Consider the following 72089-nt stretch of genomic DNA (forward strand, 5'->3'; position numbering starts at 1 on the left):
AACACTCTCATACTGGTTGACTTCAACAACCCCACCATTAACTGGGAAAGCTACTCATGTACAGAGGCACATGCCCATCACATTGACCTGGTCTTTGCTAACATTGGCGACTGTTGCTGTACACCAATAATCAACTCCTCCCTTGTTATATCTCAACACAAATTAATCACCTTTGGAAATCCACAGCCCTCCCCTCACACAGGTAACCACCATAAAAACCTGTCCAAAGCTAACCATGGCCTCATAAAAACAGAGGTGGCTGAACTCACAGCAGCCATGCAAATGGAGACTAGTTGTATGATTACTGAATCAAACAACAATGCACTATGAACACGTGCACAAATGCATGAATACTACCATACCCAATAGAATCAGGACCCTCAACTCCAAAAAAAGGAAGGTGATGTCGTGGTCCCTGACCATAAATAAACTGTACGACAGAAGGAGGAAAATGATATGGAATAAGGTGAAGTCCTAAGAATGGAAAAAAAACCTTATCAGCCTCAATTAAAAGCTGAGTTCCCTCATCAAACACTACGTTAGCTGTGACAACAGAATTGGAGCACATAGTAAAGACAACCACAAGGCCTCATATAGTCTTGTAAAGAATCTCCATGGCAATATCAATATTTGTTCTGAGCTAATAGACAATGGTACCTCCTAGACTGAGCCAACTCCCTACTGTATGTGAATCTGCAGGCCACCACCTCTGTAATGTTCCTCACACAGGCAAGGAAAAGGGGCAAGGCCCACATTAAGGAATGTCCCATACGTTGGAACTAGCACCAGTGTCCAGGCCCACAGCACAATACAATGTGGGGACCTACATAGTGGTATGGCCTTAGAAATACCTGACATCTGCACATCTGTACAGAGGACAAACAGAAAGTAGATAGCCAACAGGTTATGCATTAGGATAAATGTTTTGAAAGATAGATGTATGAAACCGTAACATATGCCATAACTACATGACAGCAGTCCTCAGTGACATGTCCAAAAAACATAGTAGTCTACAGTTAATATCGACATATCAGATCACTATCCAATAGGAGATACATAAAAACATACAGCTAAAACACCAAGAACAAGATAGTCAGTACTCAGAGTCCTAGCTTTGCATGCAGGGGTGTATGGTTCTAATACTACAATATGCAATCTACTCTTACTTGGAAAAGCACTGCTACAAGTACTAATGTAATGATAACAATATATGTTTTAAAATATTTTTGTCAAACAGTGCACTGTAACTAGTGTAACGTGCAAGTGTGTCTGCATATAACCTGAGATACTACCAGTGTATGAAACACATACAAAGAGAAAAGATTGTGGTACTACCTGTGTATACCCAGGTGTCCCATACAGCATTGTCACACCCCTTGCTAATGTAATGACAGCACACAGAAGCATGCTATGTACAAGAAATTAAATACACTTATTAAAGATGTCATTAGCCTGCTATTTTATCAGACTGTAATCTGATCACTGGTTACCAGGGCATGGCTTAAATGTAAATGTTAAGCAGATTTGCGTAGTGGTAAGTGAAGCCTGCATGGTGTAAGTGTCTATTCATTTCACCATGCATTAGCACTACTTAGCATCGCGCAAACCCATGCAAACATACTTAAAGCTGCTCAAGGCTCCCTTAATCACTCTGTATCCAACAGTCCTTGTTCTGCCTAGCAACAAAATAAATACCCTTGTAGGTCTTGAACCTAGGACCCTGCACACCATAATTGAAGCAATTTACTAGTAGACCACCTCAGCTGTATGGTTTTAGGATGTTTTCTCAAACATACCCTTCATTACAGCCAGTTTACAATAGGGCAGAGACACTGTGCAAGTAGGAAGGAATGGTATCTATAAATATATATATATATGAATAGAAACATACACAGAAAGAGAGAGAGAAAGAGATGTAGGGAGATCCATATATACGTACAACAATATATAGATATATTACCAAAAAATACTGAGGTGTGTGTGTGTGTGTGTGTGTGTGTGTGTGTGTGTGTGTGTGTGTGTGTGTGTGTGTGTGTGTGTGTGTGTATATATATATATATATATATATATATATATATATATATATATATATACATACACAGACACACACACAAAATTTCCTTTTTTGTACTAGCAGGAGGGGATATGCCCCCCCCCTCACTCCTGTACCTTTAATATACCAACTCCGAGATCTCACTACAGTGCAAGAATGGAAATTTTTCCATTCAGCACTATTGGGAGATAGCATTTCCCCATTGTCGATATTCTGAACGTCGGCCATATGAGTGTCGGCGTTGTGAGCTGTTAGCGTTCTGTATGGGACCTATATATATATATATATATATATATATATATATATATATATATATATATATATATATATATATATATATACATTACATACACAAACACACACACACACACACACACACACACACACATATATATATATATATATATATATATATATATATATATGTATATATAGCATACATGTCACAAAATGCCCATACAAACATATGCTGCTGATAGACCACTCATAACTGGGGCAGCATGCACACATGAATACAAAAGTGGCCATGACACTCACATCTGACCCCCAACAATCCAAATAAATAAGTGAACAGTACACTGCTACAAAATCATGATAGGCCATACACAATGGCCCGACAGACAACAATCTCTTAGCAAAACAAATAAAATGTCTGAACATAGCAAAGAGAAATACAACCAGCCAGTAATTCACACATGTTTATTATACTCTGATGTCTTGACCAAAGCCTTCAAGGAGTAAAACATTAACAGAAATACATGCCTTAATCACAAGAAGCAATTAACACCTTATTACATAATTAAATACATAGCCTCCAATTACATTCTTCATTTAACCCCCTACAGGATAAAGTATCACAGTTAATATTAATACATTGAGTCTGTACATAACAATTGTCCTTTTATGAATGTTTCATCAAACTGAGGAACAGACTTTTTCAAAAACAGTACCTTGGAACCCACTACTGTCCCCATGGTGAGATTTATTCAAATGTACGGCTATAGAACTGTCATATTTCTTATCAGTAATATGTCTCACATAGCCTAGCAGCCTAGTTTTAAAACATGTTCTTGTCCCCCACATAAAATATGTTACAAGGGCATCTAAGAGCATTCTCTATACACCAACCTCTTGAATGTATAGACTTGAACATGTTTTCTAGCCTTTCCCCTCAGCAGGAATGACAGCATTAAATAATGATAGACCTGTATACTTATCGACCTACTACTGTATGACATCCAGATAAAGTCTGACATAATTGGTGGACAGAGGCCCAAATACATGGACATTCTTGAAATATTGCTGTTATACAGTGAGATAGCTGCTGGTTTTACAGGATTTGTTGTAATGTCTTATTGTAAGAGGTAGTAGCTCATACAACTCCAGGATGTCTTCTTCACAAGTAAAGGAAAGTGCCAATGCCCACATGGAGTACTCAGTTATATGAGTGTGTTGCCATGACATTGGCTATTGAAAGAACTACGCAGCTGCTATGCATGCAATTAGCAAGTGGGGAACCCCAATAGGTGCACCGGCCATCACCTGGTCATGAGCATCACCTACAAAAGCCATGCTGCCACCTATTCAAGCCAGCTCTATCCCTGTAGTGCACAGAGAGAGAGAGAGAGAGAGAGAGAGAGAGAGAGAGAGAAAATAAAATATAAACTGGAAAAGAGAAGCAAGAAAAAAGGTAAGTGGAATATGTAAGCATGCAATTGAATGTAGCACTTGGTCTGCGATAATGGGAAATATGATTTGGGGAAATATATGTCCCAACAAGACTTGCTGAACTAAAGTCCTGCTGAAGAGCTGCTGTGGCCATAGCATCTGGCCCTCTCTGCAGTGGGAGAGCTCACAGACATACCTCTCAACTGTACAGATAGCACTGAATGTCCAGATTTTCCCATCGCAGTTTTTTGTCTATTCCTCCTGAAATTTGTACTTTTCTGGCAAATAGCTGAGGACTGAAGTCATCAAGTAATGACAAACACTTGATTTTTAAGACTCCACATCCTTAAGAATATTCACGGCAATGCAAAATGTACCATTCTACAAACTTCCTATGTTTGTAACAGAAATATTTAAAGTCTGTCCCTATTTATCCACCCAATCATTTTAGGCTTTGTTCAGATGTGATGCTCTGAGAGGTTGTGAGGCAGGATCACAGCTTAGGAGTCTGACTCACTCTAGGAAAGGTCAGCTCTTATATGACAACCGCTGGTGTGTCTGTCAAACATTTGTGACTGTGCCACTGCTAGGCCAGTTAATGGGGTGTTATCCATATCCATATTTCTTGTGAATATGAGTATGACACATGCTTGTCCTGTAAAGCTAACAGACATATATAGGGCATGTACATAGTAAAATACTGTTGCAGACGTGTGTTGAACTGCATGTGATATATTGAATGAATAACATTCAACTGTACAGTGTTCTGCTGGACAATAAGCACATTTCTGACTGATATCTATAGTAATATACGCATATACCTGTGTTATATCAGCCAAACCATTGGCAGGTCTGTGAGCAATGGCATTGTAACATACTAGCCTACTCATGACTACTTGACATCTTCCAGGTTATCACAGTGATGTCAAACCCAACTGTGCAATCAAAATACTAATGTATGGTATATCTATATTAATACAGTATCAATACTGATGTCCCCTTTGACACCCATGTATGTGTGCCATTGTTCAGATGTATTGCTATAACAGGTTGAGAAGTATGACTGAGCAGCAAGACTGTAAATACAGTGTGCCATACTAACATAAAATAGAAATGTATGCCAGGTATCCCCTGAGCACATGTATGTATGCATATGTTCAGCAGGAAGGCACAAAACTAATCACATGGGTTTCAAGCAGTCTGGTACACAAGTTGTGCATGTTGTACATGTGTCTAATATCAATGTCAGTGCATACAGCAGACACAAATGTGTGCAGCTACTGGTTGTTGCATTGCCCTGACACTGATATGGGTACTAGAGTAGGCATGATTATCAGGTATTAATCGGAGAAGTGTCCAACTGTGTCATGACCCTCTGTCCATGCCTACCACTACAAGCTATATCAACACCTATATACAGTGGATATCACAAGTGTACACACCCCTGTTGGAATGCCAGGTTTGTGTGCTGTATGACAATCAGGCCACAGAAGATCATTTCATAATGTTTCCCATCTTGAATCTGACCCCTAACCTGCACAATTCCATTGAAATACAGTCAAATATGTTTTGAGGAAGGTGAGCAACTATTGCCAAGTGAAGATGTGCCATGATGTTAGAGTACAAATCAAAATGAATGAATGCTCTAACCATTTCAAGAGGTGCATACACAGCATATCATTTAAGGGTGTGCACACTCATTCAACTGGCTTATTGTACTGATTATTATTTCCATACGTTTTCCCAGACCAGAATGTTATGTTTTCAATTGAATTGTACAGGCTATAGGTCACATTACTGGTGAGAATTGTTTTGACATGAGTTACTGTGGTCTCATGTTCCAATTGCACAAATACCAGGCATTGTAACAGCGGTTTGTACCCTGTTTATTCACTGTGGCTATATGGACTCAACAGTACCTGACCTGTATAACCAGCCTCCACCAAGGTAGAGTAATCCCCTTTGCTGGACAGCAGCAATACACAAACCACATAATAGTTTGCTACATTGGCTGTACAGGGACACATAGGCACAGGCAACAACTTGGAAGCAAGTCCACTTATATCTGAGCAAGCATGTGAGTTCAGGTGACTTCCTGCAAGACTGACTATGACTACAAATCAGACATATCCACACCACCAAGGACAATTGCAGCTGTGTCTCCACATATGTTGTAAGTCTCAGAGAAAACAACACAATTCACCCTGTACTGGGGGTAAAGAACACCTCATACACATGCCATGGATATAGGCGACCTGCATCACACAGGTTAGGTTGGAACATAGCCACCCTGTCCACCCCAGTTGTACAGGGGGATATGCACATCAGCCACACTCCCCCCTCAGCAATTGTGAGCATGTACATATTGCCTACTGATGGCAACAACAGCATATCTTCATGGGGCATAATCACATCACTGTATTCCTCCTACATGAACTCAGGCATGTGTTCATAGCTCCGTGACACACCACAGTCAAGCACAGACCTGCCACCATCCACACACCGTCCACATGGAAGATGGCCACTATCAACCCTCTACACAGAAATGAATGGAGAATAGAGGATTATGCAATCAAGTGTCCAACATTGGGAGTAATAAGATGGGCCAGGAGTGTAATACAAGCTGCGATAGCCATAATAGCTTGGAGAGTTATGGTGTAGTGTGGATTATTTGCAAGTAATATCCACTGTTGATGTGCACTTTGACAACCGTATGAGGTGCTGTGACCTTTTTCCTGTTTATGTCTTCAAGGTAACATGCAGAGAGCACACCTACTAGCATTCTCTGTTGGGGAAATTGACATCATTAGCCAATACGTGATTGGACATTGTGCCCTGTTATGTGGATGGAGAGCAAATGATGTGCATGAGAGGACTGCCCTTTGGAAAAGTGTGGTCCACAGGGTAAATGCCTGCACAGTAGAACTTATGAGAATGTGCAGCATCAGGCCAGCGACCTCATCCACCATTCCCGTCAATGGACTGTTACTGTAGCAAGGACTGGCTAGCCACAGGTGGGGGCCCAGCCATCCAGCCCCCACTGACACCCACTGAGGAGCTCCTCACCAAACTTGGGGCACCCGCCCAACGGACAAGCCATGATGCTGAGGGAAGCATTGTGGAGGTGGGTTGCACACACACACACACACACACACACACACACACACACACACACACACACACACACACACACTGGATGAAGATCATGCAGGTAAGGGCCCAGTGGGAATTAGTACACTAATGTATCAGACATACATGTATCTGTATCATATCTACAGCCATGTGTCAGGTCCGATTGCAGTTGTGGATGGTGTTTTCTAATGCACAGAGGTGCACATCTATGGTGAGGACAGGACATTGTGTATCATGGTGGTTAGTACTGTAGATGTGCAGACATGCTGCATCCATCCTGTACCAAGGTCACATGTGAGTCTGCTGACAATAACTCCCTCTCACAACCACCTAGGACCCTCGGGTCTGCATATGGGACAGCAGTCTGAAGCTGGTGAGTATGACATTGTTCTGTTGTTCCCTGGCAATACCCCAGGCATGTGAAGGGCATGCAATTTACCATGTACACAACCATCAGTAATGGCTATATTGCTTGATGTAATAGCTATATTGCTTTTTGGGCATGTTCACTTGTGCTGGGGTTAACTGTATGGCATCACAGTGGTCACTCCCTGGGGCCTATCCAATGTGAATTTTACATTCCTGTTGCATATCTCTCAACTTGTCAGTGCCAAGACGTCTGGACAGAGGCCAGCAAAATGGGCTGGGCAAACAGCCTAAGGTAGGGACATGTGTGACACATTAGTGGTATACAGTGGATATAAATGGTGTACACACCCCTGTTAAAAAGCAAGGTGTTCCTGTTACATACTAATTAGGACCACAATATGCCAGTCTACACCTCTTCCAGCCTTTAATGTGACCCATAACAGGAACAGTTTACTTGTAAAGCCAAGCATCTGGAGTCATGTATTGCACCTATAAGGCTGGCCACCTGTGAGGGCAGCAGACATCATATCAGCATGATGTTTTAGTCAGGTATGATACTGCATGCTACCATATGTGTCAGTACACTCACTGTGGCTTATTTGGCTATAGTATCACATGCATGGGCATTGTTAAGGCACACAGACCACTTCCGACCATGTATAGGTTGCAATCATATAGATATTCCAGACACATCTGTACAGAGAACTGTACAATGGTTTAACCTGCTGCATGTGAGGCAGATGCTGTTACCACACTATATAAAGTAATGGCAGCAGGAGGTGGTCACCAGCCGTGTATGGTATACACATCAAAATGGTATAAGCCACACAAGATATGATCCTCACACACAGACAGTTATCAGCATCGGGATTAGAACTCTGGCCTATCTAGGTTTTCCTACTAAAGTTCTATGCAATTATCAGTCACGCCACAGAGCTTATACATTTCCAATTATTCCAAAGGTACTTCTAAGGTGGATGACATCAACAGGACTACTAAATTGGAGTGAGGGGAAGTGTAAAGGATAGTACACAGATTAAAAATGGTGTAACCCACATACTACATGATTCTCAAACAAACACACGCACACATTCAAACAGTTGCCAGTAGGGTGATTAGAACTCCTGCCTATCTAGTTATTGTTACTGTAGTGCTATACAGTTATCAGATGCGCCACACAGCTGATGGATTTCCACATATTCCAAAGGTACTTATAAGGTGGATGGCATCAACAGGACTACTAGATGGGGTGAGGGGAAATGTGAAGGTTAGTACACAAGTCAAAAATGGTATAAACCAGACACTACATGATTCACACACACTTGCCAGTATTGGGATGAAAACTCCTGCCTATCTGGTTATGTCTACTATAGTGTTATGCAGTTACCGCACATGCTACAGAGCTTACTGAACTTTCACATGGCCAAAGCTGCTGATAACTGCACAGCTGTGGTAAAATATTACAGGTGGCAGACAGTCTGCCTTCTGTTCCACCCTTACATCGTGCTAGTTCTTTCTGTCTTGCACTTCAGTTAACATTATGGCTTGGCACTTCACCAGGTTATTTTATCAAGATGTGTGGCACACCTGGGAGCTGTCAGCAGTACTCATTCATAACAGATGTAGACCCAGTACTTACTAGTTATGTCCACCCCTCCTGGCATGTTTGAAGAACAGTTTTCTGTGCTTTCACCCATTAACCAGGTGCACTTGTCCATTCTGAGTCACTGTTGCAACTGCCTAATGTACACAGACAACCCTCCCCTCTACACTCCAAACATTCAGACCTGTGGGAGTTACCTATATTTCACCCCATGTGGACATATGCACTTGCCAGCAAAGACTTGACTAGCAGGTCAAGAGGATAAGATCTACACCTGCACCACACCATGTGGAACACGTAGCTCACCATGACACCCACTTTGACAGCCATGACATACAGTGAAATCCACAAACCCACCTTCCCACAGGCACTCAATGGACATTTACTCAAACAACACAGACCAGCAAGACAGACACCCACTCAGACAATGCAACATGGCACATGCCAATTGACACATATTTAAGCTACACAGTGTGCCCCTCAAATTAAGCTCCTAAGGCTAACAGCCCTGCACAATACAGTGATCATGGGTAACTCAATACCAAGGCACACACATATCCTACTCACTAAGTTGAATATGGAGCAGGTAACAGCCAAATATATATCACATGCCAGCATCCAAATTATGACACAGCCAGTCATGGCACTCCACAACAACTACAAGTATCAGTCTGTATCCATGTGGGTGTGAATGACTTGGGACACAGCTCTGTGGACTACATGACAATAGACACAGTTGAACTCTCTGATTATGTGCTCCAGGCAGATGTGATAGTAGCCCTGAGCAGTGTACAGCCATCACCCAGAATGATGCTGTGGTACTATTAACAAATGATTGACTGCAACATTGGCTTTCATGTTTTGTGTCATTCTCAGGGGATCCAGTACCTCTCTGCTTGGGATGACATGATTGATAGAACCCAGTGACTTGCCACAGATGTCCTACATCTGTCAGAGCTTGGTTTCCAGGTACTGGCTAAGTGTCTTGCCACCCCTATGATGCCTTATTAGACAGTGTTCCTAAAGTTATTACCACCATAACAGCTAGACATGTATGCAATCTAAGGGTCATGGTGCTCAACAGTAGACATCTAACTGTCACGTTACAGTCACTCAAAGCACTCGGAGTGGATCACACATATCTGCTGTAATGGAGAGGTAGTTTGCAGCAGCAGGCAGCAGACCTGCAGTATCAGGCTATGACACATTCCACAGTTATCAGCCCTCAAGCATGGACCACACCACACCTCCACAGGTGGCGTTGTCTCCATATTCATTATGGCTAGAAACACCTCCAGACTAGTATCCCAGCATAATGCATTGGAGATACTTCTGGTACAACTGCCTTGGGATAATAGTGCAATCCAGACCATAGCCTGCTGTGGGTCCACATCTAAGTCCCTAGACTGTCAATGTACATGCCTCAACAACCTGCCATCTATGATGGTCCAGTGGAACACTGACATAGTATGAGTTGTCAACTACCCCTCCATCACCTGGGGAAAGAAGCCAAGCTCCATTACAGTGGCCTAGCACTTCTGGGATTCATTATTTCCAATGCCCTGGACCAGCTCATACTGTCCCCTGGTAGAGGATGCAACAACCTTGATCTGTATTGACTACTTAAATATGGGAGCAGATGTCAGTCCCTGCATGGTGAGATCCACACAGGCTGTAATCGACATGAAACTCAACATGTTAGCCACCCCCCCAAAAGGTAACCACCCTGCAAAACCTCTCCAAAGTTGACTTTGCAGCCATGACAACAGGGATGGATGTCTTCACTGCACCCATGGCAATGGGAAATAGCTGCATGACTGTGGAATCATACACATATGCACTGTACAAACAGGTACATGAATGCATGGTACTAGCCAGAGCCAACGGAACCCAGACACTGTACTCCAAACACTAGGAGACAATGTGATGGTCCCCTGCCATTACTAAAGTGTACATCAGAAGGAGGACACTGTTCCAAAGAAAGGTGGTGTCCCATGACTTTTGAACTCCCTTATTAGCCTCAAGCACAACTTTGGATTCCTCATGGGATCCCCTACAGGCATCTATGACAGCAAATATGCCGTAGACAGTGACAATAATCACAACAGCCTTTGATAGTTATATCAACAACCTCCACAGCATTAAACGCAAGTGTTGCAAGTTACTGCACAATGCTAATACCTATCCTGAAACAACAGATATTGGCCACAGTTTTGGCAACACATTCAGTGCTTTACCCCTCTCCCCCCACAAGTGAAGTGCTGAGTGAATGTGTTCTCACATGCTGTATCCTGTTTCTGTTCTAGGTATCTGTGTGTCACTAGGATGTGGCCCTGCAGCAAGTCCACAGGGTATAGCAGTGTGGTAACACATCCAACATGTCATGAGCAGGGTACAGTATGTGCACAGAAATCCCGGGTCTGTAACACAATGATTGCATATTCCTCACAGATTATAGGGTTGAGGGTTGTACATAGGTATATGTTGATTTACAACATCTGCTGTAGAATGGAGAATGGTACATGTTGTGGTTTGGACATACCTCTGATAGCTAATAATCACAGCCACAGGGGATATTCATCAACCAAGAACTGCTTCCTCCTGGAGTTCACATGGTGTTAGATACTCCATACATGAAGCTTACATTACAAAAAGCCTTTTCCATGACACTACTACTACACAAGACAGCTCAGACACTCACATCATGAGCATACACACACACACACACACACACACACACACACACACACACACACACACACACACACACACACACGCACACACACACACATTTGCCAGTGCTAGGTTCATTGCTTCATAGGTGTGTAGTAGGTGAATGGGCCTGATCGGTCTACAAGGTGAACCCAAGGTTATACCCTGGCAGCAGGACACATGAACATAGTCCCCAGTGTGGCTCAGGAGTATAGTCACTGTAGTGGTCCCCAGGGTTGGGTATTGTATTCCCCATCCACTCATCCAGATTTCTATTGTGGGTGGCTAGTGATGTGCACTGTTTCACATGTATGTGATTGATATTCCATAACATGGACAGTGTCAGGGTTATGCACATGTCCCACATGCATGTTCTTTTAAGTGTGGAACTGTGCCTGAGGTCTCTAAGGCATGTTGTGTGGACAGATTGGTATCTTCAGAAGTAACATTCCTTACCTAGTTTGGTGAGACATGGCTGTGTAATTGAGGTTATGACTGCACCTACATAGACAGTATGATACAGTGATTCATTGGAGTTATTGGAGTCTGTCCATGCAGGGCATGTGTATAAGGCATGGTATTCCCTTTGTGGGGTACGTTTGCAGACTCTACAGTTGTTGCAGGTGTCCAGTGGGGAACATGGCAAAAGGGTCACTGTACACATTGATTGGGCTACTGAGGGGATGAAACAGGGTGTGATGTCCTTTTACTTGCTGGATAACATACACTCAGTCAGGAGATGTAACACATCAAAGTACTTTCTGATGTCAGTTGCACTGTTGTGGTCAACAGGCAGCTGACTGTCAACCTGTGTTCCCCATTCTGTTATAACAACATCACTGTTCAGTGTGGACTACCACCGATATATTACTTCATGTGAGCCATGTTGTTCCCAAAGGTAATGGTGGCACATCTGTTGGCATTGAGGTAATGTCCAGGGTTCTGACAACAGTCATAGGTTTCAAGTGGCCTTTGGGCGTGATGTCAACATCACATGGATTGGGAATGCTACCACCCACCTTACTGTTGTTTGCAAACATTATCAGCCAGGGTGCCTTTGTGTTCTCCTGCACATCAAAAGGGTAGATCCCAAACATGAGAGGACATGAGTCCATACCCTGTGTGACATCAGTCATGTCTGGTTATCAGTTTGACATGGAGTCCACTGTAATCACACCATGGGTACTATCTGTGTGGCAATTTGCAGGACAACTACTGATATAGTGGTTGCTGCCTAGCCAAGTGTGTTTGTGTATGATTCATTGGTGGAGAGGGGTCTCTGAGTATTATAAGGGTTGCTTATATTGTTAACTAATCCATACTGTCACATAGTTACAGCACATGGCACTACACGCTTAGGGCTGTGGATTGTCTACACCGACCTCTACAGTGTTTGACAACTGTTGGCCTTGTAATGTGGACAGCGGAACATATACTAGGTTCTCAATATAATAGTTTAGTAAAACCCACACAATCACACCAAAACAGGACAGACACACACACACACAACCACTTGCCAGTACTGAGTTTTGAACCCCTAGCTAGCTATGTATTCCTACTATAGTGTTACACATTTATCACATGTGCCATTGAGCTTATAGGATGGATGCTGTCCCAAGGTACTTTTGAGGTGAGGTACATCACCAGTCCTTGTAAATATTGGCATTGGGTGATGTAGTGGGTGAGAGATTTCACAAAATATTTACCCTACAGACACATTTACATTTGCTAGGAGTGAGATTCAAATCTCTATATTACTATGTTTTCAGACCTTTATGTTATGCATTTACCACACACACCACTGACCTGACATGGGTTAGGGTTGCCAACAGTTACTTCTAAGGTGAATGATATCTGCAGGACTGCTAAAATCAGGCACTGAGAAGTGTACTGGGTGTAAATGGGGCCAAAATCTTTAAGTTACAGACATATATATGTAGATATATGTACATGCGCACAAACACTTACAAGAAGTGAGATTCAAACCTCTCCCTATGGAGTTATGGCTACTACATTGTTCCACATTTATCACATGTGCCACAGAGCTTATAGGTAGAACAGTGTACAAACATACCTCTAAGGTGAGTGACATCAACTGCAGTGCTAAAGGAGAGGTAAGGGAAGTGTAGTGAGTGTGAATCTCCACAAAATCATGTCTTTAGAAAGATACACAAATTTTCGCACTTGCCAGGGCTGGGATTAGAACTCCTACCTAACTAGTTTGCTACACTAGAGTATTATGCAATTATCACAAGCACCACGGAGTGTATATATTGGAGAGATGTCCAAAGGTATCTTTGCAGGTGAGTGACATCAGCAGCAGTGTTAAAGGAGGGGTAAGGGAAGTGTCATGAGTGTGAATTGCCACAAAATCATGTCTCTACAAAAACACACACACTCACACTTGACAGGACCGGGATTAGAGCTCCTACTTAACTAGTTTGCTATAGTTCAGCATTACACAGTTATTACAAGTGCCACAGAGCTTACATGTTAGAGGGCTGTCCAAACGTATCTTTGCAGGTGAGTGACATTAGCAGCAGTGCTAATGGAGGGGTTAGGGAAGTGTTGTGAGTGTGAATGGCCACAAAATCAGGACTCTATAAAGACACACACACTTTCTTACACAAAGACACACATTCTCACAGTTGCCAGGACCGGGATTAGAGCTCCTACCTAACTAGTTTGCTACACTATAGTATTGTGCAGTTGTCACGATCGCCATGGAGCTTATATGTTGGAGAGCTGTCCAGAGGTATCTTTGCAGGAGAGTGACATCAGCAGAAGTGCTAAAGGTGGGCTAAGGGAAGTGTTGTGGGTGTGAATGGCCACAAAATCAGATCTCTTCAAAGACACATACACTCTCTCACAGTTGCCAGGACCAGGTTTAAAACTCCTACCTAACTAGTTTGCTACACTACACCATTACACAGTTATCCCAAGTGCCACAGCACTTATATGTTGGAGAGCTGCCCAAAGGTATCATTGAAGTTGAGTGTGATCAGCAGCAGTGCTAAAGGAGGGTATGGGAAGTGTAGTGAGTGTGAATGGCCTCAACCGCATTCATCTAGAAACACACACACACACACACACACACACACACACACACACACACACACACACACACAGACACACACACACACACACAAATAAAAACTTAAATTTGACAGGACTAAGATTACAACTGCTACATGGATACCTATTTGTACTATAGTGTTACACAGTTATCACAAGCACCACTGACACTATAGAGCTGGGGGCTAACCAAAGGTATTTCTACAGTGAATAACAGCACATCATGTGATGTAGGCCAATGGGATGTGTAGTGGATGGAACAGGCCTCATAAGAGGATTCTCTCTGTCACTGTCTGTGTCTCTCTCTTCCCCATGTCTCTGTGTGTGTATGTTTGACATATTATATTATGCTGGCCTTAGATATGTGTTAGTATTCCTATCCAGTGTGTGTGTGTGTGTGTGTGTGTGTGTGTGTGTGTGTGTGTGTGTGTGTGTGTGTGTGTGTGTGTGTGAACTTCATCTGATGAAGTTCATTTGGAATTAAATGTGAACGAAACGCGTATAAGAAGGTGTATTTCTTGGCTTTATGTCTCTGGACTTGCCTGGTATTTCTTATATATATATATATATATATATATATATATATATATATATATATATATACATATATATATATATATAACTATTGTTGTCTGTGCTGCTTGTGTAGCATGATTGGTTGTAGCATAGATGTTTGGGCTGACAGTAGACTCTTTTCATGGACCCTGATTGCAAGAAGCTATGGAATTATCAGAAGAGTTACTGGGCATCCCATAGATTTACTTAATGAGTACCAGATACCTATGCATCAATGTATTTGTGGATTGCAATAACTATGTATCAATGTATTTGTGGACTGGAATAACTATGTTCTCTGGTTCGATCCTCGGCTAGGGTGCTTTCTGTGCGGAGTCTGCATGTCCTCCCTGTGGTCGCGTGGGTTTCCTCTGGGTGCTCCGGTTTCCTCCCACATCACAAAGACATGCTGCATGTGGATTGGACACTCTAAATTGGCCCTAGGTGTGAGTGGGTGCATGTGTGTGCCTTCTGTGGGAGGTTGGGTGCCGGGCTGGCAACTCGACACCATAAAACTCCACTGCCAATCATGAGCAGACAAGGTGATCTGCTGTGGCAACCCCTAACCGGGAAAAGCCGAAAGAAGAAGAAGATGTCTTTGTGGATTGGAAACAGTATGGCATAATGTGCAGCACAAACTATGAACTGCAGGAATTAGTACATTCCATTGAGAAATGTGCACATTGGACCAAAGCACATACAGATGAACAGTAAGGTGACCAGAATTATATTAAGCAAAAAAGAAAAAGTGTGCTTATTTTCTACTTAAGTTTGAAAGGAATTAAGTAAATAATATCTTTTCATTTGCCAATTTGTCTGTGCATGTGTATTTAGAATTTATACCAAGCTCACATAATCTACCAAGCTGGTGAGCTGAAAATGATCCTTAAATGAGATACATACATATGCTGTGCATTGCCATATTGAGACATGGGATACCATAGTATTTTAGTGCTGTGCTGCAAGCATTCTTCCATCATCAATAAGCATTAAAGCACCAGACTCGCATGGAATTAACCAAACATAAGCCATGATTTTTTACCTTATAATAGTCTATAGTGGTATATAGAATTTCAATAGTTATGAGCTCTGATATTTAATTTTGTAAGGACTGGGTGATGCAGAAAAAGGTCCAAGAAATCAAAATTGCTTATTATTTTAGAGATACTAAGTAGCAGGACCCAGAGGCCTAGGGATGAGTACTGATTCTCATTTATAATTAATACTTTGTGAGAGATCACTGGCCATAAGCAATAAGCAATGTAGTCTTTCTACTGATTTTTTACATGTGGGTGTTACTCTGCATAACAAGCAGGATTAGCATATTATGGATGGGAAAAGGACAAAAGAAGGGTACTGCTTTAGCAACAAAATGCATTTATATAAGGACAGAGACCTGGGCATGCTGAAGCTAAACTAAATCTCATTAGCACTATTTTACTGAGATTGTGCTCTGTTGCCTCTTTGACATTGACTTTAATCAAAATCCCTCTGTTTACCATCATGTTTTTAGTCATTGCTTTTATTGGTTGAAGTTTGTCATATTTCTTTTTTGTTTTATGTTTGTATTAATTAATTTTGCAGTTTGTTTTTTGTATCATTGCTTGTTTTACCATTAAGCACCTCACACCAATGTACTTTAATGAAGTTAAAGTTAAAGTTAAAGCTGAAGTGGTGTGCGTCAGTTTATCTTGGCAATCAGAAGTGGCAAAGATTTATCAGATTTCTTTTTAATTTTATGAATGTAAAATTGTGATTATAACATTAAAAAAACTGTTATGTTTGTACTAATTTTAGATTTTTACAGACATAGATGGAGACACCATCATTGTTGATGTCAGTATTGAAATTATGAAAATGCTGATAGTCGTTTATGCATAGTAAACTAGCACTGTCTATAAATCAGTTTCTGTAGTAAGTACAACAGCCACCTTTTCCTCATCTAGCGATAATATTAAGTCATATAATTCCTGATTAAACTCCCAGCATTACATAGTATGAAACTGAAAGCATGAAGATGAACGTGGTCTATTAAAAAGAGAGAAAACCCTATTTGTAAAAGTAATTTCTCCAGCTTATGGAAATTATTCAGTTTCCCAGATGGCTCAAATTGCATTTATGTTTTGAGAAATGATAACTCATCTCCACCATATAATAATGGAAATGCATGTCGCCCAAAAGGAACCTTAGTTATCTAATATTACCATTTACACTGCTTGCATGTTTGCTCAGTCTATCACCAAACATTGCTGCAGGGAAAATATCAATGAAAGCTAATTTAATATCAGCTTTACAACATAGTTTTATTCATTCTTTGATATCATTTAAAATGTTTCTGAATGATGTTTTTCTGAAGTTATTGTTCCCTGCAAATATGATTACATTTGTGAACTTTTGTCTATTATTCAGTATTTTACACAGACCACTCCTGACATCACCTTGTTTACAACCCCTAAGAGAACTTACATTTTCCTTGGTGAGGAAGTTAATTCTTAATACCATTTTGGGCAGAGCTTCTAATTAACTAAGATTTATATTTTATTACTGTTAGCAGCTTCTCTGTGATTAGGTACGTATTGCTAATATGGTCATTATATGGTATTTATTCCTAATATGCTTTGCCCATGTTACTGCTTGTTAAACATTTAAGTCAGCGGATTCCATTCTTTTCAAATCCAAGTCCCCACCTTATTGGTGTATTTGTCCTCTTTCTTATATTCATATTGGATACATCCTTATTTTTGTCTGCTAATTGCAACTAATACTACCTGTAGCTTCAGCCTCATCAAATTCTAAAAGAGTTATTTTCTTACATCTGTAACTAGTGCTAGGTAAGCATTCATCTTCATCAGATTTTAAAATAAATATTTTCTTTGCTGTTGACTTTCATACCTGGGGAGAAATTCTCTTCTGTATCAACATCTCAAGTTCTAACTTTACACAATCAAATCACCTAAGTGATGCACATCCCAAAACTCAGGAAAACACAACTTTCCTTCCACAATACAAATTTTCAAAGCACAGACTTCATTAGAGGTTCTGATGTAGCATCTTTTTTGAATGCTATACAAATAAAAGAGCTGAACCAGATTTTTGGACTATAACTTATAGTTTAATTCATTAAATCATGTTGTGGAACTAAACCTGTTTATTCTGTGTGTTTTAGGATATGCTTCACTGGCGTGTTTTGAATGCATAAAGTTGTCAGTTGTACCACTCTGGTGTAGGGAGGCATGAATTGGTGGTTGAACCTCTCAAGTCCTGCTTACTCTGCCCTAATCATCCTTTACTTCAATGAAATATCATGTGATATCATTAGTATCATATAAATTGCGAGTCACACTTAAACATTGTTCAAATTTATGTCCTGTAGGTCTAAGCCCTCAGTTTGAACAGACACGTCCTTTATAAGGTAAGCGCATTTCCTACAAGTCTCAAAATATCACAAACGAACATACTACAGACTGAGCTCCTGCTGAGGAAATCATCGAGACCAATTTTGTTAAAGGGATCCATAGTCCACAGTCCAATCTTGTCAACAGCAATCAGGTCTGCTGACACTGACGTTGTAAAATCTGTTTTCTCCTATTTTAAGAAAGCAAAGAGGTACAGATAAAGTATAAAATCCAAGTGAAGTACCATAGCAGATGAAAACAGTCTTTAAAATACAATAAGCAATAAACAGATTACTAATGAAGATAAGACAAATGAATGGCATCAGATGTGATATTAAAATATCCAGTGTATTAATCTCAAAAAAATAAATATAAAATATCTATCTATATATCTGTCTATAGCTCTTACTCACTTTCTCTCTCTCTCTCTCTCTATATGTATATATATATATATATATATATATATATATATATATATATATATATATATATGTATGTATATATGTATGTATATATATATTTGTGTGTGTTATTTGCACTCCTTCAATAGGGCGGCCACAGTGGTGCAGCAGTTAGCATTGCCACCTCACAGCAAGTGGTTTCCTGGTTTGATTCTCAGTTGGGGTGCCTTCTGTGTGGAGTCTGCATGTCCTCCCTGTGGTCGCATGGGTTTCCTCCGGGTGCTCCGGTTTCCTCCCACATCCCAAAGACATATAGGTGGATTGGACACTCTAAATTGGCCCTAGGTGTGAATGTGTGCATGTGTGCCTTCTGTGATAGGCTGGGTGCCGGGCTGGCAACTCGACACCATAAAACTCCACTGCCAATCATGAGCAGACAGATGATCTGCTGTGGCGACCCCTAACCAGGAAAAGCCGAAAGAAGAAGATTTGCACTCCTTCAATAGAACTCCTCTGTGTATTTATGTGTTTTTCAGCCTTTTAACTCTTAACACTCTAACAAAAGGTAGTGAAAAAGACATACTTAAAAAATGTTAATTGCAAAGCCATAACATAGACATGCATTTATTTTATTTAGTTATTTATTTATTTATGTATTTATAAGGAAAATCCGATTGGGCACAAATTTATATTGATATTCCCAAACATTAAATTTACAGGCCTTGTACTGAGACTTTACAGATAGAAGAGTGGTATATAAAAAAGGGTAGAAGTAATTTAAGAAATACAACAGTGAGGTATTAGAGGACATAAACAAGTCTGAATGTTAACTGAGGAGTAATGATAGGATAGTAATTTGGTTGTGCTAATTAAAAGTAGGTTTAGTAGTTTAAAAAGTACAATAAAGTGAGGTGCTTTAAATTGACAAGAAAGATGATGAAGGGTGTTAAAGAGCTTTGTCCCAGATGATGAGGTACCTCAAGCAAGTATCTGCAATGCAGACAGCCCATATAACAGGCAATAGGAATTAACTAAACAGCAAGTTAAAACTTCCTTAAATGTGGATCAAAGAAAAAAGATATACCATTAAAAGGTAAAATTTCAGTCTATCATTATTGTCATTTGTTTTGAAGTTTGCCATTGTAACATCTACCTCCACATGTACAGATGTATGACATGATGGCATACATTACAAGAAGATGAAAATGTGTTAATGTCTTTAAAGTAAAAAGTTACACTAAGTGCAATCTCTAAATCAGTGCCATTATTTATTTTTATGAGCATTTTACTTAAAAATGATAAACAGTTTAAGTGGTACTGCCATATATATATATATATATATATATATATATATATATATATATATATATATATATATATATATATATTGGCAGATACCAGCAGCATCTCTATATAAGTATTAGACGTGGTTTGCCAGGTCCGGTGACCCCCCCCACACACACACACACAACACACACACACACACACACACACACACACACACACACACACACACACACACACACACACACACACACACACACACACACACACACACACACACACACACACACACACACACACACACACACACACACACACCTTCCAACATTGTATATGCTTGCTAACCTTAACTCTGCTTCAAACCCAAACCCTACATTTATAAAATACACTTTCCTTAACAGTTTCACTTTCAATCAGATAATGTCTGAAATTACAGTGTTGACATAGGAAATTCTAATTTGATTACTTTCTCCTTCTGTGGGCATCAAAGCACTATAACTGCAGTCATCTCAGGTCACAGTGTGCATTCTCCCTGCCCTTATATCAGCTTTGGCACATCACTTTCCATAATTATTATAAGATTTCATACTCTCCTTGTATTTATTTTACTCACAGCACATTCAAACACATTACTTCCTGCAGGTATTCCTCCAAGTACTAGCCAGTTTTCTTTAAACATGTGTATTTTACAAACTGATTGATATCTGCAACATGAGGTCAATCGTCACAGTGCAGAAGCCAGTTGGGTTGTTTTATTCCTTAAATGATGCTGATGACCTGTTCTTGTCATTTGTTGGGGGGGGGGTTAATTCTGTCAATGCTGTGTCCTACATTTCTTTCTTTATTCTGTAATTTTTAGGATCTTCGAAGGCACAGGAGCAGCAGCCCAGACATTACTAAAGCAGGATTCATTTATTTGGAGTAAGATTTCATTATATATTTTTTTGTTTGTTTTGTAATTATTTTCCATGTGTTAGTAGCTTCTTTTCATGCGCAATTAATTTCTATTCCTTGTGACTCGAATTTATGGAAGTTCAGAGTGTTTTCCTTGTGGGTATTTTATATATAAAGTGATTTAATTCACTCAATTCTGGATGCTTAGGTTTTCAGTCAACATGTTCATGTAAGTAAGGATACCAGAGGAGAATGGGCAGAACTTTGTGCATCTGTCTGTTGTTGCCCACAGTCACAAGACAAGTACAAGTAGTAGTAGCCCATTAATCAAAAGATAAGAGGAGGGGAGGCCACTGTTAGTCATGACGGAATAAAATATAAGCACTACTGTGAAGAGAGGTGAAGGCTGACAGCCTAGCCAAATAGAATTCAGTAGATAATTCTGTAATTTGTAAATATTAATGTAAGCCACAGGCTTGTTCTCTTAAATGTGAAAAGACTGCATTGGATATTGAACTGCAAAAATGTAACAACAGTACAATCTGCTGTCAATTCTTTGATGTCAAAATTCAGAGCCAATATGTCTAGAGGGAGGCATCCTGCCTATTGTTTTAAGACCAGAGTTAATGGCTAGAATTTGCATGTATAGCTGTCCTTTATTGCTCTGGTTTCTGACCAGGTGTAAAGAATGTAAATGTAGTTTCTGTTAGCCTGGGAACACCAGAGAAGTGCTGAGAATTATGTCATGTGAAACAGCTCTGTGTTATAGAATCAGAGAGCTCTGACATTTTGTCTTGAGGACATCCAGCATCAACAGCACTGTCTTGCTCTTTTTTAATTTATTTTAGAACTGTGTTTTCTCTTAGATATAGCTAGGAAATAGGAAGATCAGATTAGTTTCTTTTTCTGTGATGTCAGAACTTTTCTGCGGTATTATTTTAAGTATTTCTCTGGGATCTCTGAACTTTTGACTAGCACTGTGTAGTAAGAAGTATTGTCTTGTGTTTTTATTATTTATTGTTAAATATTTTTAAATCTTTCAACTGTGGCTGTTTTATGAGAGTTAATTTAAGCTTTAGAGTACATTGCAATATATAGTGATACTGTACCAGGTCACTCTAATAAGCCTTGACTGTTCAGATCTGTGTATTGGACAAGTTTAGCATTTGGGATGTATTGATAGAAGTCGTTAATAAAAATGTTGAATAGTAAGGGGCACAATATGGAGCCTTGAGGAACCCCTGTTGGAGTATGCAGGAAAGAAGAAGTACAGTTGTTCTACTTGACAGCTTGTTCCCTAGCTGATAGGTAGCTGGTGAACCACTTGATGGAAGAAGAGGAAAGGTTGAGATGGGAGAGCTTGGAAAGGAGGAGCTTATGGGAGACAGTATCAAAGGCCTTAGATAAGTTGAGGAGGAAGGTAGAAACTATGTTACCAGCATCCCGGGCAGAGTTGATGATTTTGAAGAAGGAAAAGAGGGCAGTGGTGGAGCTATGTCCTGGTCTAAACCCATGTTGTGTTGGAGTCAATAGTTGGTTGTCAAGCGGGTAAGATAAAAGTTGCAGGTGGGTAAATTTTTCCAGGATCTTAGAGATAGGGGGCAGGATAACTATTGGACAAAAGTTGGAGATTGTAAAGTTGCTACCTCCTTTGTGGAGGGGGATGATGAAGGCATTTTTCCAGAGGAGTGGTACGTAGGACTCTTGGATGGAGCAGTTTATTAGGATGGAGATGGGAAGAGCTATGCCATCAGCAGCTAATTTGAGAAAGTTGGATGGGATGTTATCTGGGGCATTAGAACAAGGTTTTAGTTTTAGTAGGAGTTTTTTTATAGAATGGGTAGGACTAGATTTGAGAGCGAAAGGAGAGGACTGAGTGTTATTGAATGTTGAAGCTGTAGTTTTGGATGTGTTGGAGATGTTATTAGGGAAAGAAGATGTTGGTTTAGCAATAGTATCAATGAAAAAGGAGTTGAATTGGGTAGCTAGGATGAGGTCAGGAGAGTCTGGGTTAGGGCAGGGGTTCTCTTTCTTGCCTGGACAAAGAATCGATGAGATGCTACTCCAGAATTTTTTTGGGTTGGTTCTATGGTTGTTTTGAAGTTTAAGATAGTAGGATTTACAGTCAATAGCTATTTGTTTTTTTTACTTGATTTCGTAGTTGCTTGTATTCGGTAAGGGAATTAGGAGTTTTGAATTTTTGATAGTATTTCCAAGTATTGTCTCGGAGATGCATATGGATTTTTGTTTCTTTAGTTAGCCAGGGGACAGTTTTGGATCTTATTCTTTTAGTTTTACAGGGGGCAAAGCGGTTAAGCAAATCAGAGAAAACTGTATTAAAGTGTGAGACTGCAGCACCCAAGGGAAGGGACTTTAGAGGGTTCCGGTTTATGTGTTTTAAGGCACTGAAGAAGGTTTAAGGGTTGAAGTTTCTTAAGGTTGTGATATATTTGTGCTGCAGGAGCAGGGAAGAAGGGGAACTGTATGCAAAGGCAGGGAGATGGTCGCTAATAGAGTCAGGAAGAGTGCCACTTTCAGAAATTCTGTTAGGATGGGAGACTAGTATTGATTCAATTATGCTACCTGTGGAATTATCCTTATTTGGTCTAGATGGAGATTTGATTAGCTGTGTGAATTGATATAGGTTAATACTTTCAGTAGGGGTTGATGAGTGAATGGATGACCAGTTAATATTCACATCACCTAGGATTATTGTTTCATTTCTTATGTTTGTGGTAAACTAGGAGAGAATATCTTCCAGAACTGGGATATTATTGCCTGGTGGTATGTACAGGGTTGCAATGCACAAACTTTTATTGATGTTCATTTTTAGAAGGGCCAAGGTTAGCTCAGCAGTGGCAAATTGGGTTATGGGTGTAGTATGGGGTTTTACTGTTAAGGAGGAGGAGAAAAGTAGGGCTACTCCACCACCTTTATTTTGGGATCTATCATTTCTTATGAGTTTATAGTTGGGAGGTATTATTTCAGTGTCTTTTATATGTGGCTTTAGCCAGCTTTCTGAGATAGAGAAAATGTCAGGTTTGTTATGGAGGATCCAGGCATGAAAATCAGGTATTTTATTACAGAGGCTTCTGGCATTAATTGTAGCTAAGAGTAGGGATATGATGAGAGGGGGTGAAACATTTATGTTTTGGTTTAGAGGATAAGGTTTGAGATGGACCTGGGTTAGGGTGTACATCACCACAGAGGAGGAGGAGGAGGAAGATTAGTTTACAGTAAAGTAAAGAAAGGTATTTGTGTTCTAAGGGGTTATAGGTTAGGTTTTTAGAGCTTGTGGAGTCTAGCTTGAAGGGTATGGGAAGAGGTCTACTGAGAGAGAGGATGAGTTTCCTTTTAAAGAGGAGAGATTCATTATGGTTGTAGAGATGAGGAGAGATTAGGGCTATGGATGGGTATTCTTTTTTGATGTATATTGATGTAGTTTGTAGGGAAGGAGAATAATGGAATTGGGGGAAGTTATTGAGGTAGAGTAGGTAGAAGAGAAGAAGAGATTGCAGTAAAGAAAGTAGGACATATGAAGGTCTTGTTTGTATGACAGATGTAGGGTACATTAAGAGAGGGGGATGTTTAGGAGAAGATTGAGGAAAAATTAGTCACACATAGTCAGATGCTTACCGCATGCCTAGGACAGATGAGGCCCTAGAGCAGCTGGGTGGGGCTAAGTATCTTACAACTATTGCTCTTACCAATGGTTACTGCCAGGTGCCCTTGACTCACAGTGATAGAGAGACGTCAGCCTTTGTGACTCCTTTTGGCTTGTATAAGTTCACAAAGATGCCCCCTTTGAAATGAAAAATGCCCCAGCAACTTTCCAGAGGCAGGTAGATCATATTCTAGCAGGAGCAGGAAAGTTTGCCCTTGCTTACCTAGATGATATTGCCATCTACAGCCATTCCTTGCAAGAACTCCTTCAACATGTCAGGGAGGTGCTGGGCAGACTATAGAGAGCAGAGTTGAACATTAAGCCGAGTAAATGTCAGGTGGGTATGTCAGAGGTCTCCTACCTGGGACATAGAGTGGGGAGATGTAAGATCAGGCCAGAACCTGCCAAAGTAGAAGCCATTCAGGCATGGCCTACACCTGTTACTAAAAAGCAGGTGAGGGCAACCTCAGGGACAGCAGAGTGTTACAGAAAGTTCATCCCCAGTTATAGTACCATAGCTGCTCTCCTCATAGACCTGACAAGGAAGAACAGCCAGATAAGGTAGTGTGGACCCCAGCATGTGAGCAGGCATTCCAGTAGCTTAAGGAAGCTTTGGGAGGACCCCCTGTGTTAGCCAATCCAGATTACAGAAAGAATTTATTGTGCAGGTGGATGCTTCAAACCATGGTGTGGGGGCTGTACTTAGCCAGATTTCTTCAGAGGCTTATCTCAGTCCCAATGGTTTATCTTAGTCATAGGCTCCAACCCAGGGATGAATGCTATGCAGCTTGTAGAAAGGGAATGTATAGCCATCGTGTGGGAACTGCAGAAACTTCAACCTTATCTGTATGGAAGAAAATTCACTGCAGTGACAGATCACAACCCCCAACATGGTTAAACAAAGCCAGCCAGCAAAATGCCAAGTTGCTAAGATGGAGCCTATGGTTGCAAGCATATATGTCAGTGCAGCACCACAGTGGGATTAGCAATACCAGTGCAAGTGGACTCTCAAGACAGGGAATGGGGTACGGTATACTCAGACAGACCTAACCCTCTCAAGCAGTGTTTCTCAAGCATCACTTGGAAAACTAGCTTGAGTTCTCCAGGGGGCTAGATGTGTGAAGATAAGTGAAGGCTGACAGCCTAGCCAGATAGAATTCTGTAGATAATTCTGTCATTTTTAAATATTAATGTAAGCCACAGGCTTGTTTTCTTAAATGTGAAAAGACTGCATTGGATATTTAATTGCAAAAATGTAACAACAGTGCACTCTGCTGTAATAAAGCTGATAAGTCAAATTTTTGTGTCAAAATTCAGAGCTGATATGTCTAGTGGGAGGCATCCTGCCTATTGTTTTAAGACCAGAGTTAATGCTAGAATTTGCATGTATAAATGTCCTTTATTGCTCTGGTTTCTGACCAGTTGTAAAGAATGTAAATGTAGTTTCTGTTAGCCTGGGAACACCAGAGAAGTGTGAAGAATGATGTCATGTGAAGCAGCTCTGTGTCATCAATTTAAAGAGAGAGAATCAGAGAGCTCTGGCATTTTGTCTTGAGGACATCCAACATCACCAGCACTGTCTTGCTCTTTATGTAAGTTTATTTTAGAACTGTGTTTTCTCTTAGTTATAACTAGGAAATAGGAAGATTAGACTAGTTTGTTTTTCTGTGATGTCAGAACTTTTCTACAGTATTATTTTAAGTATTTCTCTGTGATTCTGAACTTCTGACTAGCACTTTGTAGTAAGAAGTATTGTCTTGTGTTTTTATTATTTATTATTAAATATTTTTTAAACCTTTCTATTGTGGCTTTTTTATGTAGAGTTAATTTAAACTATGGAGTACATTGCATGTATATAGTAATACTGTACCAAGTCACTCTTATAAGCCTTGACTGTTCACTCACACTTACCATTTGGATAATAATATTGCACAGTAATAATTGGACACCCTTTCAGAAGGGCCTTTGAGTAGCTGGATATTAGTGGGTGGTTGCAGCTGGTACTACCTTTTAGACTGGGTAGAAAAGTGGCACAGCTGGAGAATCTGTGCCTGCCTTCTCCAGGAGTGTATGTGTAGTTGTATATAAATCTTATCTCAAAGTGTGTGTGTCAGCTACTTGGGCAGGGACATGCAGCACTGGTTGGACAGAGAGTGTGCTGGAGGTTTTAGCTTGCCCACTAGTCTCAGATCTGGACCCTATAGCTGTGCCCATGGGGAGTCATATTGGGGACCTGGAGAGAAAGGGAGAGATCAGCCCCAGACTGACTGTGATCTCTGTGTGCTCTTAAGGGAAATTGTACTTTACTTTGTGTGTATTTATTGTCCTTTCATAGGTTCATAGGTTCATAGGTAGGTACTAGGCTATCGGCCCAAGGGCCTATGTAGGCCTAGCCAACAAGGTTCCCTGGCTTACGCCACCCAGGAAAGTTATTTTCCTGTGCCACTGATGAGCAGAGACACAGAAGTGATCCCCGGGGTGTATTTCCTATTTCCCATCCACTCATCAAGATTTTTCTTGAAGAGTGCTAATGAAGAACTTTGCTTGACATAGATGGGTAGCCTGTTCCAGAGTATGGGAAGCCCCTGGGATAGGAATCTATCCCTCCAGCTTGTCCTGTTTATTGTGGTGACAAGGTTTAGGTCCCTAGGGCATGTAGCTCAGAGGGATTGGGATTTCTTTAGGTGTAGCATGTCCAACAGCTCTGGGTTTGACATAGCTTTATATAATAGGCAGAGATCACCTCTGAGTAGGCGATATGCTACGGAGTAAAGCTGGAGTTTTTTGAGGCGGTCAATGTAGGGCATTTGTTTGAGTCCAGTAATCCTCTTTGTGATGTACTTCTGTGGCCTTTCCAGCTGCTGCAGATGTCTTGTGAGGTACATTCCAAAAGGGGCGTTGTACTCTATAATGAGTCTAATGAGTGATGAGTAGAGGGTAATGATGGCCTCTTTTTTCCTGGACGAGAACCCTTTTATGATGAGGTGTGCCATGTAGAAGGACTTCCTGACTACTGTGGCGATGTGACTATCAAAGGAAAGACTACTGTCCACCTGGGTCCCAAGGTCTCTTATCATGCATTCGGTGTTAAGTAGATTGCTGCCTATGTGGTAGTTCATGGGTACAGAGTTTTTACCAAAGGGGATGACCCTGCACTTTTTGGCATTGAGCTGGAGGCCATGGCTCTGACACCAGGCATCTGTCTCAGAGAGGCCCTTCTGTAGGATGTTCACATCATTTGGGAACTTGACTATGGCTCCTAGTTTGCAGTCATCTGTGAACTTCGTTATCCAGAGGCCTTCTGTGTTAGCCTAAACTTCAAAGAAGTAGATACCAAACAGGAGCGGTCCCAGGACGGAACCCTGTGGTTCTCCACTTGTCACTGGTTTGAGGTCAGATTTGGAGTCTGCAACTTTTACAGTGTGGGTTCTGTCAGTAAGCCAGTTGGCAACCCATCTTGTGACGTAGGGATTCATGCCTAGTTTATTGAGTTTAGCTATAATTCCAGAATGGGGGATGGTGTCGAAAGCCTTGGCGAGGTCAAGATAGGCTGTGTGAACCACTTTACCCTCATCTACGGCTTTAGTGACTGCGTCAAAGAAGTCGATCAGGTTCAAGAGGCATGATCTGCCTTTCACAAACCCAAACTGGGTGGGATCCAGAGTATGGAGGTTACCAATGTCTAATTTTATGAGTTTCATGATGATACATTCCATGGCTTTGCAGATCAGGCTCATCAGGCTAATAGGTCTATAGTTCCCAGGATCAGTGGTGGCTCCCCCTTTTTGGAGTGGGATAACTGTTGCTGTGCGCCATTCAGTGGGCACAAAGCCTGATGCGAGGCTATTATTGAACATGGTGCTTAAGTGGGGAGCCAGTTTGTTCTGAAGTTTGTGTAAAACTCAGCCTGGGATGTTGTCCGGTCCCATGGATTCTGTGTTTTTGGCTTTAGAGAGTGCAGCTTTTACCTGTGTAGTTGTGATTACAGGGACTCTGCATTCTTCCTGTATAGATATGGGCTCTTTAGGGGTTGATGGGTGGTAAAGTTAGCACTGAACCTATCTGTCAGGATGTTGGCAATATCAGTTGGTTCTGCAATTTTCGTGCCTTTCTGCTGTAACTCAGAGCAGATCTGGGTGTTGCCATTGAGATTCTTGACATAGCTATAGAATGCTTTGTGGTTGTCCTTGGAATTAATGGCAATTTTATTTTCGTAGCTAGCTTTGGAGGATCTTATAAGGGATCTCAGCTTCTAACTGAAGCTGACCAGGGAGCTCCTCCACTCATGGGATTTTACTCTCTTTTGCAACAGTTTCTTCCTTCTGTTGTACAGTTTGTTTATGGCAGGGGACCACCAGATTGGCTTCCTTTTGTGGAGGATAGCGTCTTGGTTCTGTTTGCGATAGCACGATCTATGCACTCATGTAGGTGCTTATAGAGAGCATTTGTGTAGGATTCAGCAGTTGTAACTGTATTGTCCATCTGCATGGGTGTCATGAAGTTCACTACTTCTGTCTTAAGAAGCATTAAGTTGGCTTTGGAGAAATTTCTTACTGTGGTTTCCTTAATGAGGGGTGGGGGTGGGATGTGGATATCGAGGGTGATTAGCTTATGGTCGGATCGGACCAACGAGGAGTTGACTTCAGGTGTGGAACACCAGTCACTCATGTTGGTAATGACTAGGTCTAGGATATTGTTGCCCCTGGCGGGGGTGTGGATAAGTTGATCTAGGTCATTGGAGTTTATGAATTCCAGAAAGCGTTGCACTAAGGAGTTAGTTCATGAGTAGTTTTCCCAGTTAATGGTGGGGTAGCTGAAGTCGCCCATTATTAGGGTGTTTGGTTGAACCCTAATATTTTCCAGTACATCAAGAAAAGAGGAGTGGGAATCCTGGGGCATGGTGGGGGATCTGTAGCAAGCTACAATTTGGATTGCAGTTTTGCCAAGAGTTAGTTGCACTTGGATAACCTCAGACGCATTATGCTGAGCAGCTAGCCTGGAGGTGTGGATATCCTTAATGAATATGGACACACCCCCACCTTTGGTGTTTCGGTCCAGGTGAGATGGCGGAAAAGTGTGGTATGAGTTATAGCCTGGTAGTGCAGGGGTGCTCTCTGGAGCCTTGAAGCAGGTCACAGTCACTGCACAGATATCAATGTTCTCCATTTTAAGGAGTGCCTCGAGTGAGTGCATTTTGAAATTTAGACTTCTAGCACTTTGTAGCATTACCCTCAGTTTTTGCTTACCTGTTCCTGTTATGGTGGTGAATTTGTTACTTGAACCCTGCCTAAAAAAGGCACTATAGGAGCAGCAAGAGCCTTAGCCAGTATCCGGAATCCTAGGGGTGACAGGTATAAGCCATCTGTGGCAAAGCATTGTGGTCTGTCGACCATGTCATCCCAAGCAGACAGATACTGGATCTCCTTTGAATGACACCAGAAGCTTAGCCAATTGTTAAAATCAATCATTTTGTCCTTGTACTGCGGTATCATTCTGGGCGATGGCAGAATGCTACTCAGGGTTAGGGTCATACCTGCCTGGGCTACAAATCGCAGAGCTCTTCCATGTCTCTTTTCATGTAGTCCAGGGAGGTACATCTCAGGTCATTCACACCAACATGGACAATGACAGAGTCATAGTTGTACTTGTTGTGGAGTGACCTGAGTGCATGGGTTATGTGGCAGATCCTGGCACCCGACAGGCAGCTGACAGTAACCTTCTCCTTGTTTAGCCTGGTGAGTGGGACATCAGTGTGCCTGACTATAGAGTCACCTATTAATCCAGAAAAAGCACACACTGCACCAAATGATGAATTTCAGGTAGTCATCCAATAGAGGCTGTCCAATTCAAAAATCCACAAGTCTCAGCCGTTCACTTCAACAATTTATTAAAAAACACACAGCACAAAAGATATCGGCTTAAGTGCTTTCATCTCTTATCCAGAGACTTCATCAGAATCAAATACCTTAGTGTTAAAATCACTTCATAGCATCTTTTTCTGCATTCTGTCTCTCTTTCTTAATTTGTCTGTTCCTTCCTTAACAGCATTATACTCAGCGTTCCTACCATAAGGTGCAACTGAACTCCGTTGAACTTTCCCCTTCCAGAATACTTTGTATAACACATATTATTTAAAACAGGAGCCTTTCTCCAGTTGGGAATTCAATACTTTCAACATGTATTTCTTCAGAACAATGCAGAGGCACACTTTATCCATTTACTTGTTTAGTCTCTGTCAATGACTAGCTAGGCTTTGCAGTCTTAACCTAAAAACATCATAAATGTCCTATACTTATTCTCTGCCAAATTAACATTCTTTTTTATCTAGCTTTTGAAGGAAACCATCTTTTTGATAAAGACTTTAAAACATTCCCTTTAGAAAAAAAACACTTATAGTATAAACTATAAAACCAAAAAAATATAATCAGCTCTGTATATTTGCAGATCAGACTCTCGGAACAGTGAGACAACAGATATCTAAGCAACAAATGCTATAATAAAGAAAACTATACTCAGCTCTATATATTTGCAGATAGTCTTGTAAGGCTGTCTCTCAGAACACAGGTTCCAATTTAAATGCAGGCTGTTATTAACAGGTCAGATTAAGGGAACCTTGAGTTAGGTAACACACAAGCCATAAAAGCCAGTTATATCAGCTGAAGACAAGGCAGAAAATGGGGGTGGGGGGTGGGAAGACAGTTTCAGCAGAGATTTGAGCAACCACTAATTGTATAAACTATAAAACCAAAAAAATATACTCAGCTCTGTATATTTGCAGATCAGACTCTCAAAACAGTGAGACAACAGATATCTAAGCAACAAACTCTATAATAAAGAAAACTATACTCAGCTCTGTATATTTGCAGATAGTCTTGTAAGGCTGTCTCTCAGAACACAGGTTCCAGTTTCCCTATATGGACACTCCTCACTGGTGTTAGTGATGAGGACTGAGGCTCCTTGGTTGCTGGGCCAGTGCAAGGGTGTCACAACTACTTCATAAGAGAATACCAATGCAATCTGTGCTGCACCTTCATTGATAAGGGATCTGATGGCTAAATGGCTGGAGAAGTAGAGTAGAGTAGAGTCATCCCTTTTGTTTGACATAAAAATAACATTAGTTTATTTTTATTTGTAGGTAGGAGTATTTTCCATTTCTCTATCAAGCCTTTATTTTTGTAAAGGCGTGCTGTAAGTCATCTTGTAACTATGTAGAGAGCACGCATATCAATGTTGAGTCATCTGCATATTTTGTATGTTTTTTATTTATATAAATAAATTATAGAATAAAGTCTGAAAACCCAGCCAGTGAAAATATTTTTGCTATATTTTATGACAAACTTTATGGCGCTTCCAAGACTTTATCAATTGATGAAATGGTTTATGAATCTATCAATTCATAGACAATATAGGATGCTTTCAGACAATTTGATAATAATATTGCATAAAGTAATAATTATAATAATAACTTGAACTAGAAAGTGCTTATAAATGTAAGTCATCCAGGGGAATCATGCTGTCATTTGTATCTTGCTCTTTGCCCTTTTTCACCTCTTGCCTGACCTTCAATGCACATGATGGTGGTTTTGTAATGAATCCTCTCTACACAACTGTATAATTTTATGAAGTTGTGAAAAGCCTCTACTGTCTAAAAGAAGAAGTGCAAATTGTTGTCATTCACTGTATGTCCCACCTGCATCTGGTGTCAATGATATTTTTCTCATTCTTACTACCCAAGGGCTTGTATATTTCACAACTAGAATGTCTCATGCCATGCTAGCAGTGATGTTGCTGAAGTGTATCTGAAAGAAATATTGCTGCCTCTGTATGGATCAGACCGTGCCATTTCTCATGGCTTATAGCCTCTTAGCTTTGATTCCAGCATACATTTTCTGTATGTTAAAGTTTGCAAAGATAATGTACTGGTCACCCCATTAGGCTTGCAGTCAGTATACATGGACGCGTCAGCTAAGTTATCCATGCATGCTTATACTGAATGTGTTGCTCCATTATATTTTAACTCTGAGAACTAAGGACCCAGTTATCCATATAATTTAACTACTATCCACCAATTGTTTGTTTTCTCTAGATGTGTTGAGCACAGGCCTTTTGGCTATGTTTCCAGCATAATTTACTGATGTCAAAGTTTAGAAAGATGTTCAGAAGTAAAATATGTATATTAGCATAATTATCATATTTCAGTACATATCTCTGGCATTGTGCACTTGGTCAGGCTGTGATTTGGTATTTAGATGGCCATTCATCAGAGAGGTCATGAATGGCCCCTTATACCAATAGAGTACTTATTACCACATACATTATAATGTTTTTCCTGGAAATATTGTGAATGGATGAAACGTGTCAATAACTATATTGATAACTTGAACCATTAGTTGATTACATGGCACTTCATGTTATCAAATGAAAAGTAACATAATGCTACAAAAGTTGTCACTGATACCAGCTGTTTGCATACTACCATTCTGTAGCTATTCAAACTGTTCAATGGAAAGACAATAGTAAAAGTAAAAGTCACATATTTTGACCTTGTGCTGTGAAAACAGGGTTCTCCAGAGAAAACACAGATACTGTGATAGATGGGGTCTATATTACAAGATCAAAACATTAGATAATCGAATAACTGAAGATCGATCTAGTAATATCGAAAGCTAAAAACCTTGAATGGCCGATTTAATGCAGGGAAACACTTCCTTTGGCCTCATGAAAAAAAAAAGAAAAAACTTTTAATCCCAAATCAAGTGGGGCTGTGCCCCCCACACCTACCCTAACTAAATATACCAACTCTGAGATTGCTCCAAATTGGATAAAATGGCATAATCCACGTAACGGCCAAGGGAAGTGTTTCCCTGCATTAAATTGGCCATTTGAGGTTTTTAGCTTTCGATATTATGAGATTGATCTTTACTTATTCGATTAACTAAAGTTTCAGTCTTGTAATATAGACCCGATAGATAGAAGGCAGATGAAGAAGACAGTAAAGACAGAGGCTAAGATGGCAGACAATATTACTGAAACATGAATATAGAGCTAAAAGAAACAGTTTTTCACAAACAGGCCTGGAGTACAAAATTCCTTGAGTCCATGAATAGTTGGACTCAACTAAATGACTAAACAACAACACAAACAACTAATAGGTCATTCTGATGTTGCTGCTAGACTATGCTTCATGTCACTCTGTATTTTCTGCTCATTTACAGAAACTTATCTAACAACAGGTATATAGCGGCATATAAAAAAAACTGTTTCTTTTTTAGTTTATTTTATTTAACAGTTTATCCTTTCGCTGTCTGTGGCCAAAAATTTCCTATTTAAAAACATGCCACATTTGGTTCATAACATCTGAAATTCCTTTTGTTCATTGGGTTTATTGAAATATGGGCTTTTATTGCATGTATTATTTTCTTCTGTTATCTTCCTGCCACATATTTTTTTGTGGACTTGTGTAGTTCCTCCTGTCTTCATTGCCAGCATTTTCATTCCTATTTTCTTCCTCTTAATGAGGCCCCATTTGAAAGAAAACCGATGTCTTATATATACTTGTAAATTATATGGGATAAAGAATTATATTTATAAAGATACCAACTATAAGCAACCAGTTATTACTATATATTTTTTTATTTTATTTATGAGTGTATGCAGGTATACATGTAATTTATTTATTAGGATTGTCCATTTGGGTATAAGTTGTTTCAGTGGAGCCCCTGGGGAAAAGCTGCAAGTATAAATACATGTACAAAAGGTATAAAATACAGATAAGAAAAATTACAATAACTTTAAACAATTTAACAGAGCAAATGCAGATAGAGCAAATAGTAAAACATCAACACAGTTTTATAAAAGACAGCAGAACATATTAATAGATAAAACGCTGTAAGTCTTAAATAAATTTTAATATATGAGCATACATGTATTACAAGCTATTGTGACAAAGGGAAATACTGCCAACACAGTTTTCTGGAATTTTGTTAATAATATGTCATTGGTGAATATCGAAATGATTTGTGTAAGATGCTTGTGTTACAACTGTATTAGAACTGTATGTTATGTGTATATCAAACTGCTGGTACCAAAGTGTGTGCTGAAAAGGGTTTGTAAACTACTAAGCGTAAAAATGTAACTACATTGTACCCTGCAGGAAAAGAACAGAAATGTACATATACCATTGTAACTGTTTAAATGTATCTATTTTAACAATGGAAACTGGAACACAGGTAAAAATAGCTGAAATTGAATTACTTATTACTTATGGCCAGGTCATAAAAAAGATATTATCTTTTGTTTCAGTGCAGCAACAGACACAATGTCTTGGAAGTGTTTTATTGTTTTATGATTTCCAGCATCTGTAAAGATCTGAGGGAAAGCCCTTTGCATATATTTTCACAGGTAGTTGCTATATACTGCTAGCTTTCAGCAGTAGGGGCTTTACCTGGGATAGAGTCAGATGACAAGAAATTATGTCATTCTGCAAGCTCTCCCAGCAGTAATATTTCCGATATTAATTTAAGAGCTCTCTGAGAGAGACTAGGCATTCTGTATTCTGTCTTTGACTTGACAAAATCAGCTAGAGGATCTATTCACCACATCTGCCTTACTTATTTGAGACTGTCCTGCAATACTGTTTTAAATATTTCCTGTGATTTTAAACTGTGATGTTACTATAAAGGTATATTTAGTATTGTCTTGTTTTTTTATTATTTATTATTAAATATATTTAAACCTTTCATTGTGGCTAGTCTGTCTAGACATAGTTAAGCTCTGAGACTACTTGCATATTTATTTGGTAACACTGTATAGGCCACTCCTAATAGCCTTGCCCTTGGTCAAACTACCATTTGTATTGATAGTAACATTACACAATAAGATTTGACACCCTTTGTTAAGGGCCTTAAAGTAGCTGATAAAGAGTTGTCTGGTGACAGTAATAACTTCCTTAAAGTCTGGGCAGAAGGGGGCATAGCTAGTAAACCTGTGCCAGCCATTCCTATGTGTGGCTCTGTGTGTAAACTAATCTCCAAAAGAGTGTGTGTCAGCTACTTGGGCAGGGACACGAAGCACTGGTTGGACAGAGAGAGTGTTGGAGGTTTAAGCTTGACCACTCAGCTGAGATCTTAACTCAATAGCTGTTCCAGTGGGGAGTCTTATTGGGGATCTGGAGAAAGAGGGAGAAACCAGCCTCCGACTGACTGTGGTCTCTGTGTGCTCTTAAGGGAAATTACACAATGCAGAAAGCTGTATCTGGGACTACTGTGTATGTATCTATTATGCTCCCAGTGTATATCCCCCACTGGTGCTAGTGGTGAGGACTGAGGCTCCTTGATTACTGGATCAGTGGTGGGGCATCATGGAGACAAGATGCAAAATACTACCTTAATGGTATATTGCATTCTCAGATATGAGTAGAAAAGCAAATCAGTATATTTATGAATAAGCCATCGCCTACTAATGATTTAATTCTGCTAGTTGTTGTACTACTCTGAAAATGCTTACAGTGAGTAATGGTGAGGCTGCTAATAGAAACCAAGGCACTCATTTTATGGCTAGGCAGACTGGGTCCATGATTTTGTCATTTATCAGTTCTTCTTACTTCTTCATGGTACTTGTTTCTGTTGCTGTGAAGATTTTCAGATCTACTTACTTTCTCATGTCACATATTTCAATTATTAGGCATAATTTATTTCTTATTGTACCAAGCATGAATTTGTTCAAATCCAGTTCTGACAACATATAACTCCATTCTTCTTATACAAACAGTCCTTTCCCATGTTAGAATATGCTTTCTGCTATGTGGAGTTCATTCATTTACATATCCAATGATTATTTAGAAATGCAATTAATTTCTTTTGGTTTAGGAAATTTATGGAAAATGCATTTAAAGAGATGCTATACATTATCTGACCATTGAAATAATGACACATGAATCAATATCTATCAGTTATTTAAAAGGGTTTGCATGGATGGACTTCCTCTAAATCACGCACATATAGTTCCTTAGTAGGTTATTTTATTTATTATTTATTAACCATGAAAGTCTGACTTGGAACAAAGCCAATTTTCAGCAGAGGCCTCAGGAGAAATGCTCCAGATGTATATCTTTATAACATGGGAGGAAACTGGAGCAAACCCACACGAATGCAGGGAGGACATGCAGACTCCTCACAGAAGGCACCTCAGCCGAGAATTGAACCAGAGAACCTCTGGCTCTGAGATGACAATGCTACCACTCCACACTGCACTGTCTGATTATATTGCATATATTATATATTATATGCGTTGTATTACAGAAGTGGTGTCATTAGAGTCTAAATTAAATTAGAGTGCTAATAGTACATGTTATTTCGGAAATAAAGCAAAACATATGAAATGTGTATTACATGAAAAGAAGCTGAGAAATGGAAAAGTAGATTTCATTGATTTCTTGCATTTGAAATTTAAGATGACATCTCTAAAGCATGGTATGTGAAGCAATATACATTAAAACAGCCATATGGCATGTGTCTCATTTGGCAACAAGGGATTCAGCACTTGTCAATAAGACTTCAAGAAGAAGAACTCATTGCATGTACTGCATGTTTTCTTAGGTGTCAATGTGTTGGCTGAAGCATTATTTAATAATGCCTCTAACCACTAATTTGATAAAATTTCAGGAGAGAAGAAAAGAAACAACTGTGTAGAAATTCTGACATAATGTCAGAAAATAAGATGATTTCTGCCATATAGTCAGAAATATTGTTTTCATTTAATTGTTGCAAAGATAATTTTTTCTCCTCTTGTGTTGTAGCTTATGTCTTTTGTTGTTTGCACTAAGAACAGCAGTGTAGGAGCCCAATAGGGAAAATGCTTCAATGCAAGAAATCTGGGCAATGCCAAAAATATTGGGTGGACAAATGACCAAAACCAGGGACAAATTGTAAATATTGCTCTATAAACGTAGAAAGTTACTAGAATAATTGGTTTTGCATTCGCATACATTTTTCTAAGGGTATGAAGTCAGAAACTCAAATGCATGTCATTATTTAATGCAACTTCATTGATTTGTCAGACAACCACAGATTTTATGAGGCACAGACCAAAAGACAAAACACATAAAATGACTAAAAGACCGACTTAAAGCTCTGTCACTATACTTGGCATCCTACAGACTGCTAAGAGGTGACCTGTGTCTGACATACAAGGCATCCTACAACCCAGTACTAATGGATTTACTGCACATCAGCAAGTCAAATGGAATTCAAAATACTTGGTGTAGGGATCTAAACCTCTTCTGCAACATCAAAAGAATGGTTTGTAGGGACAGGTATATTTCTCAGAGGATACTGCTGTTATGGAACATACTCCCCATCCACATGAAACAAAGTTCATCCCTGTTCATATTCAACTGCAGCATAGATCTATGGATGTGAAACTGAAGATTTACCCTAGGACTGTATCCTGTACTACTAATGGACAGATGCAGCTCCTAAATGCTTCATCCCATGCCTTGGTCCCCTTGGATCATTTGTGGTATGGTCCCTGTTATTCTCTTTAGGAGTAACATAAAATTATTGATTATGGGATGGATATGGCCAATATATAGCCAAATGAGATAGGTTACTTTGAGCACAAAAATGGAAGCTGGCTAGTCTTAACATGGCACAAGGGCAACTAGCCTAGTACTTACCTATAAAGCTGTCAACCAAAAATATGAGGCAAAAATCTGAACATTCTGTAAAAATCTGCACATTTGAGAGATGTGCATATTTCTCCCCAACAATAACTAAAGAACAAGCCCCCACTGTACTCTAAAAACACTGCATCAATGGGTTCTGATAATATCTCAGGAGGCCTCCTAAATAGCTTGAAACATAAAATTTTAGGCCCACTAGAATCCCTACTGAACCACAGCCTCCATATAGGCTTCATCCCTAGGGAATGGAGGACTACAACAGTAATCCCTCTACACAAAGGCAGACTATCAACAATCTCAAGGAACAACAGACTCATAAGTTTGACTAGCATTACATGCAAAGGCATGGAATGAATTAATAATGGACCTGATAAACAAAGACATAAGAAATCTTCAAACAGTGAACTCATCCAGGTTTGTTTTTTAAGAGCAGGTCATGCCTACTCAGCTTGGTGGACTTCTTCAGGAAGGTCACTTGAGGCATAGATAGAGCAAAATAATGCAAGCTACTTACCTTAACCTGGAAAAAACATTTGGCACAATACCTCACTTAGACATTATAGACAAACACACATTTAGGCATAAATCCATATGTTACCCGATGGATAGCCAAATGGCTCACAGATAGAACACATCAAGAGTTCAGTACTGGGGTCTATCTTTTTGGAACAGATGTCTCTGAAATCAAGGCTAATGTAGGGGGACTTTGGCTGTCCAAATTTGCTGATGACTGCAAGCTGGGTGCAATCACTGAATTCCCCAAAGATGTTGATATCCTCCAGGAGGGTGTGACATAAACAAATAACTGGTGCAAGAACCATGGCCTAAAATGCAATGCAAAAATGCATAATTAGACCTTTTGTGAAGACAATAATTCCTAAAAATTACAACACTGATGGTGTTCCCCAGTGCAAGGGGCTTGAAAACTCAGGCTGACAATAACCTGAACTTGATCACCAGATGTCCATGGTAGTAAGAAAATCCTTCTAGGTGGCACAACTTATAGGTAAGGGCATGGCATCCAGATCTAAGGAGATTATAATCCCACTATACTCAGACCCCATTAAACCAATAATCAAGTACAATTCCACATTTGGCATGTACCCAGCCAGGCAATTGAAGCAGCTGTCATGACCACAAAGGTTTTTCAATAAAAGAATACAAGGTGTAAATAATATGTCATGTGAACTGCCTTGAAGTCATGTCCCTGTACTTGGTCTCCTAACATTCAAAGCATTCTCTGATCCAGCTGTGATGGTTCTGTTACACATTTGCAAAATAAACTGCACTGAAATTACTCAATCTGAGGATCTAATTCTTGTCTGTCACATAAGTAAACATGTTGGAGGGACAGGTGTGTGTCTCAGATATGACCCATTCTATGGAACAGACACCCCATTTATGTGAAACAGAGCTCTTCCCTAAACCTATTCAAATGCAGTTTAGACCATTGGATGGGAAATCGCAAATTCACCCTCAGCTTGGTGCCTGTGGCCATTATGCACAGGAGCAGTTTGTAAATCCCCTAAGTCACAGGCATATACCAAAGCCATTCTAGCCCATGGGAATTGATAACTGGAAAATCGGAGCATGAATGAATGGCTAGGCTTAAAAAGGCTCTAGGGCCATTAGCCTAGTAACCTCCTATGATCCTGTAATCCTGTATGACTGTGTTCATAATTTCTACTGAAACTCTACCACAATAACTTTGTTTTTAAATGATTAACTTGATAATATGTGTCTTCATTGAATAAAGTGCACTGAATTCAACTTTCAGTTTTGTGGAACACATTTCTACCAGCAGTGTTGAATCTCCAGGGAAAACAGAAAAGTGGAAACCCTAGATCCAAAGTTTTGAGAGCTATATCATTGGTTGTGGCTCCAAGGACAAGCCAGAGAGTGTCCAGAGTGCTGTTTTTTTTTTCATATCATATTATATGGAGCTGTCAGTGTATGTAATTTCTTTTCTTTGAAGAAAGAATACACGGTTTGGCTATATTGTGAAAAGTAAATTCCTAGCTCAATGTGAGCAAAGAAGGATCTACTCTATGTAATATATTTCTTCACCAGAAATCAAAGGGTCCAAGAAATTGTGATTCTTATGTTACTGAGCTAAGACAAAGTACATAACTGTGATCTTGCGCAGCACTTTGATTATTTAGTCAGATACAGAATAGTCTGTGTCATAATAAATGATAATTTAGAAGCAGAGTGTCAATACAACTTGGCTTGACACTTGAAAAAGCCATAAATGTGTTTTGCATATGAATTATCAAGTATGGAGTCAAAATCTATACCTGAAGAGGTGGAAGTATATAAGACTGACACTGGGTGTAAAGTTAAATTGAAAAATGAATCCTAAAAACTATAAAATAGTAAAAATAAAAGTTGAAATGTACACAACTGCATGGGAAAAGCATGTTCTCTGGTAGTAAATGAGAAGTAAGGATCTAGGCAAGATAAAAAGCAAAGTAAAAAAAATCAAGTATGAAAAACATATGAAGAAGCCATAAAAGCAAAATATTAATGCTGTGGAGCCAAGAAAGCAAGTGATCATATAGAGGTGCTTGTGAGTACAGCAGAAATGCAGTTTATGACTATTGTGCAAGTGAATTGCAAAGACAGAGGGCATGAAAGAGAACTGTGTGACAATAAGCCTTATCTGTGAAGCTTGAAAGTCATGCCCAAAGTATTTTCAGGAAGTTGGGACTGGGAAATTGCAGATAAATGTTAAAGCTATTGTTTTAAAATAGACATTGGGGCAAAGTGCAACATAATGCCTGAGCTTGCATTCAGAATGTGGTCCTTTAACTGCAAGTTAAATAAATCTGCATCTATGGTGCTGTCATAGTCAAGCCTCATGCTTAAGCCAGGATGTCAAATACTATTGAGGTGTGTTTACAAAATATGATAGACAAACAGTCATTGCTGAGCAATCTCAGTTAAAGCAGCCTAATACACGGAACAAAGTTGGTTGTGTTTTTGTGGGATTGTTAAGAGACTACAGGTAGAACAGAGGGAAAATATTGATAAAAGTGCAGCCTGCAAGCACACTGTGCAGAGTTTGGCTGGTAAACGAGATGAGGACATTTTTATAGCAGTGTTCAGTGAGAAAGCTGAGAGATCAGTTCTTTATGTTCACAGTGGCAGACAAAATGAATGAGCTTGCAATTACCTTTAATGTTGGAGTGGGACTAATGCAAAACCAGTGTAGAGGCTGTTCAGTGCAGACCACAAAGTACCTAAATTGCATAATAGACAGAATTTTCAGAATTTATCAGATACGTTTTCACAGAAAAGACAACATGTAGAAAATATGTGCCTGTTGTTAAGTCTATCATTGTAAATTTAGAAACATAAAATGTAGAATACAAAGATAAGGAAAGATATTCTAGCATGTCATTCTGATTTGTTTGGGTATCTTGGAAGTTTGAAAGCAGAGTATCACTAAATTATCACCAAAAGCTTGCCAGCTATATATGCTGCACAAAAATGCCTCAAGCTGTTAGAGACAACATAGAGTAGGAGCTTAATTGCAAAGCACTCGAGTAAAATACAGTCAATATTTGTATAAAGGTAAAAGACTGCAACAAATAATTCAGAGGGAATTTTACCCTTTGCAGACATTTTTCAACAACTGAGTGCAAATCAGGGATTTTGGCAGATTAAACTGAATGAGACAAGCTCTAAGCTATAAGACAAGTTGTAAGACTTATAAATTTAGAACTCTTTGGGGTAAATACATTAGTATTTTTGAGACTGCACTAGAAACATTTTAATATGCAGTTGTTAACATGATTAATGACTTTGAAGGTATTGTGAACACTACTGATTAAATATTTGGGGTTTTAAGACAGCAGGATAACTGCACATTAATTAAGCAGACAGATAAAGGGTTCATGAACTGAAGTGGAAGAAAGCTAAATGTCAGCATGCAGTTAAATCTTCGAAGTCCATTTTTTATTATATTTATTTACTGAAGTGTTTACTGAGAGGCTCAGATAGAAATCACAAGCATAAGTGATATGGAAGATGAATAAATAATACAATCAAATGACTATACGTGATAATGGAAATGAAAGACAATGATATAATGAATGGCAAAGGCATGCAAACAGAATCACATAGAGGAAAAAAATAAAGATAATGATAATTGTATTTATTTACTTGTTTCTTCTTTTTTTTGACCAGGTTAGACCTGCTAGGCTAGTAGTCTATTTTCAGAGGAGACTTGAGATGATATTTCTACTGCTAGGTTATATTTGGCCAGCACATTGGAAATCTTCCCCTACATTTTGTAGCTTCTAGATGGCACCAGAGGGATCCTACAGCAGCAATCAAGAGTCCCAAGGGAAGCAGCAGCATGGAGGAGGAGACACATGGTATGGAGAGTTTGGAAGTAGAAAGTAAGAATTTGGAAAAAAATATTTTTGAGCTCCAGAAAGTGAATAAAGAGTCTAGTGTGGTGAATGTTACAAATGAAAAACATTTGCTGTCTGCATGGAGAAGGAGATAAGCGAGTCTAATGAAGTGATGCAGAAAAAATAACTGGTGTCAAGAGGTCTTGCAGACGATGTTCTGTTAAAAATTATTAACCATGCTGATTCAGGTAACAATTCTGCTGTTTCATGGGGTGTGATGGCAGATATTATTTTCGGAAGTGCTGAGGATGGTAATGTGGAAAAGGAATGAGGTAATGTATTAGCTGTGAGTGTAGCAATGACAGGAATTAAAAGTGGAAATCAGCAACAGACTGAGAAGGTGTCTGATTTTGTAGCAGCAAATAACGCAGTAACTAAAATGCATGCAGCTCTTGGCTGCAGAGAAAAAAGAGAGCAACAAACATTAAAACTGTTTTCAAACAGAAGCAATGGCCAACTATGCGAATAAGAACAAAAAAAACAACACCGTAATGGACAGATATTATGAACAGGAGAATTTGGTGACTGTTGTGGGTTTTAAAGCTTGTGAATTTGGTCTTTTATGCATATTGGAGCAGATGTTTTGTGGCTTAACATTTGAAACTGATGGACTGATGAAATTTCTGGAACTCTATAACAGAAAGAAGGATATTTATTATTTGTTATTACAATTATTTGTTTTTCCATTAGTAAATCAAATATTAAAAAATGTTACTTTGCAGTTTGGAACAGATGAACTAGAAGAAGAAAATGTTAAAAAAGGTATGCATAATCTGTGTGAAACTTTTGATGATATTGTGAAAGTTAAAAATGAGTGAACCTTATGGAATGGAGTGTGGAGGTTGGAAACTGTTTTGAAATGAGAAAAAAAAAAATATATGGTGAAACACTTACCAAGTGATATTTTTGGGGCAGGTCATAAAGGGACATTAAGATACGCTGACAAGCTTAAATCATGTTTCTTTTGTAGGGACATTGTACATTTAAATAATGAGTGTATCAAGGTACAATACAGCAAGAAGGTATGTGCCTGAATACATGTTATTTAAAAAAGGGACACGTTTGGATGGTTGCTAAAACCTTATCCATCTTAAAGCCTTTTTTAGGCAATGTTAAAATAACAAATATTCTAACATAGCAAAAAAAAACAAAAAAAAACATCAAAGCAATCTTAAGGTGCTACTGCTCAGTGCCAGAGCCTAAACAAGAAACTTACCCCCTGCAAGCTCTCTTCTCTCTGGAGAATGTAGACATCTGTGCTGTCATCGAGTCTTGGTTTAAAGCTGCAGAAAGTACTTTAGAAGTGGAAGGCTATATTTCCTTCCACACATTTAAACCAACAGCAACAAAGACAGTGGCTGAAGGCTGAAGTGTCTCAGTCTACAGTATCAACAAATACAATGTCAGGTTAAACAGGATGATGCCATGGCAATCATCTATGTCCAAGTCTCCATAGACAATGTTCCTTACCATGTCCTGGCCAGTTACAGGTCACCATCTATGACCCATAAAGCTCACAACTCTACTAGAGGCAATCATCATCAAACCAAACACCCTAGTCATTGGACAATTTACTTACCCCCTGTAGACTGGGAAACATACACTGCCAATAACTCACAGGTACAACATTTCCTGGACTTTATTGACACAAACACTCTGGACCTACCAGATAATGCACACTCCAACCAGAGGATCAAACATATTGGACCTAGTACTCAAAACATGGGAGAACATTACACCAACCCCCCTACTCTCATGTCACACCCTCATTGGTGAAGTTGGACCACAAGACTGTCTTCCTTGCAATAAATTCATCACAGAAACCCCACCTAAACCCACGACAGTTAAGAACTACTCTAAAGCAAACTATATCCAACTGAGTGACAGTTTGTCAAAATTCATATCTCCCCAAACCCCAAGAACACAGCTACCTATGCAGAATTATTTACAGAAATATGATACAAACATGCAAATGGCTGCACTGAGGCCGCCATACTTATCAGAAGTAATCCCAGATCTAACACCAAAAACAAACCCCATTAGTAGAATCTTTATCTTAATGGGATTTATTTATGTATTATGTGTTTACCAAGAAAGTCCAACTTGGAATGAAGCCAATTTTCATGGAGGCCTGTTGAGAAACAATCCAGATGCATATCTTTGTAGCATGGGAGGAATCTCATACAAACACAGGGAGGACATGCAGACTTCACACAGAAGGCACTCTAGCTGAGAATTGAACCAGAGAACCTCTTGTTGTGAAGCAACAACACTACCACTGCACCACTACGCCATCCAATATATATTTCCTTTGGTTATATATCCAGGATATATAACCAAAGGGAAAAATGCATGGCCAAAATCAGAAAGAGGAACTCTCATAGAGAAAAGAGTTCTCTGATTCAACTAAGCAAGAAGCTGTGAGGTCTACAAAAGTCCAAAAATGTAAAAGGAAATGTAAAAAGAACACAACAGCAAATTATGAGTATCGTGTACAGCATTTGGAAAATATATATAAGTGGCTATAAAGGGCATGTGTGTACTCTTCTATATAGGATTAATTGTTGGCTGTGTTAGTGGGGGCTTTCAAACTTTTCATACCATCACTTAGTAGGCTATAGTTTGCTTTGGAGACATTTTCAAGTTTTTTTTTTTTTGCTCTTGTGGGGTATCAGGTCTGATGTTTACCTCAAATGAGACTGGTTTATGGTCTGAACTTACCAGGGAGAGCAACACATAGGGGGTAGTGCAGTGACCTCCCATGTTGGTGAGCACTATGTCTAGGACATTTGAGGCCCTTGTACGGGGGTGCAGACCAACTGCTCTAGGGCATTTAAATTAACAAAATCCAGGAACCTCACAGCAATCATGTTTGTATTTGTGTAAGTAGCCCATACAATGGAAGGATAGTTGAAATCTCCCATGAACAAGGTGTTTGTCTGTTTACTGAGTGGCTTTAGCAAGTCCAGGTAGACAGTGTGCTTCTCCTGGTTCATGGTGGGGGACCTATAGCTTGTGATGATTTGTTAGGGTATTTTGCCTATAGTTATTGTACCTGGAGTAGCTCAAGAGAGTCATACAGTCTTGACAGTCTTGAGGTGTATTTGGACTTAATGTAGATGTTGCATCTCTACTTTTGGCTCTTTCACATTCGTTTTGAGGTCTGAACGTGTGAAAGGCATTGTAGCCTTGTGGGGCCAGGGTACTCTGTGTGGCCTTGAACCAAGTCTCTTCTCCCAGGAGACAAGAGCTTCCAGGGAGTGCAGTTTACTGTTTAGGCTCCTAGCATTAAGCAGCATGATCCTGAGTTTGTCTTTAGTGGATTTCCTTACATCAGAAGTTTTGTCATTTTGACATTGTCTAAAAAAGGTGTGATGGGAGAGACAAGTGTCTTTGCCAGTATCCAAACGCCTTGAGGAGACAGGTGAAGACCATCTCAGGCTAGCAGCATGGTCTGTGGTCCTTGTCATCCCAGGCTGTTAGGTACTGGATCCCCCTGGAGTGACACCAGAAGCTAAGCCATTTATTGAAATCAATAATTTTTGCCTGCATTGTGGCATCATACTAGTTGAGGGTAGAATGCTGCTAAGGGCTAGAGACATACCTGCCTGGGACACACAATCTGAGAGTTCAGTCATGTCACTCCTCATAAAGGCCATAGAGGTACGTAGAAAGTCATTCAATCCAACATATACTATGATAGAGTCATAACGGGAATTGCTGCTGAGTGACTTGAGTGTATGCATAATGTGATGGATTCTGGCAACTGACAGGCATATGACCGTGACCTTCTTCTTGTCCAACCTGGTGAGGGGGACATCTGCGTGTCTCACTAAGTCATCTTTGACTACAACATTAGGTTTTGAGATGTGTTGCCTTAAGGGCTTAATTGTTGAGACACTGATATGTATGTTGTTATGTGTAGTGGCAGATTCTGTCCATGTACCGAAACGTGTAGGTTGTTTGCACTTATGAGGTATCTGGACTTTTGGTAGGCTCTTAGTGAGTAACTCCGCATATGTGGGTTTATGTGTCTTGACATTATCTTGTGTGAGTGGTGAGGTGTGTGTGTGCTAACAACTTGCCTGATGTCTTGTTTATTATTATGTGAGAGAACCGATTCTAGTTCCATGGTATAGTTACAGCTCTGACATGCTCTATTTGTTTGCTTTAGGAGCAAGTAGTTGTCAGTATACATGAGGCAATTGCTACATTGCCTCAGGATACCATGTCAAACAGGCTGTTGGGAGAAATGTTGGGAAACTGACTGTCCATAGTAGTAGGTAATTCTTAAGTAGTAATTTGTGAGGGCAAATTAGATCATCTGTTGTGCTGAGGTAAACAAGGGGATTTATTCTATAGAAGATCAGGGATGAAAAGTGGAGTGACACTGCTCAGTGCTCAGCTGAGCTGCCTGCATTGCGGAAGTGCACAGCTGCATTGCCCACAGAGCAGCAGGGAGCCTAGGAGGGTTTCACTGACTGGTGTCTAGGGAAAAAAGAGTTTCTAGGCGTTTGCATCTATACAAGGCATGTCTAACCCCTGTTGAGCAGTGCAAGCACTAGGCTTATATACAGGCAAAATTAAATTGTTTTAAACTAGTCTGCCAATAGAAAATCACACAATGATCTTTCCTCCAGCAATCCTCAGCTCAGACAAGGCTATATCCACACTCTTCTGCCACAAGGGTGCAGGGGAGCCTTTCTTAATCCAAGATGGTTGCATTTGAGTTCAAGTGTATAAATAACAGGCTAGATTCAGCAACTATGGATCTAGTCTATGCTAACTAAGCAATATTTCAGTGCAAAATAAGTGCAGGTAATAAGCAGGCACAAACAATAAAAACAGTCAAAAAGGCACAAATTAATGCAGTAAAACAGTAAAATACAGATGAAAAAGTACAATCAAATTCAAAATAAGCTTAATTTCTTGTTCCTAGCTTAGAAGGGCTAGGACGAAGAAACAGTCTGGACCTCTGGCAAAGGACACTAAATACAGAGTAGCTCTGGTTAATTCAGCTTATACCAGAATAAAAACACTTAGAATAACAGGCACTATAAGCCTTCAACCAGAAATTTCCAGATCAGAAGGGTAGAGGCTACCCTCTCCTCCCACCACAAGAGTGTAGACCACAAACCTTCTTAATGTAAAATAACTGACCTGAAGCCCAAGTGCTTAAACCAGAACTAAGAAACTTTTAGAATAATGGGCACAATAAGCCTTCACCCAGCAATTCCCAGCTTAGAAAGGATATAAGCTACCTCTTCTGCCACAAGAATGTAGACCGCAAGCCTTCCTTATGTAAGATAACTACTATGAAGCTCAAGTGCTTAAATCAAAACTAAGAGACTTAGAGTAACAGACACAATTTAATCAAGCTACCAACAAGCAGTAATAAATGCAGCAGAATAAATGCAAATTAACACTTTTTAAGAAGAGCAACACAAGGCAAAATAAAGTAGTAAAGTAGGAAGAAGCAGTGGCACAGATACAGTAAAAGCAGCTGAATAAAGTGCATTTTTTAAACGTTTCTTGTAGCCATGGTAGTGCAGCAGTAGAGTTGTCGACTCACAGCAAGAGGTTCTCCCATTCGATTCTTGGCTGGAGTACCTTCTGTGTAGAGTCTGCATGTCCACCTCATGGTCGAGTAGCATTCGAAAGACATGTGTAGGGCATGCCTTCATTGAAGGTTGGGTGTCGAGCTAGCACCTCAGCACTGTAAAAATCTACTGCCAATCATTAGCAGACCGGAGTTCCACTGTGGCAACCCCTAACTGGGAAAAGCCGAAAGAAGAACAAATGAACAGTGGTGCACATCTTGCAGAGCATTAAATGAGTATGTATATTAAACTGTGCTTTCATGCACGCATGTGTGTGTGTGTGTGTGTGTGTGTGTGTGTGTGTTTATTTATCTGTCTACATGTATACGTGTCTATATTATATATGTATATATATATATATATATATATATATATATATATATATATATATAGGTACTTTTCCATTATCGGGGCAACACATGCAATGAGCACTTGGAATCTTACCACTTGTAACATACCTGGTTGATTGGGTTTGTAGCATCCACATTGGGCCAATGGCGTGTTGTCAGAAATGACCTCCAAATACTCCTGAATATTAAACTTAATAAAATGATATTATTTTATAATATTTATGAAAATCGTGCTGCCTTTTTATTGCATCCTTGGTAGATTTCACAGCCAATTAATCAGAAACTGAAGGTAAGGTTATGTCTCAGATGTGGTTAAATATGGTGTCAATCTGTTAAAAGCCAACTGACATTATTTACAAAAATGAAAATGCAATTATGGCAATTTACCTCTCACATTTAAACTGCTGCACTTGTCTACAACTTTTTCAGACATCCTCATGGAGCAAGTGGGTTATACATAATTCCATGAGTGCTCATTACACCTGTTGCCCTGATAACAGACAAGTACCTATCTATATCTATCTATATAAATCTGTATATCTATCTATATATATATATGGGTCTACCTTATAATATTGAAAGCTGACATTGTCGAATTGTCGAAGATGGTTTCATCGAAACAACATCCATGAAAACTCTCTTCATCGACAGACCAGATGAAAAAAATCCTTCCCAGGGTAATTGCTAAGTCATCCAAACACACACAAAACCAGCACTGGAACACACAAAACTCACCCAGGTTGGGGGCTATGTCCCCACACACCCCAATTAAATATATCAACTCCGAGATCACACTACAGTTTTGGAAAGACAGATTTCACCTTCATGCGGTCAACAGGTTACTTACCCTGGGAAGGATTTTGTTCATCCGGAATGTTGATGAAGTGGGTTTTCATGGATGTCATCTTGATGAATCCGTCTTAGATAATGTCGGCTTTTAATATTTTCAGGTAGACCCATATGTGTATATATATATATATATATATATATATATATATATATATATATATATACCAAGTAACCAAAACAAAACACCACGGACTATTGAAACGGAAGGAAAAGCAATATGGCTCACGGGTGTACCAGTACTGTTTATTTAGTGCTTTCATCTGCTTTACAGCTTGACTTCCTCAGAATACAGAATCTTGTAAACAGTACTGGCACACCTGTGAGCTGTATTGCTTTTCCTTCCGTATATATATATATATATATATATATATATATATATATATATGCAAACACACACACACACACACACACACACACACACACATTTTAGTTACACATCCCACTAATTCTCTGTAAAACTTTCACTTTATTATAGTTTTATCTGTGTGTTTCTCTTCCTTCACAGTACAAGTTACATGCTTAACTTGGACAGATGTACTAATTTTTTTTTGAGTTTTTGAAGTATAGCATAAAAAAAAGATATGAAACATTTGTTGCTGTCCTATATATATATATACACATATACACATATATAGATATATATATATGTATATATATATATGTAAATATAGACAATATACATATAGATAGATAAATACACACACACACACACACACACACACACACATTTGGTTGCATGTAACAATACCATTCATTAAACAAGAAAACAAAATATTGATATTTTACACTTTCTATACCTTTAACATTTAAGACATAAAACGTTTTAAAAGTATATGACCTATCAGAGCACAAATACAGTCATTTTACTTTAAGTAATTTCGGTTAGACATTGATTACGAAATATAATATATAATATGCAGTTTGAAATGTTCCCTGCAAAATTCAGCCAAAGTGCCAGAAATATAAAAACATGCAAATAGTTTGTGGAATTCCAAGCACAGGATTCCTTCAGCAGTTCTGAGTAACGTATGAATACACTGAAGAAGGAAGACTTTATAGTTTGTCCAAGCATGGATGCAGCCAGCCTGTGAACAGTGTATTGGCCTCCAGGATTAATGGCTGCTGTCACAAATTCACCTTCCTTAGCCTCTTCTGAGAAGAGTTTAAGTGTTTTGTACAATACTTTTTCACTGAAAGTGGTATCCATCTTGTTTCAAAATGGTTCCTGAGAGCATAAGTATGCTCCACTGTTTTGGGATTTGCTACCCCCATAGTGGCAGATCAGAACTTATGCCTGATAAGGGAAAAGCTTAGATAAGGGGGCTGCAGATTTTTAGTAAACAAAATGAAATAAAGCTGTTTAGTTGTAATCTGTCAATAGTCATATCTGATAGATAGAAAATGTTTGCTAAGAATCTTTTTTAGTACTAAGATGACTTGGATTTCTTTGTTTAGGGAGACAAGACCTTGATTGCTTAGTCTCTCATGTGCTTGTAATCTTTTACAGCAAAGGAGATCTATTTGCTGTGCTGAATGGTGTTGCATGAGTTTACTTTGTACCTTAAGAGTTGGCGCCATTTCAGACTTTGGTTTTGAACCATCTGGGGGGGGGTCACTACAGCGGAAATCACCTTTTCCAGGGGACCCATTACTGACAGTTTTCTGCTTGGTGCATTTCTGTTATGTCAGTTCTCAGTTATATTCTTTTCACCTTCAGCAGCATTTGAAATCTCTGCAGGTAAGCCTTTTGTTAAATGAGCTTACATTCTAAAATGATTATTGTATGAGAGTGGGTTTTATTGTATGAGAGTGAGTTTTATCATATGACAGGGGGCATTTTTTCCAAGGTATTTTATTTACAGTGAGTGCAAATGTGAAGTGTTGAAAGAGCTATAGCCTGGAATTCCAGCAAAATGTGTGTTTCATAATTATGGAAGAGACAACTGTAATTATTTGTTGGAATGGTCTAAGCTCACTAAAAAAATGATAGTGCACTGCAATTCCCTGAGGGTAGAATTTCTGATAACGCTATTTTAGAAAATCTTAAAAAGAAACTTAAGCAAAAAGGAAATAAACCTGACTCTTGTTGATCAGCTTTTAATGACTGACAAAAAGAATCTAAAAATTCTGTCATTAGAAGTTTACAACTTAATTCTTCAAAGTTAAAGATGGAGCTGGAGACAGCTAATAGAACAGTTAATGCATTACAGAAACATGCTGCAAAAACTTATTTAGCACTTGGGGACCTTATTCTTCATAACAAACATACCTTTGTCAGACATTTCTAATGATGACTGGCCCCTGATCCTCTCTATAGATCAACCCAAATTTTATGAAGCAGACAGTCCTCCCTCCCCACTAGTGCAGGCAGAAAGTGGACAATTCAAAGAAAGCTCATTGACTATTTCACCTGATACTTCTAGCTCCAAAGTAAGTTCTAGTGAATCAGTTTGTTGTAAAGATTCCATTTATAACAGTAACTTGTAACAGCAGGGAAAACAAGACACTACCTTAAGCTGTGATAATGGAACAAAATGTCAGAAGCAGAATTAGGTCTCTGTGAGAAACCAAGCGGGCAAGCTAAAAAGACTTGATAAAAGCATTTCTAGCAAAATAAATACTTTAAAGAAATGTAAGTGGTTAGAAACTCAATTTGTGATAATTATTGATGATGGAATCCACCTCCTAGTTAAAGTTCAGAGGATGAATTTATTTCTTACTCATCCACCGATGAGGACACCCCCCACTGCTACTTCACCACCTGATACTCAGGTTCATTTCTTGAGAAAACTATCTAATCCCACAGTGGCACAGGACAGTGATGCCTAGCTCACCATAAGGGTAGGCCATCTGTGGACTACAGTAGATTTTAAAACTATTGTAGCTACTCACCCTCTAATTTATGCACATTCAGCCAAATATGCTAAGATTTTAGAAGGGCATACACAATTGCAAAACCCTGTAAGTGAAAACCTGTGGGCACTTCGAAGGCTTTTATCCCACCAGATATTTTCAAAAAAGATATGGGAAAAGTCAACTATTAGTAATGGTATTTCAAAGCATACAGATGAGGGACTGTCAGCAGTAAGGGAAACTTTTTAAAAGTTATGACAGTGGCATGTCCTCCAACACCTAATTTGGCATGAATTAAAATCACTGTACAAAAAGAAAACAAATCTATTGTTGTGTACATACAGCACATGACAGATGCTGTGCAGTCTTTTTCAGAGCACCCAGAAGCTACAGAAGGTGTGGCAGCCATTGTTTGTCAGAGACTATTGATACCTATACAAGACCAGGTAAAAAAAATGTTCAAAATGATCTAGTTTGGGTATGCATGAAACCATTAATTAGGCAGACAATGTAGCTAGAAAAGAACATGAACAAGAAAAAAAACTGGTAGATATTCAGCTTCAGTAATTTGATATGAATTTAAGCAGAAGGTAATGTAATAGGAAGAAAAGGGTTTAGAGCTTTCCAACAAGAAATCCCTGTGCAATTCACACAAAACTTTTATCATCCTGCCCAAATTCAAATCCAGCAGCGGGGATCACATAACAGCCCTTATTTTAATTGTGATTAGAATGGGCACTGGCATAACAAATGCCCTTTTTTCCAGCCAGAAAACACATCCTGTCACATAGGAGCAACTCGATCTATGATAACTTCAGATGATGTGAAAAGCCACCCACTTTCTGCAAATTCTGTTAGAGGCGTAGGGTCTTTGGGATTTCATTGGATTAAATCTGTACCAATCCAAGTAGGTCCATTACAAGATTAGCATGCTTTCATTGTAGAAACTGTTGTATAAGCAAAGGTATGCTGTTTTTTACTCCAGGAGGAATCTTTTTGAATGCCCCAAATGAGCCCTCACCACTGGTACTGTATTATGTTGATATTTGTTCAGATGAAGATACCCTCTTCACAGTATTTAGACCAGAACAGACATCCAGTGTGGCTGGTCTAGAGGGAGTCAAACCTCTTCTTTCACAATAACCCATTATAATAAGATAAGCTTTATAAAAGATGCATCACCAGTTACAGTTATTTGAAAACCTCATGAGCATAAACAGAGAAAGGAATTAACCTGTTATTTCTGCATTACTTCAGAAATAAATAATAATCCCTGCTAAAAGCTCAAGTAATGCACCTATTTAGTGGTTAAGAAACTTGAGTAATGACACATGTAGGTTTGTACAAGATTTAAGCAGTAAATATGCTAGTAGTGCCAGCTTCTCCTGTAGTACCTAATCCAGCTCCTGTACTAAGCTCTATTCCTCTGACAGCTACCACCATTTTGGTAACTGATGCTTCCTCTGCTTTTATTTCTGTCCCTATTCAGCCAGATGGCACAGTCAGTATTTGTTTGCTTTCACTTACAAATAGCAACAATATACATATATCTCTTTTTTCTAGAGAACTAGAGAAACAATTAGAATTAAGTTTCCCTGTGGGTGCACCTCACTACATTTACTTTCAGCTTCTGATTCTTATTCCAGCTGCTGGCAGCATACTATTTTTCTTTTGATCAAGTTAGCAGAATTCGGGTTTATGGTAAACAAGATGAATTTGCAGCAGTGGAAACCAGAAGTCTAGTATTTAGACCATCTTATTTCAGAGGGATCTTGACAAATATTACTCTTGCACGTTACTCCTGTTCAAGCAATACTGTACTCTACAACTTTGAAACAGCTGCAAGCTTTACTGGTACTCAGAGGTTATTGTCATCAATGGATCTCAAAGTATGGAGAAGTAGTAAAGCCTTTGTTGAATTATTAAAAAAAGATACCCCTGACTCATTGCCTTGGCAAGAACATCATGAAAAGGCTTTTGTCTAAGTAAAAGATTGCCTCTGAACCCCCCTGCTCTTGGGTGACCTGATTTTTTAAAGACATTCTTCCTATTTTCTTGTGAATGAAATAAAGTTGCACTATGATTGCTATCACAATGTAGAAAATATGGTTTTATACCTGTTTCTTATTACAGTACAAATCTCATTCCAGTAGCTGCAGCCCTCCACCATAACATGCATAGTAAAAATGGTGGCTGCTCTAACTCTCAGGCATGAGACTTTTGTGGCAGTTTCACATTCTGTAGAAGCATTGTTGTTAAAAACTAAAACACATTATTTGTCAGCCTCTAGATTGTCTAAATATGAATATTCATTAATTGTAATAACTCTTCTTTGCAGAATATTAGATGCCCCCTCTTAACCCTTCTTTAATAAATTGGAGAGCCCCACAATTGTGTGTTCATTGTTAACTATGTGCTTCCTCCTAGATCAGATCTAAAAGATGTCGCACTACCAAATTCTGACTCACTTTTATTTTTATTGATGGATCTTGTACAGGCAGTCCCCAGATTAAGGGCAAGATTCATTTTTTAGTCTGTCCTTAAGTCAAATTTGTATATAAGTTGATACAAGTACATATGTTTTTTATTAAATGTCACTTAGTCAAATGTTTGCCTCAGTCTAGTATTTATTTTACTTTTCTTTGCATATAAAACACTTCCAAATAAAAAAAAATCTTAAATCTAATACTGTATACTGTAATAATAATAATAACAATACTGTAAGTACAGTGTAATAACAGTACAGTAACTCTCATACACTACAGTACAGATCATCTGAACATTTAAAAAAAAATATATATATATATATATATATATATATATATATATATATAAAATGTTAAACTTACCTCTTTTTAAACTTCACTTTACATTTCTGCACTACAGGCATCACCCATGAATCTTTTCCAGTCTTTCCTGAACTTTCAGACCTCTGCCAGACCTCCTACTGTCACCTAGACCCTAGTGAGCCGCAATGTCATTTGCCCATTCTGCTGTACAGTACAGTAACTGCTTCAATACAGTGCTGTACAAGATAGCTGTCTTGATCAATCAGGTTACCAACACAGTGATCTCTTAACCAATTGGATATTTTGTTGTCCATGAAGGTGGAAGTAACTGCTCTAACAGTCATGTGAGCAGCTTCAAAAATAGAGAAAATGTTGAAAAGGAAACCATATATATCCTTTTTTGGTGGAAAAGGAAACTATATATATCCTTTTTTGGTGGAAAAGGAAACTATATATATCCTTTTTTGGTGGAAAAGGAAACTACAACATAATTCTTCATTTTCAAGGTAAGATTTGGGGACCTTTAAGGATTTTTATTTATTTTCACATTATTTCATTCATTGTGGCAGCCCATTTATATCTATGGGTTGTCCTTATGGCAGATGTCTGTAACCCAGGGTATTATTGACTGCACAACTGAATGGAAATGTTTTCACTCAGATAGCAGAATATGTAGCCATTACCAAAGCTTGCAAATTAGCAAAGGACAAAGCACTTACTATTTTTATAGAATCATGCTATACATATGGGGTAGTTCATGATTTTGCAACACAGGGGAGGGAGTGAGGGTATATGACATCAGCAGGAACTCTTATTAAAATTGTGTATTTCTCAATGAATTTTTGAATGCACTTTTATCACCATGTAGAAATAGGTGTGATCAAATGTGCCACCCATAAGACTGCTGATTCTTACATTTCAAAGGGAAAAGCATTTTCTGATTTGGAGGACAGACAAGTTGCATTGTCTTATCCTGTTCAGGCTTCCTTTTTGTAGCAATTACTGGAGACTACTGTGTCTGTTTCTTTGTAGGAAGAATTGCCTTTTCAAAATCAAGCTGATCACTCTAAAAGGGTGAGGTGGATACATGATGGCTGTAGCCGCTACCTGGACTCATTATGTTACCATCACTACGAGAGGCATTTTTTTCTACTCCATTTGTTATGGACCTGTCATTTGCCATCTCATTTGGAGAGAAAATGCATTATTAAGACAAATTTTGACTGACTGGTATGATCCTTACATTTCCAAAATCATTCATCATTTTGTAAATACTTGTGCAGTGTGTGTGTGTGTGTGTGTGTGTGTGTGTGTGTGTGTGTGTGTGTGTGTGTGTGTGTGAGTGTGTGAAAAAGTGTTCCTGTTCCCACACAATCTTTTAAAAAAGCCATGGGGCCCTTTTTGTTGTCTATGGTGGGATTTTATTGAACTTTGACAACATCAGATGCTCAAGTATATTTTAATGATTGTGGATGCTTTTTTTTGGATGGTTTCAAGCTTATCCCTGTGCTAGGAATGATGTGACCACAGTCAACAAGAAACAATTGAAATAAATAATATCCAAGTATGTAGTAACTTGTTGCATTCAATCAGATAGAGGAACTCATTTTACAAGTCAAATAATGCAGTCAGTTTGTGAGACCAGGAAAGTAAGCATACAATATCATTGCTTGCACAAACCTCAGGCTTCTGAAATTTTTGACAAAATGAATTAGACTTTACAAACTAGAACTGCAAAACTGTGTGAGGAGCCTGAGCTTATGTGGGCAGACTCTTTGCCTCTAGGCTTCTTTCGTATTCTGTTCTTCTTTAGTATTCATAGTATAGTTAGCACTCCTAGAAAACACTCTCCCCATGAAATCCTTATGGAATGACCCATGAGGATGCCAGCTGCACCACTGCCCAGTAATTTGGAGTTACAATATGTTGATGAATCTTTTTTTCTTTATTGCATGTCTTGCATTTCTGTTCTACAGCACAGTGGTCTGCAGGTCACTGCAGCTCAACAGCAACCTGACCCAACCTCCTGCCAATATATCATCCCAGGCACTTGAGCTTGTGTCCAGTCTTTCTCCAGACACCATACTCTCCAGCCTACGTGGAATGGACCCTTCCTGATTCTCCTTACGACAGCTACTACCATTCGATATGAAGGATCAATCACCTGGGTTCATGTTTCACTTGTTAAGAAGGCCCTACCTTGTGATGAATACCAAGGAAACGCATTTAACCCTGAGCTAGAGAGAAAACAAGGGAGATAGTGTGGCTGAAAGTGAGGCCTGGTGATGCAGCAATTTTACCTACAATGGACAATGAGTGGAAATCAGCCCAGAGATCAGGAAATGAGTCAGGTGACCAAATGACACTCATAGGACTTCCATCAGTACAGGACCCTGAGTGAAATTTGTTTGGAAATCTCCAATATATGAACTGTAAAAAGTGAATCGCCCTTATCTACAGTTCCTTGAGAATCCTCTCCAGCCCTGTCCTGTTCAATATTCATATGGACTCATCACTGAAACAGCTGTACTGATATTCATCATTCTTTTATTGCATTCTCATGGACTCATCATTGAAACAGCTGTATTGATATTCATCATTCTTTTATTGCATTCTCATGGACTCATCATTGAAACAGCTGTATTGATATGCATCATTCTTTTATTGCATTCTCATGGACTCATCACTGAAACAGCTGTACTGATATTCATCATTCTTTTATTGCATTCTCATGGACTCATCATTGAAACAGCTGTATTGATATTCATCATTCTTTTATTGCATTCCCATTCTTTCATCAGAAGCCATCACAACTGCAAGTACTGAACAATTTTCTATCAAAAATAAATGTTTTGTGAAAATTGGACAGATATCAGCAGATTAGCATCCTAGATTTTTCTGCCACATTGTACACTTATGCTATGATTATAAATGTTAGTATCTATTGGGTATATGCACATATACCAACAGCACACAATGGGGCTATTTTTTTGCTTCTGGTACCAGCAACAGAGACAGAGGCAGAAGCAGCATTTGAGACAGTTTTGGTGACCAAACATAAATGTAGCTGAAATAATTATTGGAATAATGTTACCCCCTTCAATAGACATATTGGAATATTCAATTAACAATGACTGTTGAGTGGAGTGATTGTAGTATTACTTGGAGAGTGTATAATAGGGCTGGAGGACAGGGCAGGGCCATGTTATGTGAATTTTATTACATTTGTGGAGACCAAGCATACCCCTGGATACCAACACAATGGTCAGGATGTTGTTACATTGGCCATAGGAATTGGTCATAGGAAGAGGGAGACAAAGGACATCAAAACTCCAGTTGGAAAGTTAGAAGCTAACTGGATTTATCATCACAATTTAGAACAGACTACATTCAAAGAACTGCCACATATGGACTTGTGATCTGAAGACAGTTTTTACTGAAAGCGCTTATCCACCCTAGAACTTTGTTTTATGCTACTTTTTACTGTTCGCATTAAAGAATTTGGTTTTTAATGTGACGTGTTTGTCTCACGACAGCCCTGGTTGTATGTCTCATCTTTGTTCTTGCATTCACATATGGACTTGGGGGGATGATGTCATATTTGGAGTGGAGATTTTACCTGCCTATAGAGCAGCAAAGTCAATTTGGGAATTGAGAAAATTGTCCAAGTTGTTAGACATGTTGAGCAATGCAACTTTTCCGTCAGTAAATCAGATTACCATTTAAATGACTACTATCTGTAGTGCTGCAAAATAAAATGGCACTTGACTTCACCATTGCACCTAAAGGAGGTAGATGCACAGTCATCCACATGGAGTGCTGATCATTTATACGAACATGTGATTCATAGTAAATTAGAGATTGTACCAAAGGTTGCAGAGTTGTCACATGCTAAAGAAGCTGACACCTCTAGTAGGCTTAATTAACAAGTTTATTTTCAGTTTGGGGAGGAGGTCTTTTGAATTTTTTTATGCTCATTGCTGTTATGGTAATTATGTTATGCCTGATTTTATTTGCATGTAGAATAATAATCATAAAGCTTCTTGCATCTAGAAAAAGGTATCAAATTACAAAATGTGCATATTAAGAATGAAAATTAAAACGTACCGCTGACTACTATTAAAGAAAACTATGATGAAAAGGAAGGTAGTAAAGAAAGTGCACTGAAAGGTTTGGACAACTCTACGCTAATGTATTCAAAGCTATTTGTGTTAAGCATTTATAAAAGCTTTTTGCATGTAAAGGACAGAAGGAAACTGCATGTGAAGAATGTTTCATTGCATGTGAAAATTTCTCTACTCATCTGAAAATCTGTTATTACTGTTCCATTACTAAAATTAGTTGACCTGAGTGATGCTTCACAGCTTCAAATGGATGATTGAGAAGGGAGAAGTGAGGGAAAAGGAGGTGTTTAAGTGTCTTTTATATCCATCTTGATTCAAAATGGATCCTGCCAGCCTAGGCCTGTCTTTTTTTTTTCCTCACTTTCTTGTAATTTCCTAGTGCCAACATGGAACACTGGAAATTGTGCCTAATAACGGAAAAGTTTAGATATGGGGTCTGCAGATTCTTAGTAAGCAAAATAACATAGAAGTGTTTAGTTCTAACTGGTCACTTGTCATACCTGATAGATAACAAAATGTTTGCTCAGAATCTTTTACAGTATAATGATGACTGCAGTTTCTTTGCAATGGGAGACAAGACCTTAATTACTTTGTCTCCCATGTATGTGTGTTCTTTTACAAGAAAGGAGGTCTTTCTACTCAGCTGGACTGTGTTGTATGAATTTATTTTGAACCTTAACAATGTTCATAGTTTCATATATTCATAGGCAAGTACTAAGTTAGTTGCCCTTGTGGGCTACTTTAAACCTAGCCAATATCCCTTGGTGAGAATCAAATCTTCTGCCACTTGTCTGTGAGGTAAACATCTTAACCATTACTCCACCCCCCCCCCAAATGTATTTGTATTTGTTTTCCACGGTAGAGCATTGATCTCCATAGACCTTTTTCAGACTCAGACTGGGAGTGGTGTCTGGTTAAGTGACTTGCTCAGAGTCACACAGCTAGGCAATGGAAAGTGAGGAAATCAACCCTTGCACCACTGGACCAGAGTAAACAGCCCATTAACAGCGCCTATATCTTCTAAGCCAACCACCAGACCTGGTAACTATATTTTTATTCAATTTCTATGTTGTACGAAGTCTACTACAAAGCTGCTAAGGTATTACATTTATATTTATGTCTAAGTGTACTTTCTACTCACACTGTTGTTTCCTCGCTTCTTCTTCTTTTTCTTTAGCTGAGCACACTGAATATGGTATAGCTTGCCGAGTCCCAGTCATGCTTCTCAGATGTACCTTTAATTAAATCTATACAAGGAGTCTACTTTAATGCTTCAATTTCTTCTAATGCTGTAAGTTATCTTTGATACCCTTCTACTATATTCCTTTGTAAAACTTTGGGACCTTCCTCAGATACTATCTCTGGAGTTACATTTATCTAATTAAGTCTATACCCTTTGTTAAGGACAATAACTTCAGTATCCATGATGGACAAGTCAATGCCTAAATACTGGAACCTGTTGATTCTTTTAGCTAATTTCAACTTCCTCTCAATGGACTGATCCATTCTGAGTTACATTTATCACCAGGGTCATCTTCATCTTCTTTGTTTAGTGGTATGCAAGCTTGCAATCCTTATGTTCATCTTCCAAAGTGCAACAGTTGATGATTCCTGGCACTGATTAAGTAATTAATCAGAGAGAATGATTAGCTCTTTAAATAGCCAAAGGCAATCTTCCATCCACAACATCTATAATGTGTACAGGACATCTACAAACATAGTAGCTAATTCTTGCACTAAAAACTCCAATCAAAAATAAAAAATAACAGATAGCAAAGGCACAGACATATTGCATCCATTTCATCAACGACATTTGAAAGAAACATTGGCCCCCTCATTACAGCTATCCTAGGCCACTCTTGAACTATATTATCACTTGATATAAAGGCATTATTTACACCTAAGCTCATTTAATTTTATTATTTGCACTGCATGTGATATCAGGCCAAAAACTCTGCTCAAACAAGGCAGGCCATATCCAATAGTTAATCGTAGTCCTGCAGAAACAGTCTATTTAGAGCAATGGAATAGATTAGATTGATAAATCAGTAACCTGACTTCTGTAAATTAGTTCTGTTTCCCAGATGTGGTCATTATCCCTGAGATAACCATTAGCCATGCCTTGACTACCCTCTAAAGTGGAGTTACAGGAGAATATATGTCAGTTATGCTTTCGTAATTGTTTGAGCTCTCCTACCACACCCATTGCCCCCCAAAAATTTGTAGGCCGCCCACAGGCATAAATATCACCTTAAGCAAAATGCTTGTACAGTATGATTGAAGCCTAGTTTCCATATCATTTGTTATATACCATTAAAATGTGTCTCAATAGACCTTGTGCCATATCTCCCCATATGTGGATCAAATCTGTCAGTACCATATGGAAGAAAATAAATTGGGGACTGTTTGTAAGAAAACTGCTAGCAGATGTTATTCTCTTCTGCTGCTGAATGATGGTGGTGATGTCCATTGCCAGTCCAGGAAAGATATCTCTAGATCCCGTTTTGAAATAAGAATAACAAAGCATGAACTGCTGTAGTGGGTAGCAGGTTGTGTAAAGATGTGTACATTGGGGTAACCTGGATGAAAACATGTCTGAGAACAAATGATAATGGGTTCATCTAAACACCTCTCTACTATTCCATCTCAGAGCCCTCTAATATATTGTAACTGGTTGTTAGGTACAAGAAGAGCAATGGTGGGTGAATGGTAAGCAACTTTGATTTGTAAGTGTAAAAAAGTGCCAGATAACCAAAATGCAGTTCTTGTACTTATACTGTAGCAGAGAACTGTTTATCTTCAAGAGAGAAGTACTGGAATAAGCTGTGTCTTTCAGATGTTAGGATTTTGCAGAGCACTGGTGAATAGTGGAGGTGTCTGTGCAGGTATGTAAAGTTAAGCCATAAAATAGTAAGGTGAGATAGACTTCTCCATAGTTTACATAATTCACTGACTGTTGCTGAGAAAGAAAAAGAAATAATGTAACATATATTAAAATTTGCTGCTGTATATTTAAATGTCTTGTAGAAGGGTACACAAGTAGGCAACTTTCTTATGGGGACTGAAGGATATATTCAAAGGCAGCAGGTGAAAGTCGGAGACATGTGAGGGTTGTTATTACCGGAGCAGGGTACAGCAGCAAGAATCATGTTACTATTACTTCATTTTGTTTTCTGCTGTAGAAGACTAACCTAGAGTTAACAATGCTTTATTTTACCTCTAAGGAAGGTTTTAGAGCTGTGGAGAAAGCATAGAAAATTAATATATGAAAATCAGTTGTTGTTGTGTCTTTCGGCTTTTCCCAGTTAGGGGTCGCCACAGCAGAACTTCGGTCTGCTAATGATTAGCAGTTGATCTTTACATGCCAAGTTGCCAGCCCTGACACACAACCTTCAATGAAGGTACACCCATTCACACATGTCTCCACACAGAAGATGCTCTAGCTGAGAATCGAACCAGAAAGCTTCTTACTGTGAGGCGACAACGCTACCGCAGCACCACCACAGTGCACACTAAATATTTGTATTGTGCTCTTAAGCCAAAGATCATTGCAAGCTAAACAGCCTCATCTGTGCTGATTCAATCGGTCAGGTTAAATAGCTAGTCTTAAGCCATGTACTGAAATTCTGTTTCTTATGATAGATAAAGATGGGAAGATTATGGATGAAAGATGTCAAGGCACTGAAAGAATATACCTATGATTCAGGAAACATAGAATTGTCTACAGTACAGAATCCCAAAACAACAAAAAGTGTGGTGGTATTTAGAAACATTTATAACACTGTGATGCATGGATTTGTATCAAAGTAGCACAAATAGGTGGTATTTATAAAGATTTATAACACTGTGGTGCATGGATATATATCAAAGTAGCACAAAATCGGTGGTATTTAGAAACATTTACAACACTGTGGTTCATGGATATGTATCAAAGTAGCACAAAATGGGTGGTATTTAGAAACATTTATAACACTGGAGCATTGATACATTTCAAAGTAGCACAAAGTTGCTGATGCTGTTTAGGTACATGGCAGGATCAGCATAACACAAGTGTTCTGGATAAAGGTCTGCAAATCAAATTAGAGCAGCCATGTTGCTGGCAGCAGTCAGATGGCTGAACTGTAAAAAACTGTCCAGTCTATGATCTGTGACAAGACTAACATGAAATGAACAGCACAGGGACATCCAGGATGTTTACAAATACATGAAATATACCTCATAGCTGCAACATAAGCAGTGTAAGCAGGCCACAGAGGGCCAGTACAGCAAAGTGCCAGTTCATAGGTTCATAGGTTCATAGGTTTATACTAGGCTATCTGCCCGAAGGCATTTATAAGCCTAGCTCAAAGTTTTGTGGCTTACGCCACCCCTTATATGAAAAAATACTGTACCCATTAGTTTGTTGTGCCTCTGTCCAGCAGTGACACAGAGATGATTCCCGGGGAAAACCTACGATCTCCCATCCACAGGTCAAGATTTCTCTTGAACAGAGCCAGCGAGGTGCTCTGCTTCACATGGACCGGGATTTTATTCCACAGCATAGGGAGTCTCTGAGTGATAAATCTATCCCTCCAGCACATCCTATTTATATCTGTGCTAAGGTTTAAATCACTTGCTCTAGTGGTTTTGGGGGGATTTGGATTTTTTGAGGTGGAGCATGTCCATTAATTCCGGGTTGGACATGGCCTTGTATGTCAGGCACATGTCACCTCTGAGCAGACGGTATGCGACTGAATAGAGCTGGAATTTCTTCAATCTGGCAGCATATGACAGATTTTGGAGTCCCTTTATCCTTTTGGTGAGGAACTTTTGGGGTCTCTCCAATTGCTGCAGATGTCGGGTGAGATACATCCCGAATGGGGCATTGTACTCGATCATTGGTCTGATAAGTGAAGAGTACAGGGGAACAATGACCTCACTAGATCTGGATGTGAATCCCTTCATGATCAGGTGGGCAGTGTAGAAGGTCTTTCTAACCACTTTAGCAACGTGAATGTCAAAAGAAAGGCCACTGTCAACCTGGGTCCCCAGGTCCCTGATAACCTCTTCTGTGCTTAGTGGATTGCCACCTATATGGTAGCTTGGGGTTACCTTGTTTTTCCCGAAGGGTATGACTATACATTTTTTGACGTTTAACTTCAGGCCATAGCTCTGGCACCAGCTATCTGTTTTCGTGAGTCCCTTCTGAAGGATATCCGTGTCCGATGCACTTTCCACTATGGCACCCAGTTTGCAGTCATCTGCAAACTTTGTCAGCCAAAGTCCTCCCATGTTGGCCTGTACTTCTGAGAAGAAGTTCACCATATAAATGGAAAGGAACTGGGGAGATGTGAAAGAAAAAGAAAAGGAGAAACCAAGCCGAGGAACTTATGCAAGGACTGGTACAGGAAAAGGCATGGCCCTTTTTTGTGATGGGTGCCCATTTTAACCTTTTCACAAAAAAACATAGAAAAGGTAACAAAGAGGTTAAGCAAGAATGAAAGGGGGTAGGGAAGATAGCAAGCACCACTGCACCCCCCCCCCCATGTGGGGGGCTGCACTCCCCACACCCCCTGCTACTTAAATATATCAACTCAAAGATTGCACTTAGGGCTTGTTCCTCTGCGTATAGTTGAAGGGTAATATGTTTCTGTATGTACTTGTGCTGGAATACAGTGAGTGTTGGTATCCTGTGTGTTTTCAGGATTTTGAGTTTTCATTATTTTGAACTTTCGAGATTTTGGTCTCAGGATTTTGGGCTTTCAAGATTTTGTAGTGCTTATATATATATATATATATATATATATATATATATATATATATATATATATATAAATATATATATAAATAGATAGATATGGGTCTACTTTGGTTTACTGAATTTACACTTACACTTACCCGAATCTGTATTTGCAGAGACCACTTCACAGAACACCATACTGAAACTAATGCAAAGGTTTGGACTTTTTTGCCAAAATAAAAGCTTACTCTTCTAGAATTTGAGTAGTTCATGATTCATATAATATTCAGGTATTTCAGTTAATAAAAGTATATTTTATTCAAGTATTAAAAGAAACTTAGAACATATTGTTTTCCCTAAAACATCAGGACATTTGCCATTGCTGGCGTTTTCTTCTCTTTTTTATTTTTTTTTTTTTGGGGGGGGGCCTCCAGAGTCACAAGTGACTATACTCATTTAATTTTAGAAAAAGTGTTAGCTACTAAAACCTTAAGTAACTCAGACAGGAAAGGAACATTTAGCATGAAACATTAAACAAAGCGCAAACTGAAAAATAGAGTAAACATTCTTAGAAATGCAAGAACAAACCACACAAACAGTAATTAACAGTTAAGTACTTCCATCTTTAATTCTCACATACTTCTTCAGAACTAAAATCCACTCAGAATACTTCTTTATAAACATGCAAAATACTTAATTATTAAAAATAACTCATTTAATAAACATCAAGATTCATTCAGTTTAAATAAACATTTAATATTTAAAGACAGCAATTGTTATCTCCCTCCATATGGTTGGACAATCAATCAATCAATCCCAGAAAGTACAGACCCATTAGTCTGACTAGTCTAATATGGAATGCCATGGAATGAATTGTCATGGAAATGATCAACAAAGACAATGGCAACCAACAGACACTGGACTCATCCCAGTTTGGTTTTGTCAAAGGAAGGTCATGCCATAACATGGTAGACTTCTTTGAGATGGTAACCAAGGCAATGGATGAAGGGAAAACAGTGCATACTGCCTACCTAGATCTGGCTAAGGAGCTCAACACAATACTCCACTCAGGTATTGAGGTAAACTTACTAAACTAGGCACAAATTCCTACACAATTCATGGGACTGTCAGCTGGCTCACAGATAGGACCCAAGAAGTCAGGATTGGTGAGACCACTTCCACGAAGAGGCAGGTCACCAATGGAGAACCACATTGCTCTATGCTGGACCCACTCCTGCTTAGCACCTACTTCTTGGAGGTCAAGGCTAATGTCAGGGCCTCTAGCTCACAAAGTTTGTAGGTGACTACAAATTAGGATCTATTACAAATTACCCCATGACACTAACATCCTGCAAAAAGGGTTTAACACAGACAAGTGACCAGTACCAAAGTCACATATTAAAACTCAATGCAAATAAACGCATTATAATACCTATTTGGAAAATGTCTACCCAGGGAAATTAAATTATTCCATTAGTAAGACATGCCTAAGAACTGACCTTGTAGTTAGAGATCTGGGAACATATGTAGACAATCATTTAGCATTTGACAAACACATAGCCAAGGTAGTAAGAAAATCACTGTATGTCATATAATTTAAAAGTAAGGGTATGACATCCAGGTCCAAAGAAGCTGTAGTACCACTCTACTCATCCCTTATCAGACCCATCACTGAGTGCAATGCCCCCTTCCGCATGCACCTTACTAGGCATGTGCAATAGTTGGAACTCCCACAGAGGTTCCACTCAAGACAATCCAGGATATTAACTCCCTGTACTATACAGACCAGCTTAAAGCCCTTGTATCTATACTCAGTGTCCCACAGGTTGTTAAAAGGCAATCTGTGCTTGTCATATAAAGCATCCTTAGATCCAGCCCTGATGGAGCACCTGCACATACACAAAATGAGCAGCACCAGAAACATGAGAGCCAGGGATTTGAACTTTGCTTGTGACATAAATAGAACATGCTGGTGTGAGAGATATGTGACTTAAAGGATCCCTATGCTCTGGAATAGGCTCACCATCCATGTGAAGCAGTCAGTTCCTAATCCAATTCAAACATAACCTTGGGCATCGGATGTGAAATAGCGAATTCATCTCTGGGCTGCCACCCATATCTGTTATACAGAGAGGCTGACATTTAATATTCCCTAGCAAACATACCTCCCAATGTAACTTTTTATTAACCTCCTAACTAACATAATGCCCCACAATTAAAATATAAGTTACCAGGGGATGCAAATGGGTTGGATTACATGACTTGGCGTATAAAGGCCCTGGTGGTCTTTAGCCTACTATATACCTATGAACCTATGAACTTAAAGTCTTGTTTAAATCTTGGGAAACATTAGTATTTAGTATGCTCTGACAAACCAGTTTCTTTTCCTTTTGACAAGCTACTAAGATCATGACTCCAAATATTTTTCTGAATATTATGCAATACAAAAAGCACACATTTCTTAAAGTTATTAGAAGATAAAGCATGCTTGTAAAAAATGGTCATATTCTTTTTATTATTGCATTAACATGTTACTTTATTCTAACAGGCAACATTCTCTTTATTTTTCCTACAGAAAATGCATTCTAGCAATTAAAATGGAGATACCACAATGCTCTGTAGACATGACATTTATATTTACCTGGATTTTAAGCTGTAATATCTCTTCACTTTTCAAGTATATCCTTTACATTTTCTCTCATTTTGTTAATGAAGGAAGAGAACCCACCTAATGACTATATTAAATCTGGATTACCTTCAATGATAAACTAATTGTTATAACTGTACATTTTAAATCATTTGCATCCACCTACACCAGATTGGTCAAACTATATTATAATGCTTCATTATCACCTTCTTTTATTGTTATTTTATTAATTATATTGCTATACTGGGTGGCACAGTGGTGCAGCAGTTAATGTTGTCACCTCACACCAAAAGGTTCTCCAGTTCAATTCTCATCTGGGTGCCTTCTATGCGGAGTCTGCATGTCAACCCTGTGTTCGCCTGGGTTTCTTTCAGGTGCTCCAGTTTCCTTCCACATTCCAAAGACATGTGTCTGGAGCATTTCTCCCTGGGCCACTGCTGAAAATAGTATCTGTCCAAGACAGACTTTCCTGATCAACAAATGTTAAAATAAAATAAATATTTTTTTCTGCCCCTAAATGATTCTTTAAACAAAAAGTGGGACCATTTTCTTTTTTAGAAATATTAACATTTTCATATGTGTAACTAATAAATTCTTTATTATATCCTCTCTTCATAAATAGTTTTGTAATTCTAAAGCACTTTTGAACAGTTTCTTTTTTCACCTGTTAATTGGGATACTTTGATTGCATGTCTTCTAATAATACTTTTTTGCACTATATCTTGGATGTCACTACTTTTGTGCAAGCGCATGTTGACAAACTGAGGTTTTTTTATACACTGGATTGTGAAACTGTAATTATGTTATTTTATCTACATTTAACAGACTATCAAAAATATAACAATAACAGAAGAAGTAGCTACCCATTTATATGTAAAGTTTAAAAACATGAATTTATATTTCTTATTTTATAAATAATTAAAACTTATTTTTACCTCCATCCCATACATTAAAATTATTGTCCAAAGAATATTTAAACATCAATATAACTTCCTAAAATCTCTAATAAATATAAAATTGATTTTTCCAATGACTCATAATTAAATTAGCGTAACAGACAGCCGTATAGGTTCTCATTGCTTCTCATTTAATTTCCTAAACAATTCATTATGTAAATAAAAATAGTTAAAGCAATGTCAGTTAAAGTGCATACTAATTCAATTTTCCTATTATTAAAATCTGCATTAGAGCTTAAATATTTTCTTACCACGGCCACACCTTTCTTTTGTGGTACATAGGGTATATGAGTATATAAAAGCTTCACATCAGTGGTAGCAAACTTTAGTTAATTATGCAAACTATATTATAATCCTCCCTGATATCCTCTTTCTTGTAATATTTTTCTGCCCTTTTGCAGAAATCTTAATATTTCCAAAGATATTAGTAATAAAAGTATTTATATTATATTCTATTCCTTTTTTTGTAAATCTTCTAGCTCACTTTCAAACTTTTTTCTTTTCGCTTATTAATTTAGATATTGTGATTTTGAATCCTTTCATAACAGTTTTTTTTTAAATATATACTAGATGTCCACTATTTTCATCCGGGTACATATTGACAAACCAGTGTTTACTGTAAATGCCGGATTATAAAGGTATAGTTAGCCTGTCTACATTTAACTCACATAAACTCACCCCCAAATCCTCAAGTACGGTCAGCCCAGTATAAGAATACACTATCTAAGGTGTTGTAGAACAACAGGGTAAAGAGAAATGTTTGGTTAAGCTGCATCCTACCTTTTATCTCTATTCCAGTCACCCAGCCTACAGCATAGAGCAACCACAAACATGCAGCACAGTAATTAGTTAACTGTCTAACTGAGGAGGTGTACATGCAACAGGCTAATTAATTACACACCTAACTGATGAGAAATGTTCAATGAGCTTGAACAAAGCATGGAGAGTGTGATAAATTCTTAGGTAATTATGCAGACATGCTGTGTGTGCATGTGTGTGTGTGTGTGTGTGTGTGTGTGTGTGTGTGTGTGTGTGTGTGTGTAAAATACATAGGATTTAGTGCAGAAGGCTGCGTGTTCTGTTCCCACAACAGCTAGACAGATTTCTGAGACTGCAGTGCAGCATAAGGAGGTGCTGCACGCCTGAGTGTGTTGTGCTTTGGATGAGATATTAAATTGAAGACATATATGCCAGAGATGATGTTAGCTCAAGTGGATGTAAAATATCCCATGCCACATATTGAAAAGAGTAGGAGAATTTCCAGAGAGGCATGACCAAAGTTTCCCTAGTAGTAAAAATATCACCATGGGTCTCCTGTCAAAAGAGGTTACTAACCTGGCCTAACCAGTCAACAAAGGATAACTGAAATAAATAAAGGCATAAATAAGTAAATAACTAAATAAATAAATAGTACGTTATTGCTTTTCTTCTTTTTTTGCATGTGTTTCCATCTTGGATTTTTGTATCCCATCCATTTCTAGGTGATGTAATAATTGCATACTTAATGTGCTTTTCATTGGTTATGTAGTCTTATTGAATAGACTTCTGGTGGTTTTTGGCTAATGTTCTGAAGTAAATTTTTGATCTTTTTTTTCTTTTTTCTGTTTTCTTGAAATTTGTGACGTTGTGGTAGTATATTATTTGTTACATATGCAGTTTACTAACTGTTTTAGTCAGTGCTGTTTATAATAGCATTATATTTTATTTTTCCAGTAATACTGTTTAGCTGTTTTTCAGTTGGCTGCCTGTGTATAATTTTTAAATTTTATTCTTAATTAAAGCAAACAGTCCAGTAGTCCCACAAGCCAAGGTGCAGTGAGCAATTCAAGTAAATCCACAAAAAAAGCAGTAGTGAAAAGCAACAGACAACTTCTTAAAACTCCGACATTTATTCAGTGTAAACTACATAAAATGCTCAAAGTTTTATATACAAGTCAGTAAAAACCTTCCAGTCAGATGATTTAAAACTCCCTCCAAAATGCTAGCCAATTAAGTTAAAGTAACAGCTTCCCACAAACATTCATGGAACTCATATTGGCGTTTATACAGTGCATATAATTACAAATATAATAAATATTAAACATCATTAAAACTCATACAAAAATATTTAAAAACACTGCTAAAATGCATATGCATGCCAAGCTTAAAAAATTGATGTTTAAGTTTAATGATGTTTAATATTTGCAATTATATTTGTAATTATGTGTACTGTATAAACAACAATATGCAGTTACATGAATGTTTTTGGAAAGCTGTTACTTTAACTTAATTGGCTTGCAGTTTTAAATCATCTGGTTGGAAGTTTTTTACTGACATATAAAACTTTGAGCATTTTATGTAGTTTTTTGTGTATGAGGAAATAATGTTACATTATGAAAGTGCTTACACTGAATAAACATTTGATTTTTAAGAAGAAGTTGTCCGTTGCCTTCAATACTGGGTTTTTTGTGGATTTATTCTTAATTAGTTGACTTTGACTTACTTAACATTAACTTTTCATTGATTTCATTTGTAGGGCTTGTATTTTTTTTTAAGTATTGTTTTGTGTGTGTGTGTGTGTGTGTGTGTGTGTGTGTGTGTGTGTGTGTGTGTGTGTGTGTGTGTGTGTGTGTGTGTGTGAATGTATACATGTATGCATGTTTACTTTCTTTTTTTCACAAATGGTGTTGAGTTATAGTGATTGTTGTGGTGATCTACATAGAGGGCTAAAGAATGAAAATGTCTACAGTCTCTCAGAAAAATCTTTTCATCACATCCTTTACAAGTGACCGGTGTTAGGGAAATATATATGTATGTTACTAAATACATACTCTGACTCTGAGATTGCACAAAACTGGGAAAAGGACAAATTCCTAAACCCCAAAAATGTAGTGATTTGTATGTCCTTAAGGGGTCATTTGCATATATCCTATGTGCCTCCACTACAGGAAGTTTAAGATATTACACAGTGAAGATTTTAGCTTGTCTGTGTTTTTCTTGCAATTTTTGCTATATATATCTCTCTCTCTCTCACTCTGTGTGTATGAGTGCGTGTGTGTGTGTGTGTGTGTGTGTGTGTGTGTGTGTATATATATATATATATATATATATATATATATAGATATAATATATATATATATATATATATATATATATATATATATATATATATACATACATACATACACACAGCCTCATGCATATATCTGTATCAATATCTAATATATATATATATATATATATATATATATATATATATATATATATATATATGTATGCACAATTTATATGGATCTATCTGAAAAGATCAAAATGC

This window comes from Protopterus annectens, chromosome 5.part0 (genome assembly GCF_019279795.1).
Source record: "Protopterus annectens isolate FY-2018-M chromosome 5.part0, PAN1.0, whole genome shotgun sequence".
NCBI lineage: Eukaryota > Metazoa > Chordata > Ceratodontiformes > Protopteridae > Protopterus > Protopterus annectens.